This window comes from Phaenicophaeus curvirostris, unplaced genomic scaffold, assembly GCF_032191515.1.
Source record: "Phaenicophaeus curvirostris isolate KB17595 unplaced genomic scaffold, BPBGC_Pcur_1.0 scaffold_83, whole genome shotgun sequence".
Lineage (NCBI taxonomy): Eukaryota > Metazoa > Chordata > Aves > Cuculiformes > Cuculidae > Phaenicophaeus > Phaenicophaeus curvirostris.
In genome coordinates, this window is record NW_027206705.1 from 462,958 (window position 1) to 534,817 (window position 71,860).

A 71,860-nucleotide genomic window follows, 5' to 3' on the forward strand; every position below is an offset into this window, starting at 1 on the left:
GCATCTGACCACCAAACTGACCCAAGAAAGACTGATGAACCCATCTCCCTTTCCCCAAACCATTAAAGCCCTTTTCTACCCCTGAAGTATCAGAGAAGGAACCCTGCTCCTTCTTAACAGAACCTGTCCTATATTTTAACCCCCCTGACCCTTCTGTGTTGCTGTTCCTTGGGAGCTGGGCTCCTGAGCCCTTCCCAAGGCTCCCCTGGCCCCTTCTATCTTCCACCAACCCACAGACTCAACTTCCTACCACAGGCCAACAAGGCTCATTCCAGGTTATTATCACCCACAAGATGCCCATTACAAACTGCAGAGCCCCTAGGGCCAATACATCATGCCACAAAGAATGAGGAACAACAACAAATCATCCCATAACTAAAAACTCCAGGCAAAGCACCCAGAAAAAAAACAAAGAAGGAAAACAAACCATTAAAACATCTTGCCCCCTCCAACACCCAATCAAAAATTACTGACAAAAAAGCCCCATAGTTACAGCTGTATGTGCTGCTTTGCCTGGACTCTTCCAAAGCTCATACCTTCTCCAACAGATGCCTCTGCTTCTTTAGAGGATCAGAAAAAAAAAAAATCAAAAAAAAAAGCCAAAAAACACCACTTACCCAACTAGCCTAAAATATATAATGAATTGAAACAGCAGCAAAACCCTAATCTCAAGGATAAACCACAACCTAAATGACCTCCAGAGGCAAGGCCTGTAGCTTATATACCCCCTGGCCCTTCCCACCCACCACCTGTGACTGGGGTGTGGTGAAGCCCTCACAGGTATAAAGAGTGCCTGGGGAGCAGCTGTGTTTTCTTAACTCTGCCTTACATTCTCAGCTAGAACAACACTACTATGTGTCTGAAAGCATCCTTACAAGAAATAACAGTATGCGTGCTGCCACTGCAACATTGCTAGTTGTGACAGTGATGGAACTAGGTAACGAACATTTAAGACCTGGACTTTTTTGTTCCTTTCATTTATCGTGCTGCTACAATTACTGTTCCCAGGTATCGCTATACCCCTACTCTTTAATTTTTCTGTGCTCTTTTCTCTCTCTTTTTTCCCCCAGTCTTCAGTATCAGTTCTCTGTCCATACTTTTTCTCTCCTTTTCCATCTTTCTACCAATTTGCGTTCCTCATTCTGTTGATACTCCCCTTTGCTCCTCTTGCTGTTTCTGAATCTTTGTGCTAGTCCCTCCCCTTTTTATAATCCTCTGTCAGTCTGTAGTGCTCCTAGTTCCTCTCAAAAAAGTCAGCGCTTTTTTATGTACACACATGGCCTTATGAGAAACAGCTGAGAGGACTGGGGTTGTTTAGTCTGGAGAAAAGGAGGCTGAGGGGAGACTTCATTGCTCTCTACAATTACCTGAAAGGAGATTGTAGAGAGGAGGATGATGGCCATTTCTCCCAAGTGACAGGGGACAGGACAAGAGGGAATGGCCTCAAGCTCCATCAGGGGAATCTGCAGCTTGCAGTGAAAGCGCTTCCAGAGGGAAGTCTAAAGAGGGCAAACACTTGATGGTAGCAGCTTCCCTGCGGGAGATACTCTCTTTTCCAAAATCAATTTATTAGGCGAAAGTAAAATACAATTCAGTACCCTATCCTAAAGCTTGCTGTTAGGAGGGAATCTGCAGCTTGCAGTGAAAGTGCTTCAAGAGAGGACTCTAACGAGAGCAAGCATTTGATGGTAGCACCTTCCCTGCGGGAGATATTCTATTTTCCAAAATCGCATTATTAGCCGCATTTAAGTTACAATTCAGTACCCTATCCTAAAGCTTGCTGTTAGGAGGGAATCTGCAGCTTGCAGTGAAAGCGCTTCCAGAGGGGAGTCTAATGAGGGCAAACATTTGATGGTAGCAGCTTCCCTGCGGGAGATACTCTCTTTGCCAAAGTCGCATTATTAGGCGAAAGTAAGTTACAATTCAGTACCCTATCCTAAAGCTTGCTGTTAAGAGCGAATATGTGGCTTGCAGTGAAAGCGATTCCAGAGGGGAGTCTAACGAGGGCAAACATTTGATGGTAGCAGCTTCCCTGCGGGAGATACTCTCTTTGCCAAAATCGCATTATTAGGCGAAAGTAAGGTACCATTCAGTACCCTATCCTAAAGCTTGCTGTTAGGAGGGAATCTGCAGCTTGCAGTGAAAGCGCTTCCAGAGATGAGTCTAACGAGGGCAAACATTTGATGGTAGCAGCTTCCCTGCGGGAGATACTCTCTTTTCCAAAATCGCATTCTAAGCCGCAGTTAAGGTACAATTCAGTACACTATCCTAAAGCTTGCTGTTAGGAGGGAATCTGCAGCTTGCAGTGAAAGCGCTTCCAGAGGGGAGTCTAATGAGGGCAAACATTTGATGGTACCTGCTTCCCTGCGGGAAATATTCTCTTTTACAAAATCGCATTATTAGGCGAAAGTACGTTACAATTAAGTACCTTATCCTACAGCTTGCTGTTAGGAGGGAATCTGCAGCTTGCTTCCCGCAGGGAAGCTGCTACCATCAAATGTTTGCCCTCGTTAGACTCCCCTCTGGAAGCGCTTTCTCTGCAAGCTGCAGATTCCCTCCTAACAGCAAGCTTTAGGATAGGGTCCTGAATTGTAACTTACTTTCGCCTAATAAGGCATTTTTAGCAGAGAGAGTATCTCCCACAGGGAAGCTGCTACCATCAAATGTTTGCCCTCGTTAGACTCCCCTCTGGAAGCGCTTTCACTGCAAGCTGCAGATTCCCTCCTAACAGCAAGCTTTAAGATAGGGTACTGTATTGTATCTTACTTTCGCCTAATAAGGCGTTTTTAGCAAAGAGAGTATCTCCCACAGGGAAGCTGCTACCATCAAATGTTTGCCCTCATTAGACTCCCCTCTGGAAGCGCTTTCACTGCAAGCTGCAGATTCCCTCCTAACAGCAAGTTTTAGGATAGGGTGCAGAATTGTAACTTACTTTCGCCTAATAAAGCGATTTTAGCAAAGAGACTATCTCCCGCAGGGAAGCTGCTACCATCAAATGTTTGCCCTCGTTAGACTCCCCTCTGGAAGCGCTTTCACTGCAAGCTGCAGATTCCCTCCTAACAGCAAGCTTTAAGATAGGGTACTGTATTGTATCTTACTTTCGCCTAATAAGGCGTTTTTAGCAAAGAGAGTATCTCCCACAGGGAAGCTGCTACCATCAAATGTTTGCCCTCCTTAGACTCCCCTCTGGAAGCGCTTTCACTGCAAGCTGCAGATTCCCTCCTAACAGCAAGCTTTAGGATAGGGTACTGAATTGTAACTTACTTTCGCCTAATAATGCGATTTTGGCAAAGAGAGTATCTCCCGCAGGGAAGCTGCTGTTATCAAATGTTTGCCCTCGTTAGACTCCCCTCTGGAAGCGCTTTCACTGCAAGGTGCAGATTCCCTCCTAACAGCAAGCTTTAGGATAGGGTACTGAATTGTATCTTAACTGCGGCTAATAAGGTGATTTTGGAAAAGAGAGTATCTCCCGCAGGGAAGCTGCTACCATCAAATGCTGGCTCTCGTTAGATTCCTCTCTTGAAGAACTTTCACTGCAAGCTGCAGATTCCCTCCTAACAGCAAGCTTTAGGATAGGGTACTGAATTGTAACTTACTTTCGCCTAATAATGTGATTTTGGCAAAGAGAGTATCCCCCGCAGGGAAGCTGCTACCATCAAATGTTTGCCCTCATTAGATTCCCCTCTGGAAGCGCTTTCACTGCAAGCTGCAGATTCCCTCCTAACAGCAAGCTTTAGGATAGGGTACTGAATTGTAACTTACTTTCGCCTAATAATGCGATTTTGGCAAAGAGACTAACCCCCGCAGGGAAGCTGCTACCATCAAATGTTTGCCCTCGTTAGATTCCCCTCTGGAAGCGCTTTCTCTGCAAGCTGCAGATTCCCTCCTAACAGCAAGCTTTAGGATAGGGTACTGAATTGTAACTTACTTTCGCCTATTAATGCGATTTTGGCAAAGAGAGTATCTCCCGCAGGGAAGCTGCTACCATCAAATGTTTGCCCTCGTTAGACTCCCCTCTGGAAGCGCTTTCTCTGCAAGCTGCAGATTCCCTCCTAACAGCAAGCTTTAGGATAGGGTCCTGAATTGTAACTTACTTTCGCCTAATAAGGCATTTTTAGCAGAGAGAGTATCTCCCACAGGGAAGCTGCTACCATCAAATGTTTGCCCTCATTAGACTCCCCTCTGGAAGCGCTTTCACTGCAAGCTGCAGATTCCCACCTAACAGCAATATTTAGGATAGGGTACTGAATTGTAACTTAACTGCGGCTAATAAGGCAAAATTGGAAAAGAGATTATCTCCCGCAGGGAAGCTGCTACCATCAAATGTTTGCCCTCGTTAGACTCCCCTCTGGAAGCGCTTTCACTGCAAGCTGCAGATTCCCTCCTAACAGCAAGCTTTAGGATAGGGTACTGAATTGAAACTTACTTTCGCCTAATAATGCGATTTTGGCAAAGAGAGTATCTCCCGCAGGGAAGCTGCTACCATCAAATGTTTGCCCTCATTACACTCCCCTCTGGAAGCGCTTTCACTGCAAGCTGCAGATTCCCTCCTAACAGCAAGCTTTAGGATAGGGTACTGAATTGTAACTTACTTTCGCCTAATAATGCGATTTTGGCAAAGAGAGTATCTCCCGCAGGGAAGCTGCTACCATCAAATGTTTGCCCTCATTAGACTCCCCTCTGGTAGCGCTTTCACTGCAAGCTGCAGATTCCCTCCTAACAGCAAGCTTTAGGATAGGGTACTGAATTGTAACTTACTTTCGCCTAATAATGCGATTTTGGCAAAGAGAGTATCTCCTGCAGGGAAGCTGTTACCATCAAATATTTGCCCTCATTATACTCCCCTCTGGAAGCGCTTTCACTGCAAGCTTCAGATTCCCTCCTAACAGCAAGATTTAGGATAGGGTACTGAATTGTAACTTAACTGTGGCTAATAAGGCAAAATTGGAAAAGAGTTTATCTCCCGCAGGGAAGCTGCTACCATCAAATATTTGCCCTCGTTAGACTCCCCTCTGGAAGCGCTTTCACTGCAAGCTGCAGATTCCCTCCTAACAGCAAGCTTTAGGAAATGGTACTGAATTGTAACTTACTTTCGCCTAATACTGCGATTTTGGCAAAGAGAGTATCTCCCGCAGGGAAGCTGCTACCATCAAATGTTTGCCCTCCTTAGACTCCCCTCTGGAAGTGCTTTCACTGCAAGCTGCAGATTCCCTCCTAACAGCAAGCTTTAGGATAGGGTACTGAATTGAAACTTACTTTCGCCTAATAATGCGATTGTGGAAAACAGAGTATCTCCCGCAGGGAAGCTGCTACCATGAAATGCTGGCTCTCGTTAGAGACCTCTCTTGAAGCGCTTTGACTGCAAGCTGCAGATTCCCTCCTAACAGCAAGCTTTAGGATAGGGTACTGAATTGTAACTTACTTTCGCCTAATAATGCCATTTTGGAAAAGAGTGTATCTCCCGCAGAGAAGCTGCTACCATCAAACCTTTGCCCTCGTTAGACTCCCCTCTGGAAGCGCTTTCACTGCAAGCTGCAGATTCCCTCCTAACAGCAAGCTTTAGGATAGGGTACTTAATTGTATCTTAATTGCGGCTAATAAGGCGATTTTGGCAAAGAGACTATCTCCCGCAGGGAAGCTGTTACCATCAAACGTTTACCCTCGTTAGACTCCCCTCCGGAAGCGCTTTCACTGCAAGCTTCAGATTCCCTCCTAACAGCAAGCTTTAGGATAGGGTACTGAATTGTAACTTACTTTCGCCTAATAATGCGATTTTGGCAAAGAGAGTATCTCCCGCAGGGAAGCTGCTACCATCAAATGTTTGCCCTCATTAGACTCCCCTCTGGTAGCGCTTTCACTGCAAGCTGCAGATTCCCTCCTAACAGCAAGCTTTAGGATAGTGTACTGAATTGTAACTTACTTTCGCCTAATAATGCGATTTTGGCAAAGAGAGTATCTCCCGCAGGGAAGCTGCTACCATCAAATATTTGCCCTCATTAGACTCCCCTCTGGAAGCGCTTTCACTGCAAGCTGCAGATTCCCTCCCAACAGCAAGCTTTAGGATAGGGTACTGAATTGTAACTTACTTTCGCCTAATAATGCGATTTTGGCAAAGAGAGTATCTCCCGCAGGGAAGCTGCTACCATCAAATGTTTGCCCTCATTAGACTCCCCTCTGGAAGCGCTTTCACTGCAAGCTGCAGATTCCCTCCTAACAGCAAGATTTAGGATAGGGTACTGAATTGTAACTTAACTGCGGCAAATAAGACGATTTTTGGAAAGAGAATATCTCCCGCAGGGAAGCTGCTACCATCAAATGTTTGCCCTCCTTAGACTCCCCTCTGGAAGCGCTTTCACTGCAAGCTACAGATTCCCTCCTAACAGCAAGCTTTAGGATAGGGTCCTGAATTGTAACTTACTTTCGCCTTTTAATGCCATTTTGGCAAAGAGACTATCTCCCGCAGGGAAGCTGCTACCATCAAATGTTTGCCCTCGTTAGACTCCCCTCTGGAAGCGCTTTCACTGCAAACTGCAGATTCCCTCCTAACAGCAAGCTTTAGGATAGGGTACTGAATTGTAACTTACTTTCGCCTAATAATGCGATTTTGGCAAAGAGAGTATCTCCCGCAGGGAAGCTGCTACCATCAAATGTTTCCCCTCATTAGACTCCCCTCTGGAAGCGCTTTCACTGCAAGCTGCAGATTCCCTTCTAACAGCAAGCTTTAGGATAGGGTACTGAATTGTATCTTAACTGCGGATAATAAGGCAAAATTGGAAAAGAGATTATCTCCCGCAGGGAAGCTGCTACCATCAAATGTTTGCCCTCATTAGACTCCCCTCTGGAAGCGCTTTTACTGCAAGCTGCAGATTCCCTCCTAACAGCAAGCTTTAGGATAGGGTACTGAATTGTAACTTACTTTTGCCTAATAATGCGATTTTGGCAAAGAGAGTATCTCCCGCAGGGAAGCTGCTACCATCAAACGTTTGCCCTCGTTAGACTCCCCTCCGGAAGGGTTTTCACTGCAAGCTGCAGATTCCCTCCTAACAGCAAGCTTTAGGACAGGGTACAGAATTGTAACTTAACTGCGGCTAATAAGGCGATTTTGGCAAAGAGAATATCTCCCGCAGGGAAGCTGCTACCATCAAATGTTTGCCCTCATTAGACTCCCCACTGGAAGCGCTTTCACTGCAAGCTGCAGATTCCCTCCTAACAGCAAGCTTTAGGATAGGGTACTGAATTGTAACTTAACTGCGGATAATAAGGCGATTATGGCAAAGAGAGTATCTCCCGCAACGAAGCTGCTACCATCAAGTGTTTGCCCTCATTAGACTCACCTCTGGAAGCGCTTTCACTGCAAGCTGCAGATTCCCTCCTAACAGCAAGCTTTAGGATAGGGTACTGAATTGTAACTTACTTTCGCCTAATAATGCTATTTTGGCACAGAGAGTATCTCCCGCAGGGAAGCTGCTACCATCAAATGTTTGCCCTCATTAGACTCCCCACTGGAAGCGCTTTCACTGCAAGCTGCAGATTCCCTCCTAACAGCAAGCTTTAGGATAGTGTACTGAATTGTAACTTAATTTCGCCTAATAATGCGATTTTGGCAAAGAGAGTATCTCCCGCAGGGAAGCTGCTACCATCAAACGTTTGCCCTCGTTATACTCCCCTCCGGAAGCGCTTTCACTGCAAGCTGCAGATTCCCTCCTAAGAGCAAGCTTTATGATAGGGTACTGAATTGTAACTTACTTTCGCCTAATAATGCGATTTTGGCAAAGAGAGTATCTCCCGCAGGGAAGCTGCTACCATCAAATGTTTGCCCTCATTAGACTCCCCTCTGGTAGCGCTTTCACTGCAAGCTGCAGATTCCCTCCTAACAGCAAGCTTTAGCATAGGGTACAGAATTGTAACATAACTGCGGCTAATAAGGCGATTTTGGCAAAGAGAATATCTCCCGCAGGGCAGCTGCTACCATCAAATGTTTGCCCTCATTAGACTCCCCTCTGGAAGCGCTTTCACTGCAAGCTGCAGATTCCCTCCTAACAGCAAGCTTTAGGATAGGGTACTGAATTGTAACTTACTTTCGCCTAATAATGCGATTTTGGCAAAGATACTATCTCCCGCAGGGAAGCTGCTACCATCAAATGTTTGCCCTCGTTAGACTCCCCTCTGGAAGCGCTTTCACTGCAAGCTGCAGATTCCCTCAAAACAGCAAGCTTTAGGATGGGGTACTGAATTATTACTTACTTTCGCCTAATAATGCGATTTTGGCAAAGAGAGTATCTCCCGCAGGGAAGCTGCTACCATCAAATGTTTGCCCTCGTTAGACTCCCCTCTGGAAGCGCTTTCACTGCAAGCTGCAGATTCCCTCCTAACAGCAAGCTTTAGGATAGGGTACTGAATTGTAACTTAATTTCGCATAATAATGCGATTTTGGAAAAGAGAGTATCTCCCGCAGGGAAGCTGCTACCATCAAATGTTTGCCCTCATTAGACTCCCCTCTGGAAGCGCTTTCACTGCAAGCTGCAGATTCCCTCCTAACAGCAAGCTTTAGGATAGGGTACTGAATTGGAACTTATCTGCGGCTAATAAGGCGATTTTGGGAAAGAGAATATCTCCCGCAGGGAAGCTGCTACCATCAAATGTTTGCCCTCATTAGACTCCCCTCTGGAAGCGCTTTCACTGCAAGCTGCAGATTCCCTCCTAACAGCAAGCTTTAGGATAGGGTACTGAACTGTAACTTAATTTCGCCTAATGATGCGATTTTGGCAAAGAGAGTATCTCCCGCAGGGAAACTGCTACCATCAAATGTTTGCCCTCATTAGACTCCCCTCTGGATGCGCTTTCACTGCAAGCTGCAGATTCCCTCCTAACAGCAAACTTTAGGATAGGGTACTGAATTGAAACTTACTTTCGCATAATAATGCGATTTTGGCAAAGAGAGTATCTCCCGCAGGGAAGCTGCTACCATCAAATGTTTGCCCTCATTAGACTCCCCTCTGGAAGCGCTTTCACTGCAAGCTGCAGATTCCCTCCTAACAGCAAGCTTTAGGATAGGGTACTGAACTGTATCTTAATTTCGCCTAATAATGCGATTTTGGCAAAGAGAGTATCTCCCGCAGGGAAACTGCTACCATCAAATGTTTGCCCTCATTAGACTCCCCTCTGGATGCGCTTTCACTGCAAGCTGCAGATTCCCTCCTAACAGCAAACTTTAGGATAGGGTACTGAATTGAAACTTACTTTCGCATAATAATGCGATTTTGGGAAAGAGAGTATCTCCCGCAGGGAAGCTGCTACCATCAAATGTTTGCCCTCGTTAGACTCCCCTCTTGAAGTGCTTTCACTGCAAGCTGCAGATTCCCTCCTAACAGCAAGCTTTAGGATAGGGTACTGAATTGTAACTTACTTTCGCCTAATAATGCGATTTTGACAAACAGACTATCTCCCGCAGGGAAGCTGCTACCATCAAATGTTTGCCCTCGTTAGACTCCCCTCTGGAAGCGCTTTCACTGCAAGCTGTAGATTCCCTCCTAACAGCAAGCTTTAGGATAGGGTACTGAATTGTATCTTACTTTCGCCTAATAATGCGATCTTGGCAAAGAGAGTATCTCCCGCAGGGAAGCTGCTACCATCAAATGTTTGCCCTCATTAGACTCTCCTCTGGAAGCGCTTTCACTGCAAGCTGCAGATTCCCTCCTAACAGCAAGCTTTAGGATAGGGTACTGAATTGTATCTTTACTGTGGCTAATAAGGCGATTTTGACAAAGAGAATATCTCCCGCAGGGAAGCTGTTACCATCAAATGTTTGCCCTCATTAGACTCCCCTCTGGAAGCGCTTTCACTGCAAGCTTCAGATTCCCTCCTAACAGCAAGCTTTAGGATAGGGTACTGAATTGTATCTTAACAGCGGATAATAAGGCAAAATTGGAAAAGAGATTATCTCCCGCAGGGAAGCTGCTACCATCAAATGTTTGCCCTCGTTAGACTCCCTTCTGGAAGCGCTTTCACTGCAAGATGCAGATTCTCTCCTAACAGCAAGCTTTAGGATAGGGTACTGAATTGTAACTTACTTTCGCCTAATAATGCGATTTTGGCAAAGAGAGTATCTCCCGCAGGGAAGCTGCTACCATCAAATGTTTGCCCTCATTAGACTCCCCTCTGGAAGCGCTTTCACTGCAAGCTGCAGATTCCCTCCTAACTGCAAGCTTTAGCATAGGGTACTGAATTGAAATTTAACTGCGGCTAATAAGGCGATTATGGCAAAGAGAATATCTCCCGCAGGGAAGCTGTTACCATCAAATGTTTGCCCTCATTAGACTCCCCTCTGGAAGCGCTTTCACTGCAAGCTGCAGATTCCCTCCTAACAGCAAGCTTTAGGATAGGGTACTGAATTGTAACTTACTTTCGCCTAATAATGCGATTTTGGCAAAGAGAGTATCTCCCGCAGGGAAGCTGCTACCATCAAACGTTTGCCCTCGTTAGACTCCCCTCCGGAAGGGCTTTCACTGCAAGCTGCAGATTCCCTCCTAACAGCAAGCTTTAGGATAGGGTACTGAATTGTATCTTACTTTCGCCTAATAATGCGATTATGGCAAAGAGAGTATCTCCCGCAGGGAAGCTGCTACCATCAAATGTTTGCCCTCATTAGACTCCCCTCTGGAAGCGCTTTCACTGCAAGCTGCAGATTCCCTCCTAACAGCAAGCTTTAGGATAGGGTACTGAATTGTAACTTACTTTCGCCTAAAAATGAGATTTTGGCAAAGAGATTATCTCCCGCAGGGAAGCTGCTACCATCAAACGTTTCCCCTCGTTAGACTCCCCTCTGGAAGCGCTTTAACTGCAAGCTGCAGATTCCCTCCTAACAGCAAGCTTTAGGATAGGGTACTGAATTGTAACTTAACTGCGGCTAATAAGGCGATATTGGCAAAGAGAATATCTCCCGCAGGGAAGCTGTTACCATCAAATGTTTGCCCTCATTAGACTCCCCTCTGGAAGCGCTTTCACTGCAAGCTGCAGATTCCCTCCTAACAGCAAGCTTTAGCATAGGGTACTGAATTGTAATTTAAATGCGAATAATAATGCAAAATTGGAAAAGAGATTATATCCCGCAGGGAAGCTGCTACCATCAAATGTTTGCCCTCGTTAGACTCCCCTATGGAAGCGCTTTCACTGCAAGCTGCAGATTCCCTCCTAACAGCAAGCTTTAGGATAGGGTACTGAATTGTAACTTACTTTCGCCTAATAATGCGATTTTGGCAAAGAGAGTATTTCCCGCAGGGAAGCTTCTACCATCAAATGTTTGCCCTCATTAGACTCCCCACTGGTAGCGCTTTCACTGCAAGCTGCAGATTCCCTCCTAACAGCAAGCTTTAGGATAGGGTACTGAATTGTAACTTACTTTCGCCTAATAATGCGATTTTGTCAAAGAGAGTATCTCCCGCAGGGAAGCTGCTACCATCAAACGTTTGCCCTCGTTAGATTCCCCTCTGGAAGGGCTTTCACTGCAAGCTGCAGATTCCCTCCTAACAGCAAGCTTTAGGATAGGGTACTGAATTGTACCTTACTTTCGCCTAATAATGCGATTTTGGCAAAGAGAGTATCTCCCGCAGGGAAGCTGCTACCATCAAATGTTTGCCCTCGTTAGACTCCCCTCTGGTAGCGCTTTCACTGCAAGCTGCAGATTCCCTCCTAACAGCAAGCTTTAGGATAGGGTACTGAATTGTAACTTACTTTCGCTTAATAATGCGATTTTGGCAAAGAGACTATCTCCCGCAGGGAAGCTGCTACCATCAAATGTTTGCCCTCGTTAGACTCCCCTCTGGAAGCGCTTTCACTGCAAGCTGTAGATTCCCTCCTAACAGCAAGCTTTAGGATAGGGTACTGAATTGTAACTTACTTTCGCCTAATAATGCGATTTTGGCAAAGAGACTATCTCCCGCAGGGAAGCTGCTACCATCAAATGTTTCCCCTCATTAGACTCCCCTCTGGAAGCGCTTTCACTGCAAGCTGCAGATTCCCTCCTAACAGCAAGCTTTAGGATAGGGTACTGAATTGTATCTTAACTGCGGCTAATAAGGCGATTTTGACAAAGAGAATATCTCCCGCAGGGAAGCTGTTACCATCAAATGTTTGCCCTCATTAGACTCCCCTCTGGAAGCGCTTTCACTGCAAGCTTCAGATTCCCTCCTAACAGCAAGCTTTAGGATAGTGTACTGAATTGTATCTTAACTGCGGATAATAAGGCAAAATTGGAAAAGAGATTATCTCCCGCAGGGAAGCGGCTACCATCAAATGTTTGCCCTCGTTAGACTCCCTTCTGGAAGCGCTTTCACTGCAAGCTGCAGATTCTCTCCTAACAGCAAGCTTTAGGATAGGGTACTGAATTGTAACTTACTTTCGCCTAATAATGCGATTTTGGCAAAGAGAGTATCTCCCGCAGGGAAGCTGCTACCATCAAATGTTTGCCCTCGTTAGACTCCCTTCTGGAAGCGCTTTCACTGCAAGCTGCAGATTCCCTCCTAACAGCAAGCTTTAGGATAGGGTACTGAATTGTAACTTACTTTCGCCTAATAATGCGATTTTGGCAAAGAGAGTATCTCCCGCAGGGAAGCTGCTACCATCAAATATTTGCCCTCATTAGACTCCCCTCTGGAAGCGCTTTCACTGCAAGCTGCAGATTCCCTCCTAACAGCAAGCTTTAGGATAGGGTACTGAATTGTAACTTAACTGCGGCTAATAGGGCGATTTTGGCAAAGAGAGTATCTCCCGCAGGGAAGCTGCTACCATCAAATGTTTGCCCTCATTAGACTCCCCTCTGGAAGCGCTTTCACTGCAAGCTGCAGATTCCCTCCTAACAGCAAGCTTTAGGATAGGGTACTGAATTGTAACTTACTTTCGCCTAATAATGCGATTTTGGCAAAGAGAGTATCTCCCGCAGGGAAGCTGCTACCATCAAACGTTTGCCCTCGTTAGACTCCCCTCCGGAAGCGCTTTCACTGCAAGCTGCAGATTCCCTCCTAAGAGCAAGCTTTAGGATAGGGTACTGAATTGTAACTTAACTGCGGCTAATAAGGCGATTGTGGCAAAGAGAGTATCTCCCGCAGGGAAGCTGCTACCATCAAATGTTTGCCCTCATTAGACTCCCCTCTGGAAGCGCTTTCACTGCAAGCTGCAGATTCCCTCCTAACAGCAAGCTTTAGGATAGGGTACTGAATTGTAACTTACTTCCGCCTAATAATGCTATTTTGGCAAAGAGAGTATCTCCCGCAGGGAAGCTGCTACCATCAAATATTTGCCCTCATTAGACTCCCCTCTCGAAGCGCTTTCACTGCAAGCTGCAGATTCCCTCCTAACAGCAAGCTTTAGGATAGGGTACTGAATTGTAACTTACTTTCGCCTAATAATGCGATTTTGGCAAAGAGAGTATCTCCCGCAGGGAAGCTGCTACCATCAAATGTTGGCCCTCATTAGACTCCCCTCTGGAAGCGCTTTAACTGCAAGGTGCAGATTCCCTCCTAACAGGAAGCTTTAGGATAGGGTACTGAATTGTAACTTAACTGCGGCTAATAAGGCGATTGTGGCAAAGAGAATATCTCCCGCAGGGAAGCTGTTACCATCAAATGTTTGCCCTCATTAGACTCCCCTCTGGAAGCGCTTTCACTGCAAGCTGCAGATTCCCTCCTAACAGCAAGCTTTAGGATAGGGTACTGAATTGTATCTTAACTGCGGCTAATAAGGCAAAAGTGGAAAAGAGATTTTATCCCGCAGGGAAGCTGCTACCATCAAATGTTTGCCCTCGTTAGAATCCCCTCTGGAAGCGCTTTCACTGCAAGCTGCAGATTCCCTCCTAACAGCAAGCTTTAGGATAGGGTACTGAATTGTAACTTAATTTCGCCTAATAATGCGATTTTGGCAAAGAGAGTATCTCCCGCAGGGAAGCTGCTACCATCAAACGTTTGCCCTCGTTAGACTCCCCTCCGGAAGGGCTTTCACTGCAAGCTGCAGATTCCCTCCTAACAGCAAGCTTTAGGATAGGGTACTGAATTGTAACTTACTTTCGCCTAATAATGCGATTTTGGCAAAGAGAGTATCTCCCGCAGGGAAGCTGCTACCATCAAATGTTTGCCCTCGTTAGACTCCCCTCTGGTAGCGCTTTCACTGCAAGCTGCAGATTCCCTCCTAACAGCAAGCTTTAGGATAGGGTACTGAATTGTAACTTACTTTCGCCTAATAATGCGATTTTGGCAAAGAGAGTATCTCCCGCAGGGAAGCTGCTACCATCAAATGTTTGCCCTCATTAGACTCCCCTCTGGAAGCGCTTTCACTGCAAGCTGTAGATTCCCTCCTAACAGCAAGCTTTAGGGTAGGGTACTGAATTGTAACTTACTTTCGCCTAATAATGCGATTTTGGAAAAGAGAATATCTCCCGCAGGGAAGCTGCTACCATCAAATGTTTCCCCTCATTAGACTCCCCTCTGGAAGCGCTTTCACTGCAAGCTGCAGATTCCCTCCTAACAGCAAGCTTTAGGATAGGGTACTGAATTGTATCTTAACTGCGGCTAATAAGGCGATTTTGACAAAGAGAATATCTCCCGCAGGGAAGCTGTTACCATCAAATGTTTGCCCTCATTAGACTCCCCTCTGGAAGCGCTTTCACTGCAAGCTTCAGATTCCCTCCTAAAAGCAAGCTTTAGGATAGGGTACTGAATTGTATCTTAACTGCGGATAATAAGGCAAAATTGGAAAAGAGATTATCTCCCGCAGGGAAGCTGCTACCATCAAATGTTTGCCCTCGTTAGACTCCCTTCTGGAAGCGCTTTCACTGCAAGCTGCAGATTCTCTCCTAACAGCAAGTTTAGGATAGGGTACTGAATTGTAACTTACTTTCGCCTAATAATGTGATTTTGGCAAAGAGAGTATCTCCCGCAGGGAAGCTGCTACCATCAAATGTTTGCCCTCGTTAGACTCCCTTCTGGAAGCGCTTTCACTGCAAGCTGCAGATTCCCTCCTAACTGCAAGCTTTAGGATAGGGTACTGAATTGTAACTTACTTTCGCCTAATAATGCGATTTTGGCAAAGAGAGTATCTCCCGCAGGGAAGCTGCTACCATCAAATATTTGCCCTCATTAGACTGCCCTCTGGAAGCGCTTTCACTGCAAGCTGCAGATTCCCTCCTAACAGCAAGCTTTAGGATAGGGTACTGAATTGTAACTTACTTTCGCCTAATAATGCGATTTTGGCAAAGAGAGTATCTCCCGCAGGGAAGCTGCTACCATCAAACGTTTGCCCTCGTTAGACTCCCCTCTGGAAGCGCTTTCACTGCAAGCTGCAGATTCCCTCCTAACAGCAAGCTTTAGGATAGGGTACTGAATTGTAACTTACTTTCGCCTAATAATGCGATTTTGGCAAAGAGAGTATCTCCCGCAGGGAAGCTGCTACCATCAAACGTTTGCCCTCGTTAGACTCCCCTCCGGAAGCGCTTTCACTGCAAGCTGCAGATTCCCTCCTAACAGCAAGCTTTAGGATAGGGTACTGAATTGTAACTTAACTGCGGCTAATAAGGCGATTGTGGCAAAGAGAGTATCTCCCGCAGGGAAGCTGCTACCATCAAATGTTTGCCCACATTAGACTCCCCTCTGGAAGCGCTTTCACTGCAAGCTGCAGATTCCCTCCTAACAGCAAGCTTTAGGATAGGGTACTGAATTGTAACTTACTTCCGCCTAATAATGCTATTTTGGCAAAGAGAGTATCTCCCGCAGGGAAGCTGCTACCATCAAATATTTGCCCTCATTAGACTCCCCTCTCGAAGCGCTTTCACTGCAAGCTGCAGATTCCCTCCTAACAGCAAGCTTTAGGATAGGGTACTGAATTGTAACTTACTTTCGCCTAATAATGCGATTTTGGCAAAGAGAGTATCTCCCGCAGGGAAGCTGCTACCATCAAATGTTGGCCCTCATTAGACTCCCCTCTGGAAGCGCTTTAACTGCAAGGTGCAGATTCCCTCCTAACAGGAAGCTTTAGGATAGGGTACTGAATTGTAACTTAACTGCGGCTAATAAGGCGATTGTGGCAAAGAGAATATCTCCCGCAGGGAAGCTGTTACCATCAAATGTTTGCCCTCATTAGACTCCCCTCTGGAAGCGCTTTCACTGCAAGCTGCAGATTCCCTCCTAACAGCAAGTTTTAGGATAGGGTACTGAATTGTATCTTAACTGCGGCTAATAAGGCAAAAGTGGAAAAGAGATTTTATCCCGCAGGGAAGCTGCTACCATCAAATGTTTGCCCTCGTTAGAATCCCCTCTGAAAGCGCTTTCACTGCAAGCTGCAGATTCCCTCCTAACAGCAAGCTTTAGGATAGGGTACTGAATTGTAACTTAATTTCGCCTAATAATGCGATTTTGGCAAAGAGAGTATCTCCCGCAGGGAAGCTGCTACCATCAAACGTTTGCCCTCGTTAGACTCCCCTCCGGAAGGGCTTTCACTGCAAGCTGCAGATTCCCTCCTAACAGCAAGCTTTAGGATAGGGTACTGAATTGTAACTTACTTTCGCCTAATAATGCGATTTTGGCAAAGAGAGTATCTCCCGCAGGGAAGCTGCTACCATCAAATGTTTGCCCTCGTTAGACTCCCCTCTGGAAGCGCTTTCACTGCAAGCTGTAGATTCCCTCCTAACAGCAAGCTTTAGGATAGGGTACTGAATTGTAACTTACTTTCGCCTAATAATGCGATTTTGGAAAAGAGAATATCTCCCGCAGGGAAGCTGCTACCATCAAATGTTTCCCCTCATTAGACTCCCCTCTGGAAGCGCTTTCACTGCAAGCTGCAGATTCCCTCCTAACAGCAAGCTTTAGGATAGGGTACTGAATTGTATCTTAACTGCGGCTAATAAGGCGATTTTGACAAAGAGAATATCTCCCGCAGGGAAGCTGTTACCATCAAATGTTTGCCCTCATTAGACTCCCCTCTGGAAGCGCTTTCACTGCAAGCTTCAGATTCCCTCCTAACAGCAAGCTTTAGGATAGGGTACTGAATTGTATCTTAACTGCGGATAATAAGGCAAAATTGGAAAAGAGATTATCTCCCGCAGGGAAGCTGCTACCATCAAATGTTTGCCCTCGTTAGACTCCCTTCTGGAAGCGCTTTCACTGCAAGCTGCAGATTCTCTCCTAACAGCAAGTTTAGGATAGGGTACTGAATTGTAACTTACTTTCGCCTAATAATGTGATTTTGGCAAAGAGAGTATCTCCCGCAGGGAAGCTGCTACCATCAAATGTTTGCCCTCGTTAGACTCCCTTCTGGAAGCGCTTTCACTGCAAGCTGCAGATTCCCTCCTAACTGCAAGCTTTAGGATAGGGTACTGAATTGTAACTTACTTTCGCCTAATAATGCGATTTTGGCAAAGAGAGTATCTCCCGCAGGGAAGCTGCTACCATCAAATATTTGCCCTCATTAGACTGCCCTCTGGAAGCGCTTTCACTGCAAGCTGCAGATTCCCACCTAACAGCAAGCTTTAGGATAGGGTACTGAATTGTAACTTACTTTCGCCTAATAATGCGATTTTGGCAAAGAGAGTATCTCCCGCAGGGAAGCTGCTACCATCAAACGTTTGCCCTCGTTAGACTCCCCTCTGGAAGCGCTTTCACTGCAAGCTGCAGATTCCCTCCTAACAGCAAGCTTTAGGATAGGGTACTGAATTGTATCTTAACTGCGGCTAATAAGGCGATTTTGACAAAGAGAATATCTCCCGCAGGGAAGCTGTTACCATCAAATGTTTGCCCTCATTAGACTCCCCTCTGGAAGCGCTTTCACTGCAAGCTTCAGATTCCCTCCTAACAGCAAGCTTTAGGATAGGGTACTGAATTGTATCTTAACTGCGGATAATAAGGCAAAATTGGAAAAGAGATTATCTCCCGCAGGGAAGCTGCTACCATCAAATGTTTGCCCTCGTTAGACTCCCTTCTGGAAGCGCTTTCACTGCAAGCTGCAGATTCCCTCCTAACTGCAAGCTTTAGGATAGGGTACTGAATTGTAACTTACTTTCGCCTAATAATGCGATTTTGGCAAAGAGAGTATCTCCCGCAGGGAAGCTGCTACCATCAAATATTTGCCCTCATTAGACTGCCCTCTGGAAGCGCTTTCACTGCAAGCTGCAGATTCCCACCTAACAGCAAGCTTTAGGATAGGATACTGAATTGTAACTTACTTTCGCCTAATAATGCGATTTTGGCAAAGAGAGTATCTCCCGCAGGGAAGCTGCTACCATCAAACGTTTGCCCTCGTTAGACTCCCCTCTGGAAGCGCTTTCACTGCAAGCTGCAGATTCCCTCCTAACAGCAAGCTTTAGGATAGGGTACTGAATTGTAACTTACTTTCGCCTAATAATGCGATTTTGGCAAAGAGAGTATCTCCCGCAGGGAAGCTGCTACCATCAAATGTTTGCCCTCGTTAGACTCCCCTCTGGTAGCTCTTTCACTGCAAGCTGCAGATTCCCTCCTAACAGCAAGCTTTAGGATAGGGTACTGAATTGTAACTTACTTTCGCCTAATAATGCGATTTTGGCAAAGAGAGTATCTCCCGCAGGGAAGATGCTACCATCAAATGTTTGCCCTCGTTAGACTCCCCTCTGGAAGCGCTTTCACTGCAAGCTGTAGATTCCCTCCTAACAGCAAGCTTTAGGATAGGGTACTGAATTGTAACTTACTTTCGCCTAATAATGCGATTTTGGCAAAGAGAGTATCTCCCGCAGGGAAGCTGCTACCATCAAATGTTTCCCCTCATTAGACTCCCCTCTGGAAGCGCTTTCACTGCAAGCTGCAGATTCCCTCCTAACAGCAAGCTTTAGGATAGGGTACTGAATTGTATCTTAACTGCGGCTAATAAGGCGATTTTGACAAAGAGAATATCTCCCGCAGGGAAGCTGTTACCATCAAATGTTTGCCCTCATTAGACTCCCCTCTGGAAGCGCTTTCACTGCAAGCTTCAGATTCCCTCCTAACAGCAAGCTTTAGGATAGGGTACTGAATTGTATCTTATCTGCGGATAATAAGGCAAAATTGGAAAAGAGATTATCTCCCGCAGGGAAGCTGCTACCATCAAATGTTTGCCCTCATTAGACTCCCCTCCGGAAGGGCTTTCACTGCAAGCTGCAGATTCCCTCCTAACAGCAAGCTTTAGGATAGGGTACTGAATTGTAACTTACTTTCGCCTAATAATGCGATTTTGGCAAAGAGAGTATCTCCCGCAGGGAAGCTGCTACCATCAAATGTTTGCCCTCATTAGACTCCCCTCTGGAAGCGCTTTCACTGCAAGCTGCAGATTCCCTCCTAACAGCAAGCTTTAGGATAGGGTACTGAATTGTAACTTACTTTCGCCTAATAATGCGATTTTGGCAAAGAGAATATCTCCCGCAGGGAAGCTGCTACCATCAAATGTTTGCCCTCATTAGACTCCCCTCTGGAAGCGCTTTCACTGCAAGCTGCAGATTCCCTCCTAACAGCAAGCTTTAGGATAGGGTGCTGAATTGTAACTTAACTGCGGCTAATAAGGCGATTGTGGCAAAGAGACTATCTCCCGCAGGGAAGCTGCTACCATCAAGTGTTTGCCCTCATTAGACTCACCTCTGGAAGCGCTTTCACTGCAAGCTGCAGATTCCCTCCTAACAGCAAGCTTTAGGATAGGGTACTGAATTGTAACTTACTTTCGCCTAATAATGAGATTTTGGCAAAGAGATTATCTCCCGCAGGGAAGCTGCTACCATCAAACGTTTGCCCTCGTTAGACTCCCCTCTGGAAGCGCTTTCACTGCAAGCTGCAGATTCCCTCCTAACAGCAAGCTTTAGGATAGGGTACTGAATTGTAACTTAACTGCGGCTAATAAGGCGATTTTGGCAAAGAGAATATCTCCCGCAGGGAAGCTGCTACCATCAAATGTTTGCCCTCATTAGACTCCCCTCTGGAAGCGCTTTCACTGCAAGCTTCAGATTCCCTCCTAAAAGCAAGCTTTAGGATAGGGTACTGAATTGTATCTTAACTGCGGATAATAAGGCAAAATTGGAAAAGAGATTATATCCCGCAGGGAAGCTGCTACCATCAAATGTTTGCCCTCGTTAGACTCCCCTCTGGAAGCGCTTTCACTGCAAGCTGCAGATTCCCTCCTAACAGCAAGCTTTAGGATAGGGTACTGAATTGTAACTTAATTTCGCCTAATAATGCGATTTTGGCAAAGAGAGTATCTCCCGCAGGGAAGCTGCTACCATCAAATGCTTGCCCTCATTAGACTCCCCTCTGGAAGCGCTTTCACTGCAAGCTGCAGATTCCCTCCTAACAGCAAGCTTTAGGATAGGGTACTGAATTGTAACTTAACTGCGGCTAATAGGGCGATTTTGGCAAAGAGAGTATCTCCCGCAGGGAAGCTGCTACCATCAAATGTTTGCCCTCATTAGACTCCCCTCTGGAAGCGCTTTCACTGCAAGCTGCAGATTCCCTCCTAACAGCAAGCTTTAGGATAGTGTACTGAATTGTATCATAACTGCGGCTAATAAGGCGATTTTGGCAAAGAGAATATCTCCCGCAGGGAAGCTGTTACCATCAAATGTTTGCCCTCATTAGACTCCCCTCTGGACGCGCTTTCACTGCAAGCTTCAGATTCCCTCCTAACAGCAAGCTTTAGGATATGGTACTGAATTGTATCTTAACTGCGGATAATAAGGCAAAATTGGAAAAGAGATTATCTCCCGCAGGGAAGCTGCTACCATCAAACGTTTGCCCTCGTTAGACTCCCCTCCGGAAGGGCTTTCACTGCAAGCTGCAGATTCCCTCCTAACAGCAAGCTTTAGGATAGGGTACTGAATTGTAACTTACTTTCGCCTAATAATGCGATTTTGGCAAAGAGAGTATCTCCCGCAGGGAAGCTGCTACCATCAAATGTTTGCCCTCATTAGACTCCCCTCTGGAAGTGCTTTCACTGCAAACTGCAGATTCCCTCCTAACAGCAAGCTTTAGGATAGGGTACTGAATTGTAACTTACTTTCGCCTAATAATGCGATTTTGGCAAAGAGAGTATCTCCCGCAGGGAAGCTGCTACCATCAAATGTTTGCCCTCGTTAGACTCCCCTCTGGAAGCGCTTTCACTGCAAGCTGCAGATTCCCACCTAACAGCAAGCTTTAGGATAGGGTACTGAATTGTAACTTACTTTCGCCTAATAATGCGATTTTGGCAAAGAGAGTATCTCCCGCAGGGAAGCTGCTACCATCAAATGTTTGCCCTCATTAGACTCCCCTCTGGAAGCGCTTTCACTGCAAGCTGCAGATTCCCTCCTAACAGCAAGCTTTAGCATAGGGTACTGAATTGTAATTTAACTGTGGCTAATAAGGCCATTTTGGCAAAGAGAATATCTCCCGCAGGGAAGCTGTTACCATCAAATGTTTGCCCTCATTAGACTCCCCTCTGGAAGCGCTTTCACTGCAAGCTGCAGATTCCCTCCTAACAGCAAGCTTTAGGATGGGGTACTGAATTGTATCTTACTTTCGCCTAATAATGCGATTTTGGCAAAGAGAGTATCTCCCGCAGGGAAGCTGCTACCATCAAATGTTTGCCCTCATTAGACTCCCCTCTGGAAGCGCTTTCACTGCAAGCTGCAGATTCCCTCCTAACAGCAAGCTTTAGAATAGGGTGCTGAATTGTAACTTAACTGCGGTTAATAAGGCAATTTTGGCAAAGAGAGTATCTCCCGAAACGAAGCTGCTACCATCAAGTGTTTGCCCTCATTAGACTCACCTCTGGCAGCGCTTTCACTGCATGCTGCAGATTCCCTCCTAACAGCAAGCTTTAGGATAGTGTACTGAATTGTATCTTAAATGCGGATAATAAGGCAAAATTGGAAAAGAGATTATATCCCGCAGGGAAGCTGCTACCATCAAATGTTTGCCCTCGTTAGACTCCCCTCTGGAAGCGCTTTCACTGCAAGCTGCAGATTCCCTCCTAACAGCAAGCTTTAGGATAGGGTACTGAATTGTAACTTACTTTCGCCTAATAATGCGATTTTGGCAAAGAGAGTATCTCCCGCAGGGAAGCTGCTACCATCAAATGTTTGCCCTCGTTAGACTCCCCTCTTGAAGCGCTTTCACTGCAAGCTGCAGATTCCCTCCTAAAAGCAAGCTTTAGGATAGGGTACTGAATTGTAACTTAACTGCGGCTAATAGGGCGATTTTGGCAAAGAGAGTATCTCCCGCAGGGAAGCTGCTACCATCAAATGTTTGCCCTCCTTAGACTCCCCTCTGGAAGCGCTTTCACTGCAAGCTGCAGATTCCCTCCTAACAGCAAGCTTTAGGATAAGGTACTGAATTGTAACTTACTTTCGCCTAATAATGCGATTTTGGCAAAGAGAGTATCTCCCGCAGGGAAGCTGCTACCATCAAACGTTTGCCCTCGTTAGACTCCCCTCCGGAAGCGCTTTCACTGCAAGCTGCAGATTCCCTCCTAACAGCAAGCTTTAGGATAGGGTACTGAATTGTAACTTACTTTCGCCCAATAATGCGATTTTGGCAAAGAGAGTATCTCCCGCAGGGAAGCTGCTACCATCAAATGTTTGCCCTCATTAGACTCCCCTCTGGTAGCGCTTTCACTGCAAGCTTCAGATTCCCTCCTAAGAGCAAGCTTTAGGATAGGGTACTGAATTGTATCTTAACTGCGGATAATAAGGCAAAATTGGAAAAGAGATTATCTCCCGCAGGGATGCTGCTACCATCAAATGTTTGCCCTCGTTAGACTCCCTTCTGGAAGCGCTTTCACTGCAAGCTGCAGATTCCCTCCTAACAGCAAGCTTTAGGATAGGGTACTGAATTGTAACTTACTTTCGCCTAATAATGCGATTTTGGCAAAGAGAGTATCTCCCGCAGGGAAGCTGCTACCATCAAACGTTTGCCCTCGTTAGATTCCCCTCCGGAAGGGCTTTCACTGCAAGCTGCAGATTCCCTCCTAACTGCAAGCTTTAGGATAGGGTACTGAATTGTAACTTACTTTCGCCTAATAATGCGATTTTGGCAAAGAGAGTATCTCCCGCAGGGAAGCTGCTACCATCAAATGTTTGCCCTCGTTAGACTCCCCTCTGGTAGCGCTTTCACTGCAAGCTGCAGATTCCCTCCTAACAGCAAGCTTTAGGATAGGGTACTGAATTGTAACTTACTTTCGCCTAATAATGCGATTTTGGCAAAGAGACTATCTCCCGCAGGGAAGCTGCTACCATCAAATGTTTGCCCTCCTTAGACTCCCCTCTGGAAGCTCTTTCACTGCAAGCTGTAGATTCCCTCCTAACAGCAAGCTTTAGGATAGGGTACTGAATTGTAACTTACTTTCGCCTAATAATGCGATTTTGGCAAAGAGAGTATCTCCCGCAGGGAAGCTGCTACCATCAAATGTTTGCCCTCATTAGACTCCCCTCTGCAAGCGCTTTCACTGCAAGCTGCAGATTCCCTCCTAACAGCAAGCTTTAGGATAGGGTACTGAATTGTATCTTAACTGCGGCTAATAAGGCGATTTTGACAAAGAGAATATCTCCCGCAGGGAAGCTGTTACCATCAAATGTTTGCCCTCATTAGACTCCCCTCTGGAAGCGCTTTCACTGCAAGCTTCAGATTCCCTCCTAACAGCAAGCTTTAGGATAGTGTACTGAATTGTATCTTAACTGCGGATAATAAGGCAAAATTGGAAAAGAGAGTATCTCCCGCAGGGAAGCTGCTACCATCAAATGTTTGCCCTCGTTAGACTCCCTTCTGGAAGCGCTTTCACTGCAAGCTGCAGATTCTCTCCTAACAGCAAGCTTTAGGATAGGGTACTGAATTGTAACTTACTTTCGCCTAATAATGCGATTTTGGCAAAGAGAGTATCTCCCGCAGGGAAGCTGCTACCATCAAATATTTGCCCTCATTAGACACCCCTCTGGAAGCGCTTTCACTGCAAGCTGCAGATTCCCTCCTAACAGCAAGCTTTAGGATAGGGTACTGAATTGTAACTTAACTGCGGCTAATAGGGCGATTTTGGCAAAGAGAGTATCACCCGCAGGGAAGCTGCTACCATCAAATGTTTGCCCTCATTAGACTCCCCTCTGGAAGCGCTTTCACTGCAAGCTGCAGATTCCCTCCTAACAGCAAGCTTTAGGATAGGGTACTGAATTGTAACATATCTGCGGCTAATAAGGCGATTTTGGCAAAGAGAATATCTCCCGCAGGGAAGCTGTTACCATCAAATGTTTGCCCTCATTAGACTCCCCTCTGGAAGCGCTTTCACTGCAAGCTTCAGATTCCTTCCTAACAGCAAGCTTTAGGATAGGGTACTGAATTGTATCTTAACTGCGGATAATAATGCAAAATTGGAAAAGAGATTATCTCCCGCAGGGAAGCTGCTACCATCAAATGTTTGCCCTCGTTAGACTCCCTTCTGGAAGCGCTTTCACTGCAAGCTGCAGATTCTCTCCTAACAGCAAGTTTAGGATAGGGTACTGAATTGTAACTTACTTTCGGCTAATAATGCGATTTTGGCAAAGAGAGTATCTCCCGCAGGGAAGCTGCTACCATCAAATGTTTGCCCTCGTTAGACTCCCTTCTGGAAGCGCTTTCACTGCAAGCTGCAGATTCCCACCTAACAGCAAGCTTTAGGATAGTGTACTGAATTGTAACTTACTTTCGCCTAATAATGCGATTTTGGCAAAGAGAGTATCTCCCGCAGGGAAGCTGCTACCATCAAATGTTTGCCCTCATTAGACTCCCCTCTGGAAGCGCTTTCACTGCAAGCTGCAGATTCCCTCCTAACAGCAAGCTTTAGGATAGGGTGCTGAATTGTAACTTAACTGCGGCTAATAAGGCGATTTTGGCAAAGAGACTATCTCCCGCAGGGAAGCTGCTACCATCAAGTGTTTGCCCTCATTAGACTCACCTCTGGAAGCGCTTTCACTGCAAGCTGCAGATTCCCTCCTAACAGCAAGCTTTAGGATAGGGTACTGAATTGTAACTTACTTTCGCCTAATAATGAGATTTTGGCAAAGAGATTATCTCCCGCAGGGAAGCTGCTACCATCAAACGTTTGCCCTCGTTAGAATCCCCTCTGGAAGCGCTTTCACTGCAAGCTGCAGATTCCCTCCTAACAGCAAGCTTTAGGATAGGGTACTGAATTGTAACTTAACTGCGGCTAATAAGGCGATTTTGGCAAAGAGAATATCTCCCGCAGGGAAGCTGCTACCATCAAATGTTTGCCCTCATTAGACTCCCCTCTGGAAGCGCTTTCACTGCAAGCTTCAGATTCCCTCCTAACAGCAAGCTTTAGGATAGGGTACTGAATTGTATCTTATCTGCGGATAATAAGGCAAAATTGGAAAAGAGATTATATCCCGCAGGGAAGCTGCTACCATCAAATGTTTGCCCTCGTTAGACTCCCCTCTGGAAGCGCTTTCACTGCAAGCTGCAGATTCCCTCCTAACAGCAAGCTTTAGGATAGGGTACTGAATTGTAACTTAATTTCGCCTAATAATGCGATTTTGGCAAAGAGAGTATCTCCCGCAGGGAAGCTGCTACCATCAAACGTTTGCCCTCGTTAGACTCCCCTCTGGAAGCGCTTTTACTGCAAGCTGCAGATTCCCTCCTAACAGCAAGCTTTAGGATAGGGTACTGAATTGTAACTTACTTTCGCCCAATAATGCGATTTTGGCAAAGAGAGTATCTCCCGCAGGGAAGCTGCTACCATCAAGTGTTTGCCCTCATTAGACTCCCCTCTGGAAGCGCTTTCACTGCAAGCTGCAGATTCCCTCCTAACAGCAAGCTTTAGGATAGGGTACTGAATTGTAACTTAACTGCGGCTAATAGGGCGATTTTGGCAAAGAGAGTATCTCCCGCAGGGAAGCTGCTACCATCAAATGTTTGCCCTCATTAGACTCCCCTCTGGAAGCGCTTTCACTGCAAGCTGCAGATTCCCTCCTAACAGCAAGCTTTAGGATAGGGTACTGAATTGTAACATAACTGCGGCTAATAAGGCGATTTTGGCAAAGAGAATATATCCCGCAGGGAAGCTGTTACTATCAAATGTTTGCCCTCATTAGACTCCCCTCTGGACGCGCTTTCACTGCAAGCTTCAGATTCCCTCCTAACAGCAAGCTTTAGGATATGGTACTGAATTGTATCTTAACTGCGGATAATAAGGCAAAATTGAAAAAGAGAGTATCTCCCGCAGGGAAGCTGCTACCATCAAATGTTTGCCCTCGTTAGACTCCCTTCTGGAAGCGCTTTGACTGCAAGCTGCAGATTCCCTCCTAACAGCAAGCTTTAGGATAGGGTACTGAATTGTAACTTATCTGCGGCTAATAAGGCGATTTTGGGAAAGAGACTATCTCCCGCAGGGAAGCTGCTACCATCAAATGTTTGCCCTCATTAGACTCCCCTCTGGAAGCGCTTTCACTGCAAGCTGCAGATTCCCTCCTAACAGCAAGCTTTAGCATAGGGTACTGAATTGTAATTTAACTGTGGCTAATAAGGCCATTTTGGCAAAGAGAATATCTCCCGCAGGGAAGCTGTTACCATCAAATGTTTGCCCTCATTAGACTCCCCTCTGGAAGCGCTTTCACTGCAAGCTGCAGATTCCCTCCTAACAGCAAGCTTTAGGATAAGGTACTGAATTGTAACTTACTTTCGCCTAATAATGCGATTTTGGCAAAGAGAGTATCTCCCGCAGGGAAGCTGTTACCATCAAATGTTTGCCCTCATTAGACTCCCCTCTAGAAGCGCTTTCACTGCAAGCTTCAGATTCCCTCCTAAGAGCAAGCTTTAGGATAGGGTACTGAATTGTATCTTAACTGCGGATAATAAGGCAAAATTGGAAAAGAGATTATCTCCCGCAGGGAAGCTGCTACCATCAAATGTTTGCCCTCGTTAGACTCCCTTCTGGAAGCGCTTTGACTGCAAGCTGCAGATTCCCTCCTAACAGCAAGCTTTAGGATAGGGTACTGAATTGTAACTTACTTTCGCCTAATAATGCGATTTTGGCAAAGAGAGTATCTCCCGCAGGGAAGCTGCTACCATCAAATGTTTGCCCTCGTTAGACTCCCCTCTGGAAGTGCTTTCACTGCAAGCTGCAGATTCCCACCTAACAGCAAGCTTTAGGATAGGGTACTGAATTGTAACTTACTTTCGCATAATAATGCAATTTTGGCAAAGAGAGTATCTCCCACAGGGAAGCTGCTACCATCAAATGTTTGCCCTCATTAGACTCCCCTCTGGAAGCGCTTTCACTGCAAGCTGCAGATTCCCTCCTAACAGCAAGCTTTAGGATAGGGTACTGAATTGTAACTTATCTGCGGCTAATAAGGCGATTTTGGGAAAGAGAATATCTCCCGCAGGGAAGCTGCTACCATCAAATGTTTGCCCTCATTAGACTCCCCTCTGGAAGCGCTTTCACTGCAAGCTGCAGATTCCCTCCTAACAGCAAGCTTTAGGATAGGGTACTGAATTGTAACTTACTTTCGCCTAATAATGCGATTTTGGCAAAGAGAGTATCTCCCGCAGGGAAGCTGCTACCATCAAATGTTTGCCCTCGTTAGACTCCCCTCCGGAAGCGCTTTCACTGCAAGCTGCAGATTCCCTCCTAACAGCAAGCTTTAGGATAGGGTACTGAATTGTAACTTAACTGCGGCTAATAAGGCGATTGTGGCAAAGAGACTATCTCCCACAGGGAAGCTGCTACCATCAAATGTTTGCCCTCATTAGACTCCCCTCTGGAAGCGCTTTCACTGCAAGCTGCAGATTCCCTCCTAACAGCAAGCTTTAGGATAGGGTACTGAATTGTAACTTACTTCCGCCTAATAATGCTATTTTGGCAAAGAGAGTATCTCCCGCAGGGAAGCTGCTACCATCAAATGTTTGCCCTCATTAGACTCCCCTCTGGAAGCGCTTTCACTGCAAGCTGCAGATTCCCTCCTAACAGCAAGCTTTAGGATAGGGTACTGAATTGTAACTTACTTTCGCCTAATAATGCGATATTGGCAAAGAGAGTATCTCCCGCAGGGAAGCTGCTACCATCAAATGTTGGCCCTCATTAGACTCCCCTCTGGAAGCGCTTTAACTGCAAGGTGCAGATTCCCTCCTAACAGGAAGCTTTAGGATAGGGTACTGAATTGTACCTTAACTGCGGCTAATAAGGCGATTGTGGCAAAGAGAATATCTCCCGCAGGGAAGCTGTTACCATCAAATGTTTGCCCTCATTAGACTCCCCTCTGGAAGCGCTTTCACTGCAAGCTGCAGATTCCCTCCTAACAGCAAGTTTTAGGATAGGGTACTGAATTGTATCTTAACTGCGGCTAATAAGGCAAAAGTGGAAAAGAGATTTTATCCCGCAGGGAAGCTGCTACCATCAAATGTTTGCCCTCGTTAGAATCCCCTCTGGAAGCGCTTTCACTGCAAGCTGCAGATTCCCTCCTAACAGCAAGCTTTAGGATAGGGTACTGAATTGTAACTTACTTTCGCCTAATAATGCGATTTTGGCAAAGAGAGTATCTCCCGCAGGGAAGCTGCTACCATCAAACGTTTGCCCTCGTTAGACTCCCCTCCGGAAGGGCTTTCACTGCAAGCTTCAGATTCCCTCCTAACAGCAAGCTTTAGGATAGGGTACTGAATTGTAACTTACTTTCGCCTAATAATGCGATTTTGGCAAAGAGAGTATCTCCCGCAGGGAAGCTGCTACCATCAAATGTTTCCCCTCATTAGACTCCCCTCTGGAAGCGCTTTCACTGCAAGCTTCAGATTCCCTCCTAACAGCAAGCTTTAGGATAGGGTACTGAATTGTATCTTAACTGCGGATAATAAGGCAAAATTGGAAAAGAGATTATCTCCCGCAGGGAAGCTGCTACCATCAAATGTTTGCCCTCGTTAGACTCCCTTCTGGAAGCGCTTTCACTGCAAGCTGCAGATTCTCTCCTAACAGCAAGTTTAGGATAGGGTACTGAATTGTAACTTACTTTCGCCTAATAATGCGATTTTGGCAAAGAGAGTATCTCCCGCAGGGAAGCTGCTACCATCAAATGTTTGCCCTCGTTAGACTCCCTTCTGGAAGCGCTTTCACTGCAAGCTGCAGATTCCCTCCTAACAGCAAGCTTTAGGATAGGGTACTGAATTGTAACTTACTTTCGCCTAATAATGCGATTTTGGCAAAGAGAGTATCTCCCGCAGGGAAGCTGCTACCATCAAATATTTGCCCTCATTAAACTCCCCTCTGGAAGCGCTTTCACTGCAAGCTGCAGATTCCCACCTAACAGCAAGCTTTAGGATAGGGTACTGAATTGTAACTTACTTTCGCCTAATAATGCGATTTTGGCAAAGAGAGTATCTCCCGCAGGGAAGCTGCTACCATCAAATGTTTGCCCTCATTAGACTCCCCTCTGGAAGCGCTTTCACTGCAAGCTGCAGATTCCCTCCTAACAGCAAGCTTTAGGATAGGGTACTGAATTGTAACTTATCTGAGGCTAATAAGGCGATTTTGGGAAAGAGAATATCTCCCGCAGGGAAGCTGCTACCATCAAATATTTGCCCTCATTAGACTCCCCTCTGGAAGCGCTTTCACTGCAAGCTGCAGATTCCCTCCTAACAGCAAGCTTTAGCATAGGGTACTGAATTGTAATTTAACTGCGGCTAATAAGGCGATTTTGGCAAAGAGAATATCTCCCGCAGGGAAGCTGTTACCATCAAATGTTTGCCCTCATTAGACTCCCCTCTGGAAGCGCTTTCACTGCAAGCTGCAGATTCCCTCCTAACAGCAAGCTTTAGGATAGGGTACTGAATTGTAACTTACTTTCGCCTAATAATGCGATTTTGGCAAAGAGAGTATCTCCCGCAGGGAAGCTGCTACCATCAAACGTTTGCCCTCGTTAGACTCCCCTCCGGAAGGGCTTTCACTGCAAGCTGCAGATTCCCTCCTAACAGCAAGCTTTAGGATAGGGTACTGAATTGTAACTTACTTTCGCCTAATAATGCGATTTTGGCAAAGAGAGTATCTCCCGCAGGGAAGCTGCTACCATCAAATGTTTGCCCTCATTAGACTCCCCTCTGGAAGCGCTTTCACTGCAAGCTGCAGATTCCCTCCTAACAGCAAGCTTTAGGATAGGATACTGAATTGTAACTTACTTTCGCCTAATAATGCGATTTTGGCAAAGAGAGTATCTCCCGCAGGGAAGCTGCTACCATCAAATGTTTGCCCTCATTAGACTCCCCTCTGGAAGCGCTTTCACTGCAAGCTGCAGATTCCCTCCTAACAGCAAGCTTTAGGATAGGGTGCTGAATTGTAACTTAACTGCGGCTAATAAGGCGATTTTGGCAAAGAGACTATCTCCCGCAGGGAAGCTGCTACCATCAAGTGTTTGCCCTCATTAGACTCACCTCTGGAAGCGCTTTCACTGCAAGCTGCAGATTCCCTCCTAACAGCAAGCTTTAGGATAGGGTACTGAATTGTAACTTACTTTCGCCTAATAATGAGATTTTGGCAAAGAGATTATCTCCCGCAGGGAAGCTGCTACCATCAAACGTTTGCCCTCGTTAGACTCCCCTCTGGAAGCGCTTTCACTGCAAGCTGCAGATTCCCTCCTAACAGCAAGCTTTAGGATAGGGTACTGAATTGTAACTTAACTGCGGCTAATAAGGCGATTTTGGCAAAGAGAATATCTCCCGCAGGGAAGCTGCTACCATCAAATGTTTGCCCTCATTAGACTCCCCTCTGGAAGCGCTTTCACTGCAAGCTTCAGATTCCCTCCTAACAGCAAGCTTTAGGATAGGGTACTGAATTGTATCTTAACTGCGGATAATAAGGCAAAATTGGAAAAGAGATTATATCCCGCAGGGAAGCTGCTACCATCAAATGTTTGCCCTCGTTAGACTCCCCTCTGGAAGCGCTTTCACTGCAAGCTGCAGATTCCCTCCTAACAGCAAGCTTTAGGATAGGGTACTGAATTGTAACTTAATTTCGCCTAATAATGCGATTTTGGCAAAGAGAGTATCTCCCGCAGGGAAGCTGCTACCATCAAACGTTTGCCCTCGTTAGACTCCCCTCTGGAAGCGCTTTGACTGCAAGCTGCAGATTCCCTCCTAACAGCAAGCTTTAGGATAGGGTACTGAATTGTAACTTACTTTCGCCCAATAATGCGATTTTGGCAAAGAGAGTATCTCCCGCAGGGAAGCTGCTACCATCAAGTGTTTGCCCTCATTAGACTCCCCTCTGGAAGCGCTTTCACTGCAAGCTGCAGATTCCCTCCTAACAGCAAGCTTTAGGATAGGGTACTGAATTGTAACTTAACTGCGGCTAATAAGGCGATTGTGGCAAAGAGAATATCTCCCGCAGGGAAGCTGCTACCATCAAATGTTTGCCCTCATTAGACTCCCCTCTGGAAGCGCTTTCACTGCAAGCTGCAGATTCCCTCCTAACAGCAAGCTTTAGGATAGGGTACTGAATTGTAACATAACTGCGGCTAATAAGGCGATTTTGGCAAAGAGAATATCTCCCGCAGGGAAGCTGTTACCATCAAATGTTTGCCCTCATTAGACTCCCCTCTGGACGCGCTTTCACTGCAAGCTTCAGATTCCCTCCTAACAGCAAGCTTTAGGATATGGTACTGAATTGTATCTTAACTGCGGATAATAAGGCAAAATTGGAAAAGAGAGTATCTCCCGCAGGGAAGCTGCTACCATCAAATGTTTGCCCTCGTTAGACTCCCTTCTGGAAGCCCTTTGACTGCAAGCTGCAGATTCCCTCCTAACAGCAAGCTTTAGGATAGGGTACTGAATTGTAACTTACTTTCGCCTAATAATGCGATTTTGGAAAAGAGACTATCTCCCGCAGGGAAGCTGCTACCATCAAACGTTTGCCCTCGTTAGACTCCCCTCCGGAAGGGCTTTCACTGCAAGCTGCAGATTCCCTCCTAACAGCAAGCTTTAGGATAGGGTACTGAATTGTAACTTACTTTCGCCTAATAATGCGATTTTGGCAAAGAGAGTATCTCCCGCAGGGAAGCTGCTACCATCAAATGTTTGCCCTCATTAGACTCCCCTCTCGAAGCGCTTTCACTGCAAGCTGCAGATTCCCTCCTAACAGCAAGCTTTAGGATAGGGTACTGAATTGTAACTTATCTGCGGCTAATAAGGCGATTTTGGGAAAGAGACTATCTCCCGCAGGGAAGCTGCTACCATCAAATGTTTGCCCTCATTAGACTCCCCTCTGGAAGCGCTTTCACTGCAAGCTGCAGATTCCCTCCTAACAGCAAGCTTTAGCATAGGGTACTGAATTGTAATTTAACTGTGGCTAATAAGGCCATTTTGGCAAAGAGAATATCTCCCGCAGGGAAGCTGTTACCATCAAACCTTTGCCCTCATTAGACTCCCCTCTGGAAGCGCTTTCACTGCAAGCTGCAGATTCCCTCCTAACAGCAAGCTTTAGGATAAGGTACTGAATTGTAACTTACTTTCGCCTAATAATGCGATTTTGGCAAAGAGAGTATCTCCCGCAGGGAAGCTGTTACCATCAAATGTTTGCCCTCATTAGACTCCCCTCTGGAAGCGCTTTCACTGCAAGCTTCAGATTCCCTCCTAACAGCAAGCTTTAGGATAGGGTACTGAATTGTATCTTAACTGCGGATAATAAGGCAAAATTGGAAAAGAGATTATCTCCCGCAGGGAAGCTGCTACCATCAAATGTTTGCCCTCGTTAGACTCCCTTCTGGAAGCGCTTTGACTGCAAGCTGCAGATTCCCTCCTAACAGCAAGCTTTAGGATAGGGTACTGAATTGTAACTTACTTTCGCCTAATAATGCGATTTTGGCAAAGAGACTATCTCCCGCAGGGAAGCTGCTACCATCAAACGTTTGCCCTCGTTAGACTCCCCTCCGGAAGGGCTTTCACTGCAAGCTGCAGATTCCCTCCTAACAGCAAGCTTTAGGATAGGGTACTGAATTGTAACTTACTTTCGCCTAATAATGCGATTTTGGCAAAGAGAGTATCTCCCGCAGGGAAGCTGCTACCATCAAATGTTTGCCCTCATTAGACTCCCCTCTGGAAGCGCTTTCACTGCAAACTGCAGATTCCCTCCTAACAGCAAGCTTTAGGATAGGGTACTGAATTGTAACTTACTTTCGCCTAATAATGCGATTTTGGCAAAGAGAGTATCTCCCGCAGGGAAGCTGCTACCATCAAATGTTTGCCCTCGTTAGACTCCCCTCTGGAAGTGCTTTCACTGCAAGCTGCAGATTCCCACCTAACAGCAAGCTTTAGGATAGGGTACTGAATTGTAACATACTTTCGCCTAATAATGCAATTTTGGCAAAGAGAGTATCTCCCACAGGGAAGCTGCTACCATCAAATGTTTGCCCTCATTAGACTCCCCTCTGGAAGCGCTTTCACTGCAAGCTGCAGATTCCCTCCTAACAGCAAGCTTTAGGATAGGGTACTGAATTGTAACTTATCTGCGGCTAATAAGGCGATTTTGGGAAAGAGAATATCTCCCGCAGGGAAGCTGCTACCATCAAATGTTTGCCCTCATTAGACTCCCCTCTGGAAGCGCTTTCACTGCAAGCTGCAGATTCCCTCCTAACAGCAAGCTTTAGGATAGGGTACTGAATTGTAACTTACTTTCGCATAATAATGCGATTTTGGCAAAGAGAGTATCTCCCGCAGGGAAGCTGCTACCATCAAACGTTTGCCCTCGTTAGACTCCCCTCTGGAAGCGCTTTCACTGCAAGCTGCAGATTCCCTCCTAACAGCAAGCTTTAGGATAGGGTACTGAATTGTAACTTAACTGCGGCTAATAAGGCGATTGTGGCAAAGAGAGTATCTCCCGCAGGGAAGCTGCTACCATCAAATGTTTGCCCTCATTAGACTCCCCTCTGGAAGCGCTTTCACTGCAAGCTGCAGATTCCCTCCTAACAGCAAGCTTTAGGATAGGGTACTGAATTGTAACTTACTTCCGCCTAATAATACTATTTTGGCAAAGAGAGTATCTCCCGCAGGGAAGCTGCTACCATCAAATGTTTGCCCTCATTAGACTCCCCTCTGGAAGCGCTTTCACTGCAAGCTGCAGATTCCCTCCTAACAGCAAGCTTTAGGATAGGGTACTGAATTGTAACTTACTTTCGCCTAATAATGCGATATTGGCAAAGAGAGTATCTCCCGCAGGGAAGCTGCTACCATCAAATGTTGGCCCTCATTAGACTCCCCTCTGGAAGCGCTTTAACTGCAAGGTGCAGATTCCCTCCTAACAGCAAGTTTTAGGATAGGGTACTGAATTGTATCTTAACTGCGGCTAATAAGGCAAAAGTGGAAAAGAGATTTTATCCCGCAGGGAAGCTGCTACCATCAAATGTTTGCCCTCGTTAGAATCCCCTCTGGAAGCGCTTTCACTGCAAGCTGCAGATTCCCTCCTAACAGCAAGCTTTAGGATAGGGTACTGAATTGTAACTTAATTTCGCCTAATAAGGCGATTTTGGCAAAGAGAGTATCTCCCGCAGGGAAGCTGCTACCATCAAATGTTTGCCCTCGTTAGACTCCCCTCTGGTAGCGCTTTCACTGCAAGCTGCAGATTCCCTCCTAACAGCAAGCTTTAGGATAGGGTACTGAATTGTAACTTACTTTCGCCTAATAATGCGATTTTTGCAAAGAGAGTATCTCCCGCAGGGAAGATGCTACCATCAAATGTTTGCCCTCGTTAGACTCCCTTCTGGAAGCGCTTTCACTGCAAGCTGCAGATTCCCTCCTAACAGCAAGCTTTAGGATAGGGTACTGAATTGTATCTTAACTGCGGATAATAAGGCAAAATTGGAAAAGAGATTATCTCCCGCAGGGAAGCTGCTGCCATCAAATGTTTGCCCTCGTTAGACTCCCTTCTGGAAGCGCTTTCACTGCAAGCTGCAGATTCTCTCCTAACAGTAAGTTTAGGATAGGGTACTGAATTGTAACTTACTTTCGCCTAATAATGCGATTTTGGCAAAGAGAGTATCTCCCGCAGGGAAGCTGCTACCATCCAATGTTTGCCCTCGTTAGACTCCCTTCTGGAAGCGCTTTCACTGCAAGCTGCAGATTCCCTCCTAACAGCAAGCTTTAGGATAGGGTACTGAATTGAAACTTACTTTCGCCTAATAATGCGATTTTGGCAAAGAGAGTATCTCCCGCAGGGAAGCTGCTACCATCAAACGTTTGCCCTCGTTAGTCTCCCCTCCGGAAGGGCTTTCACTGCAAGCTGCAGATTCCCTCCTAACAGCAAGCTTTAGGATAGGGTACTGAATTGTAACTTATCTGAGGCTAATAAGGCGATTTTGGGAAAGAGAATATCTCCCGCAGGGAAGCTGCTACCATCAAATATTTGCCCTCATTAGACTCCCCTCTGGAAGCGCTTTCACTGCAAGCTGCAGATTCCCTCCTAACAGCAATCTTTAGGATAGGGTACTGAATTGTAACTTACTTTCGCCTAATAATGAGATTTTGGCAAAGAGATTATCTCCCGCAGGGAAGCTGCTACCATCAAACGTTTGCCCTCGTTAGACTCCCCTCTGGAAGCGCTTTCACTGCAAGCTGCAGATTCCCTCCTAACAGCAAGCTTTAGGATAGGGTACTGAATTGTAACTTAACTGCGGCTAATAAGGCGATTTTGGCAAAGAGAATATCTCCCGCAGGGAAGCTGCTACCATCAAATGTTTGCCCTCATTAGACTCCCCTCTGGAAGCGCTTTCACTGCAAGCTTCAGATTCCCTCCTAACAGCAAGCTTTAGGATAGGGTACTGAATTGTATCTTAACTGCGGATAATAAGGCAAAATTGGAAAAGAGATTACATCCCGCAGGGAAGCTGCTACCATCAAATGTTTGCCCTCGTTAGACTCCCCTCTGGAAGCGCTTTCACTGCAAGCTGCAGATTCCCTCCTAACAGCAAGCTTTAGGATAGGGTACTGAATTGTAACTTACTTTCGCCCAATAATGCGATTTTGGCAAAGAGAGTATCTCCCGCAGGGAAGCTGCTACCATCAAACGTTTGCCCTCGTTAGACTCCCCTCTGGAAGCGCTTTGACTGCAAGCTGCAGATTCCCTCCTAACAGCAAGCTTTAGGATAGGGTACTGAATTGTAACTTACTTTCGCCCAATAATGCGATTTTGGCAAAGAGAGTATCTCCCGCAGGGAAGCTGCTACCATCAAGTGTTTGCCCTCATTAGACTCCCCTCTGGAAGCGCTTTCACTGCAAGCTGCAGATTCCCTCCTAACAGCAAGCTTTAGGATAGGGTACTGAATTGTAACTTAACTGCGGCTAATAGGGCGATTTTGGCAAAGAGAGTATCTCCCGCAGGGAAGCTGCTACCATCAAATGTTTGCCCTCATTAGACTCCCCTCTGGAAGCGCTTTCACTGCAAGCTGCAGATTCCCTCCTAACAGCAAGCTTTAGGATAGGGTACTGAATTGTAACTTACTTTCGCCTAATAATGCGATTTTGGCAAAGAGAGTATCTCCCGCAGGGAAGCTGCTACCATCAAATGTTTGCCCTCATTAGACTCCCCTCTGGAAGCGCTTTCACTGCAAGCTGCAGATTCCCTCCTAACAGCAAGCTTTAGGATAGGGTACTGAATTGTGTCTTAACTGCGGATAATAAGGCAAAATTGGAAAAGAGATTATCTCCCGCAGGGAAGCTGCTACCATCAAATGTTTGCCCTCATTAGACTCCCCTCTGGAAGCGCTTTCACTGCAAGCTGCAGATTCCCTCCTAACAGCAAGCTTTAGGATAGGGTACTGAATTGTAATTTAACTGCGGATAATAAGGCGATTTTGGCAAAGAGAATATCTCCCGCAGGGAAGCTGTTACCATCAAATGTTTGCCCTCATTAGACTCCCCTCTGGAAGCGCTTTCACTGCAAGCTGCAGATTCCCTCCTAACAGCAAGCTTTAGGATAGGGTACTGAATTGTAACTTAATTTCGCCTAATAATGCGATATTGGCAAAGAGAGTATCTCCCGCAGGGAAGCTGCTACCATCAAACGTTTGCCCTCGTTAGACTCCCCTCTGGAAGCGCTTTCACTGCAAGCTGCAGATTCCCTCCTAACAGCAAGCTTTAGGATAGGGTACTGAATTGTAACATAACTGCGGCTAATAAGGCGATTTTGGCAAAGAGAATATCTCCCGCAGGGAAGCTGTTACCATCAAATGTTTGCCCTCATTAGACTCCCCTCTGGACGCGCTTTCACTGCAAGCTTCAGATTCCCTCCTAACAGCAAGCTTTAGGATATGGTACTGAATTGTATCTTAACTGCGGATAATAAGGCAAAATTGGAAAAGAGATTATCTCCCGCAGGGAAGCTGCTACCATCAAATGTTTGCCCTCGTTAGACTCCCTTCTGGAAGCGCTTTGACTGCAAGCTGCAGATTCCCTCCTAACAGCAAGCTTTAGGATAGGGTACTGAATTGTAACTTACTTTCGCCTAATAATGCGATTTTGGAAAAGAGACTATCTCCCGCAGGGAAGCTGCTACCATCAAACGTTTGCCCTCGTTAGACTCCCCTCCGGAAGGGCTTTCACTGCAAGCTGCAGATTCCCTCCTAACAGCAAGCTTTAGGATAGGGTACTGAATTGTAACTTACTTTCGCCTAATAATGCGATTTTGGCAAAGAGAGTATCTCCCGCAGGGAAGCTGCTACCATCAAATGTTTGCCCTCATTAGACTCCCCTCTGGAAGCGCTTTCACTGCAAACTGCAGATTCCCTCCTAACAGCAAGCTTTAGGATAGGGTACTGAATTGTAACTTACTTTCGCCTAATAATGCGATTTTGGCAAAGAGAGTATCTCCCGCAGGGAAGCTGCTACCATCAAATGTTTGCCCTCGTTAGACTCCCCTCTGGAAGTGCTTTCACTGCAAGCTGCAGATTCCCTCCTAACAGCAAGCTTTAGGATAGGGTACTGAATTGTAACTTACTTTCGCCTAATAATGCGATTTTGGCAAAGAGACTATCTCCCGCAGGGAAGCTGCTACCATCAAATGTTTGCCCTCATTAGACTCCCCTCTGGAAGCGCTTTCACTGCAAGCTGCAGATTCCCTCCTAACAGCAAGCTTTAGGATAGGGTACTGAATTGTAACTTAACTGCGGCTAATAGGGCGATTTTGGCAAAGAGAGTATCTCCCGCAGGGAAGCTGCTACCATCAAATGTTTGCCCTCCTTAGACTCCCCTCTGGAAGCGCTTTCACTGCAAGCTGCAGATTCCCTCCTAACAGCAAGCTTTAGGATAGGGTACTGAATTGTAACTTACTTTCGCCTAATAATGCGATTTTGGCAAAGAGAGTATCTACCGCAGGGAAGCTGCTACCATCAAATGTTTGCCCTCATTAGACTCCCCTCTGGAAGCGCTTTCACTGCAAGCTGCAGATTCCCTCCTAACAGCAAGCTTTAGGATAGGGTACTGAATTGTAACATAACTGCGGCTAATAAGGCGATTTTGGCAAAGAGAATATCTCCCGCAGGGAAGCTGTTACCATCAAATGTTTGCCCTCATTAGACTCCCCTCTGGAAGCGCTTTCACTGCAAGCTGCAGATTCCCTCCTAACAGCAAGCTTTAGGATAGGGTACTGAATTGTATCTTAACTGCGGATAATAAGGCAAAATTGGAAAAGAGATTATCTCCCGCAGGGAAGCTGCTACCATCAAATGTTTGCCCTCGTTAGACTCCCTTCTGGAAGCGCTTTCACTGCAAGCTGCAGATTCCCTCCTAACAGCAAGCTTTAGGATAGGGTACTGAATTGTAACTTACTTTCGCCTAATAATGCGATTTTGGAAAAGAGACTATCTCCCGCAGGGAAGCTGCTACCATCAAACGTTTGCCCTCGTTATACTCCCCTCCGGAAGGGCTTTCACTGCAAGCTGCAGATTCCCTCCTAACAGCAAGCTTTAGGATAGGGTACTGAATTGTAACTTACTTTCGCCTAATAATGCGATTTTGGCAAAGAGAGTATCTCCCGCAGGGAAGCTGCTACCATCAAATGTTTGCCCTCGTTAGACTCCCCTCTGGAAGCGCTTTCACTGCAAACTGCAGATTCCCTCCTAACAGCAAGCTTTAGGATAGGGTACTGAATTGTAACTTAATTTCGCCTAATAATGCGATTTTGGCAAAGAGAGTATCTCCCGCAGGGAAGCTGCTACCATCAAATGTTTGCCCTCGTTAGACTCCCCTCTGGAAGTGCTTTCACTGCAAGCTGCAGATTCCCACCTAACAGCAAGCTTTAGGATAGGGTACTGAATTGTAACTTACTTTCGCCTAATAATGCGATTTTGGCAAAGAGAGTATCTCCCGCAGGGAAGCTGCTACCATCAAATGTTTGCCCTCATTAGACTCCCCTCTGGAAGCGCTTTCACTGCAAGCTGCAGATTCCCTCCTAACAGCAAGCTTTAGGATAGGGTACTGAATTGTAACTTAATTTCGCCTAATAATGCGATTTTGGCAAAGAGAGTATCTCCCGCAGGGAAGCTGCTACCATCAAATGTTTGCCCTCCTTAGACTCCCCTCTGGAAGCGCTTTCACTGCAAGCTGCAGATTCCCTCCTAACAGCAAGCTTTAGGATAGGGTACTGAATTGTAACTTAACTGCGGCTAATAAGGCGAATTTGGCAAAGAGAATATCTCCCGCAGGGAAGCTGTTACCATCAAATGTTTGCCCTCATTAGACTCCCCTCTGGAAGCGCTTTCACTGCAAGCTTCAGATTCCCACCTAACAGCAAGTTTTAGGATAGGGTACTGAATTGTATCTTAACTGCGGCTAATAAGGCAAAAGTGGAAAAGAGATTTTATCCCGCAGGGAAGCTGCTACCATCAAACGTTTGCCCTCGTTAGACTCCCCTCTGGAAGCGCTTTCACTGCAAGCTGCAGATTCCCTCCTAACAGCAAGCTTTAGGATAGGGTACTGAATTGTAAGTTAACTGCGGCTCATAAGGCGATTTTGGCAAAGAGAATATCTCCCGCAGGGAAGCTGTTACCATCAAATGTTTGCCCTCATTAGACTCCCCTCTGGAAGCGCTTTCACTGCAAGCTTCAGATTCCCTCCTAACAGCAAGTTTTAGGATAGGGTACTGAATTGTATCTTAACTGCGGCTAATAAGGCAAAAGTGGAGAAGAGATTTTATGCCGCAGGGAAGCTGCTACCATCAAATGTTTGCCCTCGTTAGACTCCCCTCTGGAAGCGCTTTGACTGCAAGCTGCAGATTCCCTCCTAACAGCAAGCTTTAGGATAGGGTACTGAATTGTAACTTACTTTCGCCTAATAATGCGATTTTGGCAAAGAGAGTATCTCCCGCAGGGAAGCTGCTACCATCAAACGTTTGCCCTCGTTAGACTCCCCTCCGGAAGGGCTTTCACTGCAAGCTGCAGATTCCCTCCTAACAGCAAGCTTTAGGATAGGGTACTGAATTGTAACTTACTTTCGCCTAATAATGCGATTTTGGCAAAGAGAGTATCTCCCGCAGGGAAGCTGCTACCATCAAACGTTTGCCCTCGTTAGACTCCCCTCCGGAAGCGCTTTCACTGCAAGCTGCAGATTCCCTCCTAACAGCAAGCTTTAGGATAGGGTACTGAATTGTAACTTACTTTCGCCTAATAATGCGATTTTGGCAAAGAGAGTATCTCCCGCAGGGAAGCTGCTACCATCAAATGTTTGCCCTCCTTAGACTCCCCTCTGGAAGCGCTTTCACTGCAAGCTGCAGATTCCCTCCTAACAGCAAGCTTTAGGATAGGGTACTGAATTGTAACTTACTTTCGCCTAATAATGCGATTTTGGCAAAGAGAGTATCTCCCGCAGGGAAGCTGCTACCATCAAATGCTTGCCCTCATTAGACTCCCCTCTGGAAGCGCTTTCACTGCAAGCTGCAGATTCCCTCCTAACAGCAAGCTTTAGGATAGGGTACTGAATTGTAACATAACTGCGGCTAATAAGGCGATTTTGGCAAAGAGAATATCTCCCGCAGGGAAGCTGTTACCATCAAATGTTTGCCCTCATTAGACTCCCCTCTGGAAGCGCTTTCACTGCAAGCTGCAGATTCCCTCCTAACAGCAAGCTTTAGGATAGGGTACTGAATTGTATCTTAACTGCGGATAATAAGGCAAAATTGGAAAAGAGATTATCTCCCGCAGGGAAGCTGCTACCATCAAATGTTTGCCCTCGTTAGACTCCCTTCTGGAAGCGCTTTGACTGCAAGCTGCAGATTCCCTCCTAACAGCAAGCTTTAGGATAGGGTACTGAATTGTAACTTACTTTCGCCTAATAATGCGATTTTGGAAAAGAGACTATCTCCCGCAGGGAAGCTGCTACCATCAAACGTTTGCCCTCGTTAGACTCCCCTCCGGAAGGGCTTTCACTGCAAGCTGCAGATTCCCTCCTAACAGCAAGCTTTAGGATAGGGTACTGAATTGTAACTTACTTTCGCCTAATAATGCGATTTTGGCAAAGAGAGTATCTCCCGCAGGGAAGCTGCTACCATCAAATGTTTGCCCTCATTAGACTCCCCTCTGGAAGCGCTTTCACTGCAAACTGCAGATTCCCTCCTAACAGCAAGCTTTAGGATAGGGTACTGAATTGTAACTTACTTTCGCCTAATAATGCGATTTTGGCAAAGAGAGTATCTCCCGCAGGGAAGCTGCTACCATCAAATGTTTGCCCTCGTTAGACTCCCCTCTGGAAGTGCTTTCACTGCAAGCTGCAGATTCCCTCCTAACAGCAAGCTTTAGGATAGGGTACTGAATTGTAACTTACTTTCGCCTAATAATGCGATTTTGGCAAAGAGAGTATCTCCCGCAGGGAAGCTGCTACCATCAAACGTTTGCCCTCGTTAGACTCCCCTCCGGAAGCGCTTTCACTGCAAGCTGCAGATTCCCTCCTAACAGCAAGCTTTAGGATAGGGTACTGAATTGTAACTTACTTTCGCCTAATAATGCGATTTTGGCAAAGAGAGTATCTCCCGCAAGGAAGCTGCTACCATCAAATGTTTGCCCTCATTAGACTCCCCTCTGGAAGCGCTTTCACTGCAAGCTGCAGATTCCCTCCTAACAGCAAGCTTTAGGATAGGGTACTGAATTGTAACTTAACTGCGGCTAATAGGGCGATTTTGGCAAAGAGAGTATCTCCCGCAGGGAAGCTGCTACCATCAAATGTTTGCCCTCCTTAGACTCCCCTCTGGAAGCGCTTTCACTGCAAGCTGCAGATTCCCTCCTAACTGCAAGCTTTAGGATAGGGTACTGAATTGTAACTTACTTTCGCCTAATAATGCGATTTTGGCAAAGAGAGTATCTCCCGCAGGGAAGCTGCTACCATCAAATGTTTGCCCTCATTAGACTCCCCTCTGGAAGCGCTTTCACTGCAAGCTGCAGATTCCCTCCTAACAGCAAGCTTTAGGATAGGGTACTGAATTGTAACATAACTGCGGCTAATAAGGCGATTTTGGCAAAGAGAATATCTCCCGCAGGGAAGCTGTTACCATCAAATGTTTGCCCTCATTAGACTCCCCTCTGGAAGCGCTTTCACTGCAAGCTGCAGATTCCCTCCTAACAGCAAGCTTTAGGATAGGGTACTGAATTGTATCTTAACTGCGGATAATAAGGCAAAATTGGAAAAGAGATTATCTCCAGCAGGGAAGCTGCTACCATCAAATGTTTGCCCTCGTTCGACTCCCTTCTGGAAGCGCTTTCACTGCAAGCTGCAGATTCCCTCCTAACAGCAAGCTTTAGGATAGGGTACTGAATTGTAACTTACTTTCGCCTAATAATGCGATTTTGGAGAAGAGACTATCTCCCGCAGGGAAGCTGCTACCATCAAACGTTTGCCCTCGTTATACTCCCCTCCGGAAGGGCTTTCACTGCAAGCTGCAGATTCCCTCCTAACAGCAAGCTTTAGGATAGGGTACTGAATTGTAACTTACTTTCGCCTAATAATGCGATTTTGGCAAAGAGAATTTCTCCCGCAGGGAAGCTGCTACCATCAAATGTTTGCCCTCCTTAGACTCCCCTCTGGAAGCGCTTTCACTGCAAACTGCAGATTCCCTCCTAACAGCAAGCTTTAGGATAGGGTACTGAATTGTAACTTACTTTCGCCTAATAATGCGATTTTGGCAAAGAGAGTATCTCCCGCAGGGAAGCTGCTACCATCAAATGTTTGCCCTCATTAGACTCCCCTCTGGAAGCGCTTTCACTGCAAGCTGCAGATTCCCTCCTAACAGCAAGCTTTAGGATAGGGTACTGAATTGTAACTTAATTTCGCCTAATAATGCGATTTTGGCAAAGAGAGTATCTCCCGCAGGGAAGCTGCTACCTTCAAATGTTTGCCCTCCTTAGACTCCCCTCTGGAAGCGCTTTCACTGCAAGCTGCAGATTCCCTCCTAACAGCAAGCTTTAGGATAGGGTACTGAATTGTAACTTATCTGCGGCTAATAAGGCGATTTTGGGAAAGAGAATATCTCCCGCAGGGAAGCTGCTACCATCAAATGTTTGCCCTCATTAGACTCCCCTCTGGAAGCGCTTTCACTGCAAGCTTCAGATTCCCTCCTAACAGCAAGTTTTAGGATAGGGTACTGAATTGTATCTTAACTGCGGCTAATAAGGCAAAAGTGGAAAAGAGATTTTATCCCGCAGGGAAGCTGCTACCATCAAACGTTTGCCCTCGTTAGACTCCCCTCTGGAAGCGCTTTCACTGCAAGCTGCAGATTCCCTCCTAACAGCAAGCTTTATGATAGGGTACTGAATTGTAAGTTAACTGCGGCTCATAAGGCGATTTTGGCAAAGAGAATATCTCCCGCAGGGAAGCTGTTACCATCAAATGTTTGCCCTCATTAGACTCCCCTCTGGAAGCGCTTTCACTGCAAGCTTCAGATTCCCTCCTAACAGCAAGTTTTAGGATAGGGTACTGAATTGTATCTTAACTGCGGCTAATAAGGCAAAAGTGGAGAAGAGATTTTATGCCGCAGGGAAGCTGCTACCATCAAATGTTTGCCCTCGTTAGACTCCCCTCTGGAAGCGCTTTGACTGCAAGCTGCAGATTCCCTCCTAACAGCAAGCTTTAGGATAGGGTACTGAATTGTAACTTACTTTCGCCTAATAATGCGATTTTGGCAAAGAGAGTATCTCCCGCAGGGAAGCTGCTACCATCAAACGTTTGCCCTCGTTAGACTCCCCTCCGGAAGGGCTTTCACTGCAAGCTGCAGATTCCCTCCTAACAGCAAGCTTTAGGATAGGGTACTGAATTGTAACTTACTTTCGCCTAATAATGCGATTTTGGCAAAGAGAGTATCTCCCGCAGGGAAGCTGCTACCATCAAATGTTTGCCCTCGTTAGACTCCCCTCTGGAAGCGCTTTTACTGCAAGCTGCAGATTCCCTCCTAACAGCAAGCTTTAGGATAGGGTACTGAATTGTAACTTAATTTCGCCTAATAATGCGATTTTGGCAAAGAGAGTATCTCCCGCAGGGAAGCTGCTACCATCAAACGTTTGCCCTCGTTAGACTCCCCTCTGGAAGCGCTTTGACTGCAAGCTGCAGATTCCCTCCTAACAGCAAGCTTTAGGATAGGGTACTGAATTGTAACATAACTGCGGCTAATAATGCGATTTTGGTAAAGAGAATATCTCCCGCAGGGAAGCTGTTACCATCAAATGTTTGCCCTCATTAGACTCCCCTCTGGACGCGCTTTCACTGCAAGCTTCAGATTCCCTCCTAACAGCAAGCTTTAGGATATGGTACTGAATTGTATCTTAACTGCGGATAATAAGGCAAAATTGGAAAAGAGATTATCTCCCGCAGGGAAGCTGCTACCATCAAATGTTTGCCCTCGTTAGACTCCCTTCTGGAAGCGCTTTGACTGCAAGCTGCAGATTCCCTCCTAACAGCAAGCTTTAGGATAGGGTACTGAATTGTAACTTACTTTCGCCTAATAATGCGATTTTGGAAAAGAGACTATCTCCCGCAGGGAAGCTGCTACCATCAAACGTTTGCCCTCGTTAGACTCCCCTCCGGAAGGGCTTTCACTGCAAGCTGCAGATTCCCTCCTAACAGCAAGCTTTAGGATAGGGTACTGAATTGTAACTTACTTTCGCCTAATAATGCGATATTGGCAAAGAGAGTATCTCCCGCAGGGAAGCTGCTACCATCAAATGTTTGCCCTCATTAGACTCCCCTCTGGAAGCGCTTTCACTGCAAACTGCAGATTCCCTCCTAACAGCAAGCTTTAGGATAGGGTACTGAATTGTAACTTACTTTCGCCTAATAATGCGATTTTGGCAAAGAGAGTATCTCCCGCAGGGAAGCTGCTACCATCAAATGTTTGCCCTCGTTAGACTCCCCTCTGGAAGTGCTTTCACTGCAAGCTGCAGATTCCCTCCTAACAGCAAGCTTTAGGATAGGGTACTGAATTGTAACTTACTTTCGCCTAATAATGCGATTTTGGCAAAGAGAGTATCTCCCGCAGGGAAGCTGCTACCATCAAACGTTTGCCCTCGTTAGACTCCCCTCCGGAAGCGCTTTCACTGCAAGCTGCAGATTCCCTCCTAACAGCAAGCTTTAGGATAGGGTACTGAATTGTAACTTACTTTCGCCTAATAATGCGATTTTGGCAAAGAGAGTATCTCCCGCAGGGAAGCTGCTACCATCAAATGTTTGCCCTCATTAGACTCCCCTCTGGAAGCGCTTTCACTGCAAGCTGCAGATTCCCTCCTAACAGCAAGCTTTAGGATAGGGTACTGAATTGTAACTTAATTTCGCCTAATAATGCGATTTTGGCAAAGAGAGTATCTCCCGCAGGGAAGCTGCTACCATCAAATGTTTGCCCTCCTTAGACTCCCCTCTGGAAGCGCTTTCACTGCAAGCTGCAGATTCCCTCCTAACAGCAAGCTTTAGGATAGGGTACTGAATTGTAACTTATCTGCGGCTAATAAGGCGATTTTGGGAAAGAGAATATCTCCCGCAGGGAAGCTGCTACCATCAAATGTTTGCCCTCATTAGACTCCCCTCTGGAAGCGCTTTCACTGCAAGCTTCAGATTCCCTCCTAACAGCAAGTTTTAGGATAGGGTACTGAATTGTATCTTAACTGCGGCTAATAAGGCAAAAGTGGAAAAGAGATTTTATCCCGCAGGGAAGCTGCTACCATCAAACGTTTGCCCTCGTTAGACTCCCCTCTGGAAGCGCTTTCACTGCAAGCTGCAGATTCCCTCCTAACAGCAAGCTTTATGATAGGGTACTGAATTGTAAGTTAACTGCGGCTCATAAGGCGATTTTGGCAAAGAGAATATCTCCCGCAGGGAAGCTGTTACCATCAAATGTTTGCCCTCATTAGACTCCCCTCTGGAAGCGCTTTCACTGCAAGCTTCAGATTCCCTCCTAACAGCAAGTTTTAGGATAGGGTACTGAATTGTATCTTAACTGCGGCTAATAAGGCAAAAGTGGAGAAGAGATTTTATGCCGCAGGGAAGCTGCTACCATCAAATGTTTGCCCTCGTTAGACTCCCCTCTGGAAGCGCTTTGACTGCAAGCTGCAGATTCCCTCCTAACAGCAAGCTTTAGGATAGGGTACTGAATTGTAACTTACTTTCGCCTAATAATGCGATTTTGGCAAAGAGAGTATCTCCCGCAGGGAAGCTGCTACCATCAAACGTTTGCCCTCGTTAGACTCCCCTCCGGAAGGGCTTTCACTGCAAGCTGCAGATTCCCTCCTAACAGCAAGCTTTAGGATAGGGTACTGAATTGTAACTTACTTTCGCCTAATAATGCGATTTTGGCAAAGAGAGTATCTCCCGCAGGGAAGCTGCTACCATCAAATGTTTGCCCTCGTTAGACTCCCCTCTGGAAGCGCTTTTACTGCAAGCTGCAGATTCCCTCCTAACAGCAAGCTTTAGGATAGGGTACTGAATTGTAACTTAATTTCGCCTAATAATGCGATTTTGGCAAAGAGAGTATCTCCCGCAGGGAAGCTGCTACCATCAAACGTTTGCCCTCGTTAGACTCCCCTCTGGAAGCGCTTTGACTGCAAGCTGCAGATTCCCTCCTAACAGCAAGCTTTAGGATAGGGTACTGAATTGTAACATAACTGCGGCTAATAATGCGATTTTGGTAAAGAGAATATCTCCCGCAGGGAAGCTGTTACCATCAAATGTTTGCCCTCATTAGACTCCCCTCTGGACGCGCTTTCACTGCAAGCTTCAGATTCCCTCCTAACAGCAAGCTTTAGGATATGGTACTGAATTGTATCTTAACTGCGGATAATAAGGCAAAATTGGAAAAGAGATTATCTCCCGCAGGGAAGCTGCTACCATCAAATGTTTGCCCTCGTTAGACTCCCTTCTGGAAGCGCTTTGACTGCAAGCTGCAGATTCCCTCCTAACAGCAAGCTTTAGGATAGGGTACTGAATTGTAACTTACTTTCGCCTAATAATGCGATTTTGGAAAAGAGACTATCTCCCGCAGGGAAGCTGCTACCATCAAACGTTTGCCCTCGTTAGACTCCCCTCCGGAAGGGCTTTCACTGCAAGCTGCAGATTCCCTCCTAACAGCAAGCTTTAGGATAGGGTACTGAATTGTAACTTACTTTCGCCTAATAATGCGATATTGGCAAAGAGAGTATCTCCCGCAGGGAAGCTGCTACCATCAAATGTTTGCCCTCATTAGACTCCCCTCTGGAAGCGCTTTCACTGCAAACTGCAGATTCCCTCCTAACAGCAAGCTTTAGGATAGGGTACTGAATTGTAACTTACTTTCGCCTAATAATGCGATTTTGGCAAAGAGAGTATCTCCCGCAGGGAAGCTGCTACCATCAAATGTTTGCCCTCGTTAGACTCCCCTCTGGAAGTGCTTTCACTGCAAGCTGCAGATTCCCTCCTAACAGCAAGCTTTAGGATAGGGTACTGAATTGTAACTTACTTTCGCCTAATAATGCGATTTTGGCAAAGAGAGTATCTCCCGCAGGGAAGCTGCTACCATCAAACGTTTGCCCTCGTTAGACTCCCCTCCGGAAGCGCTTTCACTGCAAGCTGCAGATTCCCTCCTAACAGCAAGCTTTAGGATAGGGTACTGAATTGTAACTTACTTTCGCCTAATAATGCGATTTTGGCAAAGAGAGTATCTCCCGCAGGGAAGCTGCTACCATCAAATGTTTGCCCTCATTAGACTCCCCTCTGGAAGCGCTTTCACTGCAAGCTGCAGATTCCCTCCTAACAGCAAGCTTTAGGATAGGGTACTGAATTGTAACTTAACTGCGGCTAATAGGGCGATTTTGGCAAAGAGAGTATCTCCCGCAGGGAAGCTGCTACCATCAAATGTTTGCCCTCCTTAGACTCCCCTCTGGAAGCGCTTTCACTGCAAGCTGCAGATTCCCTCCTAACAGCAAGCTTTAGGATAGGGTACTGAATTGTAACTTACTTTCGCCTAATAATGCGATTTTGGCAAAGAGAGTATCTCCCGCAGGGAAGCTGTTACCATCAAATGTTTGCCCTCATTAGACTCCCCTCTGGAAGCGCTTTCACTGCAAGCTGCAGATTCCCTCCTAACAGCAAGCTTTAGGATAGGGTACTGAATTGTATCTTAACTGCGGATAATAAGGCAAAATTGGAAAAGAGATTATCTCCCGCAGGGAAGCTGCTACCATCAAATGTTTGCCCTCGTTAGACTCCCTTCTGGAAGCGCTTTCACTGCAAGCTGCAGATTCCCTCCTAACAGCAAGCTTTAGGATAGGGTACTGAATTGTAACTTACTTTCGCCTAATAATGCGATTTTGGAAAAGAGACTATCTCCCGCAGGGAAGCTGCTACCATCAAACGTTTGCCCTCGTTATACTCCCCTCCGGAAGGGCTTTCACTGCAAGCTGCAGATTCCCTCCTAACAGCAAGCTTTAGGATAGGGTACTGAATTGTAACTTACTTTCGCCTAATAATGCGATTTTGGCAAAGAGAGTATCTCCCGCAGGGAAGCTGCTACCATCAAATGTTTGCCCTCCTTAGACTCCCCTCTGGAAGCGCTTTCACTGCAAACTGCAGATTCCCTCCTAACAGCAAGCTTTAGGATAGGGTACTGAATTGTAACTTACTTTCGCCTAATAATGCGATTTTGGCAAAGAGAGTATCTCCCGCAGGGAAGCTGCTACCATCAAATGTTTGCCCTCGTTAGACTCCCCTCTGGAAGTGCTTTCACTGCAAGCTGCAGATTCCCACCTAACAGCAAGCTTTAGGATAGGGTACTGAATTGTAACTTACTTTCGCCTAATAATGCGATATTGGCAAAGAGAGTATCTCCCGCAGGGAAGCTGCTACCATCAAATGTTTGCCCTCATTAGACTCCCCTCTGGAAGCGCTTTCACTGCAAGCTGCAGATTCCCTCCTAACAGCAAGCTTTAGGATAGGGTACTGAATTGTAACTTACTTTCGCCTAATAATGCGATTTTGGCAAAGAGAGTATCTCCCGCAGGGAAGCTGCTACCATCAAATGTTTGCCCTCCTTAGACTCCCCTCTGGAAGCGCTTTCACTGCAAGCTGCAGATTCCCTCCTAACAGCAAGCTTTAGGATAGGGTACTGAATTGTAACTTATCTGCGGCTAATAAGGCGATTTTGGGAAAGAGAATATCTCCCGCAGGGAAGCTGCTACCATCAAATGTTTGCCCTCATTAGACTCCCCTCTGGAAGCGCTTTCACTGCAAGCTGCAGATTCCCTCCTAACAGCAAGCTTTAGCATAGGGTACTGAATTGTAATTTAACTGCGGCTAATAAGGCGATTTGGCAAAGAGAATATCTCCCGCAGGGAAGCTGTTACCATCAAATGTTTGCCCTCCTTAGACTCCCCTCTGGAAGCGCTTTCACTGCAAGCTGCAGATTCCCTCCTAACAGCAAGCTTTAGGATAGGGTACTGAATTGTATCTTAACTGCGGATAATAAGGCAAAATTGGAAAATAGATTATCTCCCGCAGGGAAGCTGCTACCATCAAATGTTTGCCCTCATTAGACTCCCCTCTAGAAGTGCTTTCACTGCAAGCTGCAGATTCCCTCCTAACAGCAAGCTTTAGGATAGGGTACTGAATTGTAACTTACTTTCGCCTAATAATGCGATTTTGGCAAAGAGAGTATCTCCCGCAGGGAAGCTGCTACCATCAAATGTTGGCCCTCATTAGTCTCCCCTCTGGAAGCGCTTTAACTGCAAGCTGCAGATTCCCTCCTAACAGCAAGCTTTAGGATAGTGTACTGAATTGTAACTTAACTGCGGCTAATAAGGCGAATTTGGCAAAGAGAATATCTCCCGCAGGGAAGCTGTTACCATCAAATGTTTGCCCTCATTAGACTCCCCTCTGGAAGCGCTTTCACTGCAAGCTTCAGATTCCCTCCTAACAGCAAGTTTTAGGATAGGGTACTGAATTGTATCTTAACTGCGGCTAATAAGGCAAAAGTGGAGAAGAGATTTTATGCCGCAGGGAATCTGCTACCATCAAATGTTTGCCCTCGTTAGACTCCCCTCTGGAAGCGCTTTGACTGCAAGCTGCAGATTCCCTCCTAACAGCAAGCTTTAGGATAGGGTACTGAATTGTATCTTAATTTCGCCTAATAATGCGATTATGGCAAAGAGAGTATCTCCCGCAGGGAAGCTGCTACCATCAAACGTTTGCCCTCGTTAGACTCCCCTCCGGAAGCGCTTTCACTGCAAGCTGCAGATTCCCTCCTAACAGCAAGCTTTAGGATAGGGTACTGAATTGTAACTTACTTTCGCCTAATAATGTGATTTTGGCAAAGAGAGTATCTCCCGCAGGGAAGCTGCTACCATCAAATGTTTGCCCTCCTTAGACTCCCCTCTGGAAGCGCTTTCACTGCAAGCTGCAGATTCCCTCCTAACAGCAAGCTTTAGGATAGGGTACTGAATTGTATCTTACTTTCGCCTAATAATGCGATTTTGGCAAAGGGAGTATCTCCCGCAGGGAAGCTGCTACCATCAAATGTTTGCCCTCATTAGACTCCCCTCTGGAAGCGCTTTCACTGCAAGCTGCAGATTCCCTCCTAACAGCAAGCTTTAGGATAGGGTACTGAATTGTAACATAACTGCGGCTAATAAGGCGATTTTGGCAAAGAGAATATCACCCGCAGGGAAGCTGTTACCATCAAATGTTTGCCCTCATTAGACTCCCCTCTGGAAGCGCTTTCACTGCAAGCTTCAGATTCCCTCCTAACAGCAAGCTTTAGGATAGGGTACTGAATTGTATCTTAACTGCGGATAATAAGGCAAAATTGGAAAAGAGATTATCTCCCGCAGGGAAGCTGCTACCATCAAATGTTTGCCCTCGTTAGACTCCCTTCTGGAAGCGCTTTGACTGCAAGCTGCAGATTCCCTCCTAACAGCAAGCTTTAGGATAGGGTTCTGAATTGTAACTTACTTTCGCCTAATAATGAGATTTTGGTAAAGAGACTATCTCCCGCAGGGAAGCTGCTACCATCAAACGTTTGCCCTCGTTATACTCCCCTCCGGAAGGGCTTTCACTGCAAGCTGCAGATTCCCTCCTAACAGCAAGCTTTAGGATAGGGTACTGAATTGTAACTTACTTTCGCCTAATAATGCGATTTTGGCAAAGAGAGTATCTCCCGCAGGGAAGCTGCTACCATCAAATGTTTGCCCTCCTTAGACTCCCCTCTGGAAGCGCTTTCACTGCAAACTGCAGATTCCCTCCTAACAGCAAGCTTTAGGATAGGGTACTGAATTGTAACTTACTTTCGCCTAATAATGCGATTTTGGCAAAGAGAGTATCTCCCGCAGGGAAGCTGCTACCATCAAATGTTTGCCCTCGTTAGACTCCCCTCTGGAAGTGCTTTCACTGCAAGCTGCAGATTCCCTCCTAACAGCAAGCTTTAGGATAGGGTACTGAATTGAAACTTACTTTAGCCTAATAATGCGATTTTGGCAAAGAGCGTATCTCCCGCAGGGAAGCTGCTACCATCAAATGTTTGCCCTCATTAGACTCCCCTCTGGAAGCGCTTTCACTGCAAGCTTCAGATTCCCTCCTAACAGCAAGCTTTAGGATAGGGTACTGAATTGTAACTTAACTGCGGCTAATAAGGCGATTTTGGCAAAGAGAATATCTCCCGCAGGGAAGCTGTTACCATCAAATGTTTGCCCTCATTAGACTCCCCTCTGGAAGCGCTTTCACTGCAAGCTTCAGATTCCCTCCTAACAGCAAGCTTTAGGATAGGGTACTGAATTGTAACTTAACTGCGGCTAATAAGGCAAAATTGGAAAAGAGATTATATCCCGCAGGGAAGCTGCTACCATCAAATGTTTGCCCTCGTTAGACTCCCCTCTGGAAGCGCTTTCACTGCAAGCTGCAGATTCCCTCCTAACAGCAAGCTTTAGGATAGGGTACTGAATTGTAACTTAATTTCGCCTAATAATGCGATTATGGAAAAGAGAGTATCTCCCGCAGGGAAGCTGCTACCATCAATTGTTTGCCCTCATTAGACTCCCCTCTGGAAGCGCTTTCACTGCAAGCTGCAGATTCCCTCCTAACAGCAAGCTTTAGGATAGGGTACTGAATTGAATCTTACTTTCGCATAATAATGCGATTTTGGCAAAGAGAGTATCTACCGCAGGGAAGCTGCTACCATCAAATGTTTGCCCTCGTTAGACTCCCCTCCGGAAGCGCTTTCACTGTAAGCTGCAGATTCCCTCCTAACAGCAAGCTTTAGGATAGGGTACTGAATTGTAACTTAACTGCGGCTAATAAGGCGATTGTGGCAAAGAGAGTATCTCCCGCAGGGAAGCTGCTACCATCAAATGTTTGCCCTCATTAGACTCCCCTCTGGAAGCGCTTTCACTGCAAGCTGCATATTCCCTCCTAACATCAAGCTGTAGGACACTGTACTGAATTGTAACTTAACTGCGGCTAATAGGGCGATTTTGGCAAAGAGAGTATCTCCCGCAGGGAAGCTGCTACCATCAAATGTTTGCCCTCATTAGACTCCCCTCTGGAAGCGCTTTCACTGCAAGCTTCAGATTCCCTCCTAACAGCAAGTTTTAGGATAGGGTACTGAATTGTATCTTAACTGCGGATAATAAGGCAAAATTGGAAAAGAGATTATCTCCCGCAGGGAAGCTGCTACCATCAAATGTTTGCCCTCATTAGACTCCCCTCTGGAAGCGCTTTCACTGCAAGCTGCAGATTCCCTCCTAACAGCAAGCTTTAGCATAGGGTACTGAATTGTAATTTAACTGCGGCTAATAAGGCGATTTTGGCAAAGAGAATATCTCCCGCAGGGAAGCTGTTACCATCAAATGTTTGCCCTCATTAGACTCCCCTCTGGAAGCGCTTTCACTGCAAGCTGCAGATTCCCTCCTAACAGCAAGCTTTAGGATAGGGTACTGAATTGTAACTTACTTTCGCCTAATAATGCGATATTGGCAAAGAGAGTATCTCCCGCAGGGAAGCTGCTACCATCAAACGTTTGCCCTCGTTAGACTCCCCTCCGGAAGGGCTTTCACTGCAAGCTGCAGATTCCCTCCTAACAGCAAGCTTTAGGATAGGGTACTGAATTGTAACTTACTTTCGCCTAATAATGCGATTTTGGCAAAGAGAGTATCTCCCGCAGGGAAGCTGCTACCATCAAATGTTTGCCCTCATTAGAGTCCCCTCTGGAAGCGCTTTCACTGCAAGCTGCAGATTCCCTCCTAACAGCAAGCTTTAGAAAAGGATACTGAATTGTAACTTACTTTCGCCTAATAATGCGATTTTGGCAAAGAGAGTATCTCCCGCAGGGAAGCTGCTACCATCAAATGTTTGCCCTCATTAGACTCCCCTCTGGAAGCGCTTTCACTGCAAGCTGCAGATTCCCTCCTAACAGCAAGCTTTAGGATAGGGTGCTGAATTGTAACTTAACTGCGGCTAATAAGGCGATTTTGGCAAAGAGACTATCTCCCGCAGGGAAGCTGCTACCATCAAGTGTTTGCCCTCATTAGACTCACCTCTGGAAGCGCTTTCACTGCAAGCTGCAGATTCCCTCCTAACAGCAAGCTTTAGGATAGGGTACTGAATTGTAACTTACTTTCACCTAATAATGTGATTTTGGCAAAGAAAGTATCTCCCGCAGGGAAGCTGCTACCATCAAATGTTTGCCCTCATTAGACTCCCCTCTGGAAGCGCTTTCACTGCAAGCTTCAGATTCCCTCCTAACAGCAAGCTTTAGGATAGGGTACTGAATTGTATCTTAACTGCGGATAATAAGGCAAAATTGGAAAAGAGATTATATCCCGCAGGGAAGCTGCTACCATCAAATGTTTGCCCTCATTAGACTCCCCTCTGGAAGCGCTTTCACTGCAAGCTGCAGATTCCCTCCTAACAGCAAGCTTTAGGATAGGGTACTGAATTGTAACTTAATTTCGCCTAATAATGCGATTTTGGCAAAGAGAGTATCTCCCGCAGGGAAGCTGCTACCATCAAGTGTTTGCCCTCATTAGACTCCCCTCTGGAAGCGCTTTCACTGCAAGCTGCAGATTCCCTCCTAACAGCAAGCTTTAGGATAGGGTACTGAATTGTAACTTAACTGCGGCTAATAGGGCGATTTTGGCAAAGAGAGTATCTCCCGCAGGGAAGCTGCTACCATCAAATGTTTGCCCTCATTAGACTCCCCTCTGGAAGCGCTTTCACTGCAAGCTGCAGATTCCCTCCTAACAGCAAGCTTTAGGATAGGGTACTGAATTGTAACATAACTGCGGCTAATAAGGCGATTTTGGCAAAGAGAATATCTCCCGCAGGGAAGCTGTTACCATCAAATGTTTGCCCTCATTAGACTCCCCTCTGGAAGCGCTTTCACTGCAAGCTTCAGATTCCCTCCTAACAGCAAGCTTTAGGATAGGGTACTGAATTGTATCTTAACTGCGGATAATAAGGCAGAATTGGAAAAGAGATTATCTCCCGCAGGGAAGCTGCTACCATCAAACGTTTGCCCTCGTTATACTCCCCTCCGGAAGGGCTTTCACTGCAAGCTGCAGATTCCCTCCTAACAGCAAGCTTTAGGATAGGGTACTGAATTGTAACTTACTTTCGCCTAATAATGCGATTTTGGCAAAGAGAGTATCTCCCGCAGGGAAGCTGCTACCATCAAATGTTTGCCCTCCTTAGACTCCCCTCTGGAAGCGCTTTCACTGCAAACTGCAGATTCCCTCCTAACAGCAAGCTTTAGGATAGGGTACTGAATTGTAACTTACTTTCGCCTAATAATGCGATTTTGTCAAAGAGAGTATCTCCCGCAGGGAAGCTGCTACCATCAAATGTTTGCCCTCGTTAGACTCCCCTCTGGAAGTGCTTTCACTGCAAGCTGCAGATTCCCACCTAACAGCAAGATTTAGGATAGGGTACTGAATTGTAACTTACTTTCGCCTAATAATGCGATTTTGGCAAAGAGAGTATCTCCCGCAGGGAAGCTGCTACCATCAAATGTTTGCCCTCATTAGACTCCCCTCTGGAAGCGCTTTCACTGCAAGCTGCAGATTCCCTCCTAACAGCAAGCTTTAGGATAGGGTACTGAATTGTAACTTAATTTCGCCTATTAATGCGATTTTGGCAAAGAGAGTATCTCCCGCAGGGAAGCTGCTACCATCAAATGTTTGCCCTCCTTAGACTCCCCTCTGGAAGCGCTTTCACTGCAAGCTGCAGATTCCCTCCTAACAGCAAGCTTTAGGATAGGGTACTGAATTGTAACTTATCTGCGGCTAATAAGGCGATTTTGGGAAAGAGAATATCTCCCGCAGGGAAGCTGCTACCATCAAATGTTTGCCCTCATTAGACTCCCCTCTGGAAGTGCTTTCACTGCAAGCTGCAGTTTCCCTCCTAACAGCAAGCTTTAGCATAGGGTACTGAATTGTAATTTAACTGCGGCTAATAAGGCGATTTTGGCAAAGAGAATATCTCCCGCAGGGAAGCTGTTACCATCAAATGTTTGCCCTCATTAGACTCCCCTCTGGAAGCGCTTTCACTGCAAGCTGCAGATTCCCTCCTAACAGCAAGCTTTAGGATAGGGTACTGAATTGTAACTTACTTTCGCCTAATAATGCGATTTTGGCAAAGAGAGTATCTCACGCAGGGAAGCTGCTACCATCAAACGTTTGCCCTCGTTAGGCTCCCCTCCGGAAGCGCTTTCACTGCAAGCTGCAGATTCCCTCCTAACAGCAAGCTTTAGGATAGGGTACTGAATTGTAACTTAACTGCGGCTAATAAGGCGATTGTGGCAAAGAGAGTATCTCCTGCAGGGAAGCTGCTACCATCAAATGTTTGCCCTCATTAGACTCCCCTCTGGAAGCGCTTTCACTGCAAGCTGCAGATTCCCTCCTAACAGCAAGCTTTAGGATAGGGTACTGAATTGTAACTTACTTTCGCCTAATAATGCTATTTTGGCAAAGAGAGTATCTCCCGCAGGGAAGCTGCTACCATCAAATGTTTGCCCTCATTAGACTCCCCTCTGGAAGCGCTTTCACTGCAAGCTGCAGATTCCCTCCTAACAGCAAGCTTTAGGATAGGGTACTGAATTGTAACTTACTTTCGCCTAATAATGCGATTTTGGCAAAGAGAGTATCTCCCGCAGGGAAGCTGCTACCATCAAATGTTGGCCCTCATTAGACTCCCCTCTGGAAGCGCTTTAACTGCAAGCTTCAGATTCCCTCCTAACAGCAAGCTTTAGGATAGGGTACTGAATTGTAACTTAACTGCGGCTAATAAGGCGATTGTGGCAAAGAGAATATCTCCCGCAGGGAAGCTGTTACCATCAAATGTTTGCCCTCATTAGACTCCCCTCTGGAAGCGCTTTCACTGCAAGCTTCAGATTCCCTCCTAACAGCAAGTTTTAGGATAGGGTACTGAATTGTATCTTAACTGCGGCTAATAAGGCAAAAGTGGAAAAGAGATTTTATCCCGCAGGGAAGCTACTACCATCAAACGTTTGCTCTCGTTAGACTCCCCTCTGGAAGCGCTTTCACTGCAAGCTGCAGATTCCCTCCTAACAGCAAGCTTTAGGATAGGGTACTGAATTGTAACTTAACTGCGGCTAATAAGGCGATTTTGGCAAAGAGAATATCTCCCGCAGGGAAGCTGTTACCATCAAATGTTTGCCCTCATTAGACTCCCCTCTGGAAGCGCTTTCACTGCAAGCTTCAGATTCCCTCCTAACAGCAAGTTTTAGGATAGGGTACTGAATTGTATCTTAACTGTGGCTAATAAGGCAAAAGTGGAGAAGAGATTTTATGCCGCAGGGAAGCTGCTACCATCAAATGTTTGCCCTCGTTAGACTCCCCTCTGGAAGCGCTTTGACTGCAAGCTGCAGATTCCCTCCTAACAGCAAGCTTTAGGATAGGGTACTGAATTGTAACTTAATTTCGCCTAATAATGCGATTATGGAAAAGAGAGTATCTCCCGCAGGGAAGCTGCTACCATCAATTGTTTGCCCTCATTAGACTCCCCTCTGGAAGCGCTTTCACTGCAAGCTGCAGATTCCCTCCTAACAGCAAGCTTTAGGATAGGGTACTGAATTGTAACTTAATTTCGCCTAATAATGCGATTATGGAAAAGAGAGTATCTCCCGCAGGGAAGCTGCTACCATCAATTGTTTGCCCTCATTAGACTCCCCTCTGGAAGCGCTTTCACTGCAAGCTGCAGATTCCCTCCTAACAGCAAGCTTTAGGATAGGGTACTGAATTGAATCTTACTTTCGCATAATAATGCGATTTTGGCAAAGAGAGTATCTACCGCAGGGAAGCTGCTACCATCAAATGTTTGCCCTCGTTAGACTCCCCTCCGGAAGCGCTTTCACTGTAAGCTGCAGATTCCCTCCTAACAGCAAGCTTTAGGATAGGGTACTGAATTGTAACTTAACTGCGGCTAATAAGGCGATTGTGGCAAAGAGAGTATCTCCCGCAGGGAAGCTGCTACCATCAAATGTTTGCCCTCATTAGACTCCCCTCTGGAAGCGCTTTCACTGCAAGCTGCATATTCCCTCCTAACATCAAGCTGTAGGACACTGTACTGAATTGTAACTTAACTGCGGCTAATAGGGCGATTTTGGCAAAGAGAGTATCTCCCGCAGGGAAGCTGCTACCATCAAATGTTTGCCCTCATTAGACTCCCCTCTGGAAGCGCTTTCACTGCAAGCTTCAGATTCCCTCCTAACAGCAAGTTTTAGGATAGGGTACTGAATTGTATCTTAACTGCGGATAATAAGGCAAAATTGGAAAAGAGATTATCTCCCGCAGGGAAGCTGCTACCATCAAATGTTTGCCCTCATTAGACTCCCCTCTGGAAGCGCTTTCACTGCAAGCTGCAGATTCCCTCCTAACAGCAAGCTTTAGCATAGGGTACTGAATTGTAATTTAACTGCGGCTAATAAGGCGATTTTGGCAAAGAGAATATCTCCCGCAGGGAAGCTGTTACCATCAAATGTTTGCCCTCATTAGACTCCCCTCTGGAAGCGCTTTCACTGCAAGCTGCAGATTCCCTCCTAACAGCAAGCTTTAGGATAGGGTACTGAATTGTAACTTACTTTCGCCTAATAATGCGATATTGGCAAAGAGAGTATCTCCCGCAGGGAAGCTGCTACCATCAAACGTTTGCCCTCGTTAGACTCCCCTCCGGAAGGGCTTTCACTGCAAGCTGCAGATTCCCTCCTAACAGCAAGCTTTAGGATAGGGTACTGAATTGTAACTTACTTTCGCCTAATAATGCGATTTTGGCAAAGAGAGTATCTCCCGCAGGGAAGCTGCTACCATCAAATGTTTGCCCTCATTAGAGTCCCCTCTGGAAGCGCTTTCACTGCAAGCTGCAGATTCCCTCCTAACAGCAAGCTTTAGAAAAGGATACTGAATTGTAACTTACTTTCGCCTAATAATGCGATTTTGGCAAAGAGAGTATCTCCCGCAGGGAAGCTGCTACCATCAAATGTTTGCCCTCATTAGACTCCCCTCTGGAAGCGCTTTCACTGCAAGCTGCAGATTCCCTCCTAACAGCAAGCTTTAGGATAGGGTGCTGAATTGTAACTTAACTGCGGCTAATAAGGCGATTTTGGCAAAGAGACTATCTCCCGCAGGGAAGCTGCTACCATCAAGTGTTTGCCCTCATTAGACTCACCTCTGGAAGCGCTTTCACTGCAAGCTGCAGATTCCCTCCTAACAGCAAGCTTTAGGATAGGGTACTGAATTGTAACTTACTTTCACCTAATAATGTGATTTTGGCAAAGAAAGTATCTCCCGCAGGGAAGCTGCTACCATCAAATGTTTGCCCTCATTAGACTCCCCTCTGGAAGCGCTTTCACTGCAAGCTTCAGATTCCCTCCTAACAGCAAGCTTTAGGATAGGGTACTGAATTGTATCTTAACTGCGGATAATAAGGCAAAATTGGAAAAGAGATTATATCCCGCAGGGAAGCTGCTACCATCAAATGTTTGCCCTCATTAGACTCCCCTCTGGAAGCGCTTTCACTGCAAGCTGCAGATTCCCTCCTAACAGCAAGCTTTAGGATAGGGTACTGAATTGTAACTTAATTTCGCCTAATAATGCGATTTTGGCAAAGAGAGTATCTCCCGCAGGGAAGCTGCTACCATCAAGTGTTTGCCCTCATTAGACTCCCCTCTGGAAGCGCTTTCACTGCAAGCTGCAGATTCCCTCCTAACAGCAAGCTTTAGGATAGGGTACTGAATTGTAACTTAACTGCGGCTAATAAGGCGAATTTGGCAAAGAGAGTATCTCCCGCAGGGAAGCTGCTACCATCAAATGTTTGCCCTCATTAGACTCCCCTCTGGAAGCGCTTTCACTGCAAGCTGCAGATTCCCTCCTAACAGCAAGCTTTAGGATAGGGTACTGAATTGTAACATAACTGCGGCTAATAAGGCGATTTTGGCAAAGAGAATATCTCCCGCAGGGAAGCTGTTACCATCAAATGTTTGCCCTCATTAGACTCCCCTCTGGAAGCGCTTTCACTGCAAGCTTCAGATTCCCTCCTAACAGCAAGCTTTAGGATAGGGTACTGAATTGTATCTTAACTGCGGATAATAAGGCAGAATTGGAAAAGAGATTATCTCCCGCAGGGAAGCTGCTACCATCAAACGTTTGCCCTCGTTATACTCCCCTCCGGAAGGGCTTTCACTGCAAGCTGCAGATTCCCTCCTAACAGCAAGCTTTAGGATAGGGTACTGAATTGTAACTTATCTGCGGCTAATAAGGCGATTTTGGGAAAGAGAATATCTCCCGCAGGGAAGCTGCTACCATCAAATGTTTGCCCTCATTAGACTCCCCTCTGGAAGTGCTTTCACTGCAAGCTGCAGTTTCCCTCCTAACAGCAAGCTTTAGCATAGGGTACTGAATTGTAATTTAACTGCGGCTAATAAGGCGATTTTGGCAAAGAGAATATCTCCCGCAGGGAAGCTGTTACCATCAAATGTTTGCCCTCATTAGACTCCCCTCTGGAAGCGCTTTCACTGCAAGCTGCAGATTCCCTCCTAACAGCAAGCTTTAGGATAGGGTACTGAATTGTAACTTAACTGCGGCTAATAAGGCGATTGTGGCAAAGAGAGTATCTCCTGCAGGGAAGCTGCTACCATCAAATGTTTGCCCTCATTAGACTCCCCTCTGGAAGCGCTTTCACTGCAAGCTGCAGATTCCCTCCTAACAGCAAGCTTTAGGATAGGGTACTGAATTGTAACTTACTTTCGCCTAATAATGCTATTTTGGCAAAGAGAGTATCTCCCGCAGGGAAGCTGCTACCATCAAATGTTTGCCCTCATTAGACTCCCCTCTGGAAGCGCTTTCACTGCAAGCTGCAGATTCCCTCCTAACAGCAAGCTTTAGGATAGGGTACTGAATTGTAACTTACTTTCGCCTAATAATGCGATTTTGGCAAAGAGAGTATCTCCCGCAGGGAAGCTGCTACCATCAAATGTTGGCCCTCATTAGACTCCCCTCTGGAAGCGCTTTAACTGCAAGCTTCAGATTCCCTCCTAACAGCAAGCTTTAGGATAGGGTACTGAATTGTAACTTAACTGCGGCTAATAAGGCGATTGTGGCAAAGAGAATATCTCCCGCAGGGAAGCTGTTACCATCAAATGTTTGCCCTCATTAGACTCCCCTCTGGAAGCGCTTTCACTGCAAGCTTCAGATTCCCTCCTAACAGCAAGTTTTAGGATAGGGTACTGAATTGTATCTTAACTGCGGCTAATAAGGCAAAAGTGGAAAAGAGATTTTATCCCGCAGGGAAGCTACTACCATCAAACGTTTGCTCTCGTTAGACTCCCCTCTGGAAGCGCTTTCACTGCAAGCTGCAGATTCCCTCCTAACAGCAAGCTTTAGGATAGGGTACTGAATTGTAACTTAACTGCGGCTAATAAGGCGATTTTGGCAAAGAGAATATCTCCCGCAGGGAAGCTGTTACCATCAAATGTTTGCCCTCATTAGACTCCCCTCTGGAAGCGCTTTCACTGCAAGCTTCAGATTCCCTCCTAACAGCAAGTTTTAGGATAGGGTACTGAATTGTATCTTAACTGTGGCTAATAAGGCAAAAGTGGAGAAGAGATTTTATGCCGCAGGGAAGCTGCTACCATCAAATGTTTGCCCTCGTTAGACTCCCCTCTGGAAGCGCTTTGACTGCAAGCTGCAGATTCCCTCCTAACAGCAAGCTTTAGGATAGGGTACTGAATTGTAACTTAATTTCGCCTAATAATGCGATTATGGCAAAGAGAGTATCTCCCGCAGGGAAGCTGCTACCATCAAACGTTTGCCCTCGTTAGACTCCCCTCCGGAAGCGCTTTCACTGCAAGCTTCAGATTCCCTCCTAACAGCAAGCTTTAGGACAGGGTACTGAATTGTAACTTACTTTCGCCTAATAATGTGATTTTGGCAAAGAAAGTATCTCCCGCAGGGAAGCTGCTACCATCAAATGTTTGCTCTCCTTAGACTCCCCTCTGGAAGCGCTTTCACTGCAAGCTGCAGATTCCCTCCTAACAGCAAGCTTTAGGATAGGGTACTGAATTGTAACTTACTTTCGCCTAATAATGCGATTTTGGCAAAGAGAGTATCTCCCGCAGGGAAGCTGCTACCATCAAATGTTTGCCCTCATTAGACTCCCCTCTGGAAGCGCTTTCACTGCAAGCTGCAGATTCCCTCCTAAAAGCAAGCTTTAGGATAGGGTACTGAATTGTAACTTACTTTCGCCTAATAATGCGATTTTGGAAAAGAGACTATCTCCCGCAGGGAAGCTGCTACCATCAAACGTTTGCCCTCGTTAGACTCCCCTCCGGAAGCGCTTTCACTGCAAGCTGCAGATGCCCTCCTAACAGCAAGCTTTAGGATAGGGTACTGAATTGTAACTTAACTGCGGCTAATAAGGCGATTTTGGCAAAGAGAATATCTCCCGCAGGGAAGCTGCTACCATCAAATGTTTGCCCTCATTAGACTCCCCTCTGGAAGCGCTTTCACTGCAAGCTTCAGATTCCCTCCTAACAGCAAGCTTTAGGAAAGGGTACTGAATTTTATCTTAACTGCGGCTAATTAGGCAAAATTGTAAAAGAGATTTTATCCCGCAGGGAATCTGCTACCATCAAATGTTTGCCCTCGTTAGACTCCCCTCTGGAAGCGCTTTCACTGCAAGCTGCAGATTCCCTCCTAACAGCAAGCTTTAGGATTGGGTACTGAATTGCAACTTAATTTCGCCTAATAATGCGATTTTGGCAAAGAGAGTATCTCCCGCAGGGAAGCTGCTACCATCAAATGTTTGCCCTCATTAGACTCCCCTCTGGAAGCGCTTTCACTGCAAGCTTCAGATTCCCTCCTAACAGCAAGTTTTAGGATAGGGTACTGAATTGTATCTTAACTGCGGATAATAAGGCAAAATTGGAAAAGAGATTATCTCCCGCAGGGAAGCTGCTACCATCAAATGTTTGCCCTCATTAGACTCCCCTCTGGAAGCGCTTTCACTGCAAGCTGCAGATTCCCTCCTAACAGCAAGCTTTAGCATAGGGTACTGAATTGTAATTTAACTGCGGCTAATAAGGCGATTTTGGCAAAGAGAATATCTCCCGCAGGGAAGCTGTTACCATCAAATGTTTGCCCTCATTAGACTCCCCTCTGGAAGCGCTTTCACTGCAAGCTGCAGATTCCCTCCTAACAGCAAGCTTTAGGATAGGGTACTGAATTGTAACTTACTTTCGCCTAATAATGCGATATTGGCAAAGAGAGTATCTCCCGCAGGGAAGCTGCTACCATCAAACGTTTGCCCTCGTTAGACTCCCCTCCGGAAGGGCTTTCACTGCAAGCTGCAGATTCCCTCCTAACAGCAAGCTTTAGGATAGGGTACTGAATTGTAACTTACTTTCGCCTAATAATGCGATTTTGGCAAAGAGAGTATCTCCCGCAGGGAAGCTGCTACCATCAAATGTTTGCCCTCATTAGAGTCCCCTCTGGAAGCGCTTTCACTGCAAGCTGCAGATTCCCTCCTAACAACAAGCTTTAGGATAGGGTGCTGAATTGTAACTTAACTGCGGCTAATAAGGCGATTTTGGCAAAGAGACTATCTCCCGCAGGGAAGCTGCTACCATCAAGTGTTTGCCCTCATTAGACTCACCTCTGGAAGCGCTTTCACTGCAAGCTGGAGATTCCCTCCTAACAGCAAGCTTTAGGATAGGGTACTGAATTGTAACTTACTTTCACCTAATAATGAGATTTTGGCAAAGAGATTATCTCCCGCAGGGAAGCTGCTACCATCAAATGTTTGCCCTCATTAGACTCCCCTCTGGAAGCGCTTTCACTGCAAGCTTCAGATTCCCTCCTAACAGCAAGCTTTAGGATAGGGTACTGAATTGTATCTTAACTGCGGATAATAAGGCAAAATTGGAAAAGAGATTATATCCCGCAGGGAAGCTGCTACCATCAAATGTTTGCCCTCATTAGACTCCCCTCTGGAAGCGCTTTCACTGCAAGCTGCAGATTCCCTCCTAACAGCAAGCTTTAGGATAGGGTACTGAATTGTAACTTAACTGCGGCTAATAGGGCGATTTTGGCAAAGAGAGTATCTCCCGCAGGGAAGCTGCTACCATCAAATGTTTGCCCTCATTAGACTCCCCTCTGGAAGCGCTTTCACTGCAAGCTGCAGATTCCCTCCTAACAGCAAGCTTTAGGATAGGGTACTGAATTGTAACATAACTGCGGCTAATAGGGCGATTTTGGCAAAGAGAGTATCTCCCGCAGGGAAGCTGCTACCATCAAATGTTTGCCCTCATTAGACTCCCCTCTGGAAGCGCTTTCACTGCAAGCTGCAGATTCCCTCCTAACAGCAAGCTTTAGGATAGGGTACTGAATTGTAACATAACTGCGGCTAATAAGGCGATTTTGGCAAAGAGAATATCTCCCGCAGGGAAGCTGTTACCATCAAATGTTTGCCCTCATTAGACTCCCCTCTGGAAGCGCTTTCACTGCAAGCTTCAGATTCCCTCCTAACAGCAAGCTTTAGGATAGGGTACTGAATTGTATCTTAACTGCGGATAATAAGGCAAAATTGGAAAAGAGATTATCTCCCGCAGGGAAGCTGCTACCATCAAACGTTTGCCCTCGTTATACTCCCCTCCGGAAGGGCTTTCACTGCAAGCTGCAGATTCCCTCCTAACAGCAAGCTTTAGGATAGGGTACTGAATTGTAACTTACTTTCGCCTAATAATGCGATTTTGGCAAAGAGAGTATCTCCCGCAGGGAAGCTGCTACCATCAAATGTTTGCCCTCGTTAGACTCCCCTCTGGAAGCGCTTTCACTGCAAGCTGCAGATTCCCTCCTAACAGCAAGCTTTAGGATAGGGTACTGAATTGTAACTTACTTTCGCCTAATAATGCGATTTTGGCAAAGAGAGTATCTCCCGCAGGGAAGCTGCTACCATCAAATGTTTGCCCTCATTAGACTCCCCTCTGGAAGCGCTTTCACTGCAAGCTGCAGATTCCCTCCTAACAGCAAGCTTTAGGATAGGGTACTGAATTGTAACTTAATTTCGACTAATAATGCGATTTTGGCAAAGAGAGTATCTCCCGCAGGGAAGCTGCTACCATCAAATGTTTGCCCTCCTTAGACTCCCCTCTGGAAGCGCTTTCACTGCAAGCTGCAGATTCCCTCCTAACAGCAAGCTTTAGGATAGGGTACTGAATTGTAACTTATCTGCGGCTAATAAGGCGATTTTGGGAAAGAGAATATCTCCCGCAGGGAAGCTGCTACCATCAAATGTTTGCCCTCATTAGACTCCCCTCTGGAAGCGCTTTCACTGCAAGCTGCAGATTCCCTCCTAACAGCAAGCTTTAGCATAGGGTACTGAATTGTAATTTAACTGCGGCTAATAAGGCGATTTTGGCAAAGAGAATATCTCCCGCAGGGAAGCTGTTACCATCAAATGTTTGCCCTCATTAGACTCCCCTCTGGAAGCGCTTTCACTGCAAGCTGCAGATTCCCTCCTAACAGCAAGCTTTAGGATAGGGTACTGAATTGTAACTTACTTTCGCCTAATAATGCGATTTTGGCAAAGAGAGTATCTCCCGCAGGGAAGCTGCTACCATCAAACGTTTGCCCTCGTTAGACTCCCCTCCGGAAGCGCTTTCACTGCAAGCTGCAGATTCCCTCCTAACAGCAAGCTTTAGGATAGGGTACTGAATTGTAACTTAACTGCGGCTAATAAGGCGATTGTGGCAAAGAGAGTATCTCCCGCAGGGAAGCTGCTACCATCAAATGTTTGCCCTCATTAGACTCCCCTCTGGAAGCGCTTTCACTGCAAGCTGCAGATTCCCTCCTAACAGCAAGCTTTAGGATAGGGTACTGAATTGTAACTTACTTTCGCCTAATAATGCTATTTTGGCAAAGAGAGTATCTCCCGCAGGGAAGCTGCTACCATCAAATGTTTGCCCTCATTAGACTCCCCTCTGGAAGCGCTTTCACTGCAAGCTGCAGATTCCCTCCTAACAGCAAGCTTTAGGATAGGGTACTGAATTGTAACTTACTTTCGCATAATAATGCGATTTTGGAAAAGAGAGTATCTCCCGCAGGGAAGCTGCTACCATCAAATGTTTGCCCTCATTAGACTCCCCTCTGGACGCGCTTTCACTGCAAGCTTCAGATTCCCTCCTAACAGCAAGTTTTAGGATAGGGTACTGAATTGTATCTTAACTGCGGCTAATAAGGCAAAAGTGGAAAAGAGATTTTATCCCGCAGGGAAGCTGCTACCATCAAACGTTTGCCCTCGTTAGACTCCCCTCTGGAAGCGCTTTCACTGCAAGCTGCAGATTCCCTCCTAACTGCAAGCTTTAGGATAGGGTCCTGAATTGTAACTTACTTTCGCCTAATAATGCGATTATGGCAAAGAGAGTATCTCCCGCAGGGAAGCTGCTACCATCAAACGTTTGCCCTCGTTAGACTCCCCTCCGGAAGCGCTTTCACTGCAAGCTGCAGATTCCCTCCTAACAGCAAGCTTTAGGATAGGGTACTGAATTGTAACTTACTTTCGCCTAATAATGTGATTTTGGCAAAGAAAGTATCTCCCGCAGAGAAGCTGCTACCATCAAATGTTTGCCCTCCTTAGACTCCCCTCTGGAAGCGCTTTCACTGCAAGCTGCAGATTCCCTCCTAACAGCAAGCTTTAGGATAGGGTACTGAATTGTATCTTACTTTCGCCTAATAATGCGAGTTTGGCAAAGAGAGTATCTCCCGCAGGGAAGCTGCTACCATCAAATGTTTGCCCTCATTAGACTCCCCTCTGGAAGCGCTTTCACTGCAAGCTGCAGATTCCCTCCTAACAGCAAGCTTTAGGATAGGGTACTGAATTGTAACTTAACTGCGGCTAATAAGGCGATTTTGGCAAAGAGAATATCTCCCGCAGGGAAGCTGTTACCATCAAATGTTTGCCCTCATTAGACTCCCCTCTGGAAGCGCTTTCACTGCAAGCTTCAGATTCCCTCCTAACAGCAAGCTTTAGGATAGGGTACTGAATTTTATCTTAACTGCGGATAATAAGGCAAAATTGGAAAAGAGATTATCTCCCGCAGGGAATCTGCTACCATCAAATGTTTGCCCTCGTTAGACTCCCCTCTGGAAGCGCTTTCACTGCAAGCTGCAGATTCCCTCCTAACAGCAAGTTTTAGGATAGGGTACTGAATTGTATCTTAACTGCGGCTAATAAGGCAAAATTGGAAAAGAGATTATATCCCGCAGGGAAGCTGCTACCATCAAATGTTTGCCCTCATTAGACTCCCCTCTGGAAGCGCTTTCACTGCAAGCTGCAGATTCCCTCCTAACAGCAAGCTTTAGGATAGGGTACTGAATTGTAACTTAATTTCGCCTAATAATGCGATTATGGAAAAGAGAGTATCTCCCGCAGGGAAGCTGCTACCATCAATTGTTTGCCCTCATTAGACTCCCCTCTGGAAGCGCTTTCACTGCAAGCTGCAGATTCCCTCCTAACAGCAAGCTTTAGGATAGGGTACTGAATTGAATCTTACTTTCGCATAATAATGCGATTTTGGCAAAGAGAGTATCTCCCGCAGGGAAGCTGCTACCATCAAATGTTTGCCCTCGTTAGACTCCCCTCCGGAAGCGCTTTCACTGCAAGCTGCAGATTCCCTCCTAACAGCAAGCTTTAGGATAGGGTACTGAATTGTAACTTAACTGCGGCTAATAAGGCGATTTTGGCAAAGAGAGTATCTCCCGCAGGGAAGCTGCTACCATCAAATGTTTGCCCTCATTAGACTCCCCTCTGGAAGCGCTTTCACTGCAAGCTGCAGATTCCCTCCTAACAGCAATCTTTAGGATAGTGTACTGAATTGTAACTTAACTGCGGCTAATAGGGCGATATTGGCAAAGAGAGTATCTCCCGCAGGGAAGCTGCTACCATCAAATGTTTGCCCTCCTTAGACTCCCCTCTGGAAGCGCTTTCACTGCAAGCTTCAGATTCCCTCCTAACAGCAAGCTTTAGGATAGGGTACTGAATTGTATCTTAACTGCGGATAATAAGGCAAAATTGGAAAAGAGATTATCTCCCGCATGGAAGCTGCTACCATCAAATGTTTGCCCTCATTAGACTCCCCTCTGGAAGCGCTTTGACTGCAAGCTGCAGATTCCCTCCTAACTGCAAGCTTTAGGATAGGGTACTGAATTGTAACTTAATTTCGCCTAATAATGCGATTATGGCAAAGAAAGTATCTCCCGCAGGGAAGCTGCTACCATCAAACGTTTGCCCTCGTTAGACTCCCCTCCGGAAGCGCTTTCACTGCAAGCTGCAGATTCCCTCCTAACAGCAAGCTTTAGGATAGGGTACTGAATTGTAACTTACTTTCGCCTAATAATGTGATTTTGGCAAAGAAAGTATCTCCCGCAGGGAAGCTGCTACCATCAAATGTTTGCCCTCCTTAGACTCCCCTCTGGAAGCGCTTTCACTGCAAGCTGCAGATTCCCTCCTAACAGCAAGCTTTAGGATAGTGTACTGAATTGTATCTTACTTTCGCCTAATAATGCGATTTTGGCAAAGAGAGTATCTCCCGCAGGGAAGCTGCTACCATCAAATGTTTGCCCTCATTAGACTCCCCTCTGGAAGCGCTTTCACTGCAAGCTGCAGATTCCCTCCTAACAGCAAGCTTTAGCATAGGGTACTGAATTGTAACTTAACTGCGGCTAATAAGGCGAATTTGGCAAAGAGAATATCTCCCGCAGGGAAGCTGTTACCATCAAATGTTTGCCCTCATTAGACTCCCCTCTGGAAGCGCTTTCACTGCAAGCTTCAGATTCCCTCCTAACAGCAAGCTTTAGGATAGGGTACTGAATTTTATCTTAACTGCGGATAATAAGGCAAAATTGGAAAAGAGATTATCTCCCGCAGGGAATCTGCTACCATCAAATGTTTGCCCTCGTTAGACTCCCCTCTGGAAGCGCTTTCACTGCAAGCTTCAGATTCCCTCCTAACAGCAAGTTTTAGGATAGGGTACTGAATTGTATCTTAACTGCGGCTAATAAGGCAAAATTGGAAAAGAGATTATATCCCGCAGGGAAGCTGCTACCATCAAATGTTTGCCCTCGTTAGACTCCCCTCTGGAAGCGCTTTCACTGCAAGCTGCAGATTCCCTCCTAACAGCAAGCTTTAGGATAGGGTACTGAATTGTAACTTAATTTCGCCTAATAATGCGATTATGGAAAAGAGAGTATCTCCCGCAGGGAAGCTGCTACCAACAATTGTTTGCCCTCATTAGACTCCCCTCTGGAAGCGCTTTCACTGCAAGCTGCAGATTCCCTCCTAACAGCAAGCTTTAGGATAGTGTACTGAATTGAATTTTACTTTCGCATAATAATGCGATTTTGGCAAAGAGAGTATCTCCCGCAGGGAAGCTGCTACCATCAAATGTTTGCCCTCGTTAGACTCCCCTCCAGAAGCGCTTTCACTGCAAGCTGCAGATTCCCTCCTAACAGCAAGCTTTAGGATAGGGTACTGAATTGTAACTTAACTGCGGCTAATAAGGCGATTGTGGCAAAGAGAGTATCTCCCGCAGGGAAGCTGCTACCATCAAATGTTTGCCCTCATTAGACTCCCCTCTGGAAGCGCTTTCACTGCAAGCTGCAGATTCCCTCCTAACTGCAAGCTTTAGGATAGGGTACTGAATTGTATCTTAATTTCGCCTAATAATGCGATTATGGCAAAGAGAGTATCTCCCGCAGGGAAGCTGCTACCATCAAACGTTTGCCCTCGTTAGACTCCCCTCCGGAAGCGCTTTCACTGCAAGCTGCAGATTCCCTCCTAACAGCAAGCTTTTGGATAGGGTACTGAATTGTAACTTATCTGCGGATAATAAGGCGATTTTGGGAAAGAGAATATCTCCCGCAGGGAAGCTGCTACCATCAATTGTTTGCCCTCATTAGACTCCCCTCTGGAAGCGCTTTCACTGCAAGCTGCAGATTCCCTCCTAACAGCAAGCTTTAGGATAGGGTACTGAATTGAATCTTACTTTCGCATAATAATGCGATTTTGGCAAAGAGAGTATCTCCCGCAGGGAAGCTGCTACCATCAAATGTTTGCCCTCGTTAGACTCCCCTCCGGAAGCGCTTTCACTGCAAGCTGCAGATTCCCTCCTAACAGCAAGCTTTAGGATAGGGTGCTGAATTGTAACTTAACTGCGGCTAATAATGCGATTGTGGCAAAGAGAGTATCTCCCGCAGGGAAGCTGCTACCATCAAATGTTTGCCCTCATTAGACTCCCCTCTGGAAGCGCTTTCACTGCAAGCTGCAGATTCCCTCCTAAGAGCAAGCTTTAGGATAGGGTACTGAATTGTAACTTAACTGCGGCTAATAGGGCGATTTTGGCAAAGAGAGTATCTCCCGCAGGGAAGCTGCTACCATCAAATGTTTGCCCTCCTTAGACTCCCCTCTGGAAGCGCTTTCACTGCAAGCTGCAGATTCCCTCCTAACAGCAAGCTTTAGGATAGGGTACTGAATTGTAACATAACTGCGGCTAATAAGGCGATTTTGGCAAAGAGAATATCTCCCGCAGGGAAGCTGTTACCATCAAATGTTTGCCCTCATTAGACTCCCCTCTGGAAGCGCTTTCACTGCAAGCTGCAGATTCCCTCCTAACAGCAAGCTTTAGGATAGGGTACTGAATTGTATCTTAACGGCGGCTAATAAGGCAAAATTGGAAAAGAGATTATCTCCCGCAGGGAAGCTGCTACCATCAAACGTTTGCCCTCGTTAGACTCCCCTCCGGAAGGGCTTTCACTGCAAGCTGCAGATTCCCTCCTAACAGCAAGCTTTAGGATAGGGTACTGAATTGTAACTTACTTTCGCCTAATAATGCGATTTTGGCAAAGAGAGTATCTCCCGCAGGGAAGCTGCTACCATCAAATGTTTGCCCTCATTAGACTCCCCTCTGGAAGCGCTTTCACTGCAAGCTGCAGATTCCCTCCTAACAGCAAGCTTTAGAATAGGATACTGAATTGTAACTTACTTTCGCCTAATAATGCGATTTTGGCAAAGAGAGTATCTCCCGCAGGGAAGCTGCTACCATCAAATGTTTGCCCTCATTAGACTCCCCTCTGGAAGCGCTTTCACTGCAAGCTGCAGATTCCCTCCTAACAGCAAGCTTTAGGATAGGGTACTGAATTGTAACTTACTTTCGCCTAATAATGAGATTATGTCAAAGAGATTATCTCCCGCAGGGAAGATGCTACCATAAATCGTTTGCCCTCGTTAGACTCCCCTCTGGAAGCGCTTTCACTGCAAGCTGCAGATTCTCTCCTAACAGCAAGCTTTAGGATAGGGTACTGAATTGTAACTTAACTGCGGCTAATAAGGCGATTTTGGCAAAGAGAATATCTCCCGCAGGGAAGCCGCTACCATCAAATGTTTGCCCTCATTAGACTCCCCTCTGGAAGCGCTTTCACTGCAAGCTTCAGATTCCCTCCTAACAGCAAGCTTTAGGATAGGGTACTGAATTGTATCTTAACTGCGGATAATAAGGCAAAATTGGAAAAGAGATTATATCCCACAGGGAAGCTGCTACCATCAAATGTTTGCCCTCGTTAGACTCCCCTCTGGAAGCGCTTTCACTGCAAGCTGCAGATTCCCTCCTAACAGCAAGCTTTAGGATAGGGTACTGAATTGTAACTTAATTTCGCATAATAATGCGATTTTGGCAAAGAGAGTATCTCCCGCAGGGAAGCTGCTACCATCAAACGTTTGCCCTCGTTAGACTCCCCTCCGGAAGGGCTTTCACTGCAAGCTGCAGATTCCCTCCTAACAGCAAGCTTTAGGATAGGGTACTGAATTGTAACTTACTTTCGCCTAATAATGCGATTTTGGCAAAGAGAGTATCTCCCGCA